General features: G+C 28.7%; 1 protein-coding gene across 3 annotated transcripts; it reads left to right on the top strand.

The window, feature by feature from the left end:
• The first annotated feature begins 10,300 nt into the window (after window positions 1–10,300).
• On the top strand, window positions 10,301–34,557 carry LOC113557061 (COBW domain-containing protein 1-like). 3 transcript variants are annotated; one of them, XM_026962351.1, is made up of 14 exons: window positions 10,530–10,632; window positions 10,720–10,754; window positions 10,846–11,027; window positions 11,208–11,396; window positions 11,470–11,529; window positions 11,664–11,701; window positions 13,929–13,987; window positions 16,800–16,886; window positions 17,039–17,083; window positions 17,176–17,232; window positions 23,778–23,835; window positions 23,922–24,056; window positions 33,894–34,017; window positions 34,390–34,557. In XM_026962351.1, the coding sequence occupies exons 3-14, from the start codon at window positions 10,856–10,858 to the stop codon at window positions 34,470–34,472; spliced, it is 1,107 nt and encodes a 368-aa protein (XP_026818152.1). In that variant the 5' UTR covers window positions 10,530–10,632; window positions 10,720–10,754; window positions 10,846–10,855; the 3' UTR covers window positions 34,473–34,557. The 3 variants fall into 3 exon arrangements, with proteins under 3 accessions (XP_026818151.1, XP_026818150.1, XP_026818152.1); XM_026962350.1 differs by lacking the exons at window positions 10,530–10,632; window positions 10,720–10,754 and adding an exon at window positions 10,301–10,431 and having other exon boundaries at window positions 34,390–34,529; XM_026962349.1 differs by lacking the exon at window positions 10,720–10,754 and having other exon boundaries at window positions 10,480–10,632; window positions 34,390–34,529.
• The last annotated feature ends 26,391 nt before the right edge of the window (window positions 34,558–60,948 follow it).

Below are 60,948 nucleotides of genomic sequence, written 5' to 3'. Positions count from 1 at the left end.
GGAATAATCGAGTATTCGATAATCGAACAAATAAATAATCATTTTGGTGCAAATTACAAATTCTATTTTCAACCACATGAGGGTGGTGCAAATTACATACCCTTATTTTGATGCAAATTGCAAACACTACTTTCGAATACCTGTAGTGGTGCAAATTACATATCTTTAATTTGGTGCAAATTACAAACTCATTTTTATCACACATTGGCAATAAAGTATGAAATATACAATTTGTATTTTTAGATCGTCGTTAAATATATTAATACTTTTTCTAAGAAACAAGTTTTAATAAACGGGACTTCAACCTGTGATTATGTTATTTACCTAAAATGAAAAAAAATTTTTTATTATTTTTTTTTTTAATAAATTACCATTTACTGAACCTATTGAATATAAACGTAGATACCTAAACATCGTCACGTTTTATGTCCCAATTTAAGAGTTTTAATTAAACAATATTTGCATTTATTATTTATTAAACGCCTGTTCACGTTGTTGCTATAAGCATTTTTTATCCACTTCCAACCCAAACTTATTTAATAAATACTTTTGAATGTAAGAACATTTCATGAAAACTGAAATATTCAAACTGCACCGAGTTATAATAATAAAAATATACAATGTACTTTGTACAATAAAATTTATTGAATATTAAAGTATTCAAAATTTAAAGTTAAATGTATAGTCTAATTAAAAAAAAAATTTAATCACACTCATTATAACTGTCATACTTATTTACCTGACTAAGTCGGTCAAAAGAGTCATTGCAGTTTACATTAAAATAAGATTTATGACCTACAATTTTATCTAAACGTGCTGAAACATTCTACACATATAAATACACAAAAGCACGGATTAAATAAAATAGTATGTATGAAGGGAGACATATTGCACTTCTAGAGGCCTCATGCAAAAGTGCAAAAGTTTTTTTAGAACCAAATAATAAATTACAGTTATTAAAAAATTACATATAAACAAATAATATACCCAAAAATGTGTATTCTTTGAATACTTAATACTACACAGTTTAAGTATACATTATTTTATTTTTTTTTTTTATATTTTTGAAAGTTAAATATTAAAAAAGTATGCTAGTGGATACCGCTCTACTCTACAGTAAGTAACTATTGGATCACTGTTAATGAATATGTTTAATTTGAATTCAATGGTATACTATTGTACACGAAAAACAATTCTGAGCAGTGAGCGGAGACAGATCATTGCCTATATAATTTAATATATTTAATTTCTTATGTTATAAAAGTTATTTATTTTACTACCTAATTAGTATTCTGTATTACGTTGGAATTATTTAATTTTTTATGAAAATATTACATTCATAGTTAATATTAATATTTAATTATTATAATAATATTATATATTTATCTTAATTATTTATTGTTATTAACTTTTGAGATAATATCATATAACCGAAAATAGAGTGAATACGTTCATGATAAAAAAAACTATTATCTATAAACTAATTTTTTTTAAATTAAATGCATGCATACAGTTAAATATTCATAAATTCATAATATTATATGTCCCATGATTAACGTTTTAAAATTATAACAAACTAACTGACATCGTTATTCATCGTTTAAATATGTAATTTCGACTAAATTAGAAATTCAAATGTCTACAAATAAATTATACATATATATTGTTAAAATGTTGTGGTTACAGTATAAATTACTTATGTAATTATGTAGGTATACCTCAAAATTAAAGTTAAAATCCAATATATTTTTGAATTAAAAAAAAAACATTTAAAATCGTTTAAGGAGAAAAAATTATTTTATGGATATTCATTCAATTTCGTATGAATTTGAACTACAAACTTTCATAGAAATTAATGTTTACTTCCGGTAAAACATTTTTTAATCAGTAAATGAACTTATGAGGAACTTTGTATTACATTTACAACCATTTTTACCCTACAAAAACATTTATAGAAAAAAAATTAAACATGTTAACTTTCTATATATATATATATATATATAGGTCAAAAAATATAAATATTTATTTTTAAAATAATACTATACAATGTATGTAGAAAATGTCAGCAAACATATTTAATATACATTTCAAGTATTGACAACTATTTGTTTTTGAGTTCCAACAAAATTAATTTTACGATAATAATTGGTTTTACATCAATATACCTATTCTTTCTTAATTATTTGTTGTTTTTTTTTCCAATCACATTAAAAATTACAATGAATTTTAAATATTGATCGCTCTTTAGTACAAAATTAGAACTAATTTTCCCTTATAAATCACTCTTAAAGTTCGATATTTATGTATTCCCGACCACTTATCTCATTATCTGCTTGTATGTTATATATACACACATACAAAAACACAAGTTATTGTAAAATCAATACATAAAAAACGATTGTAGACAGCAATATTTTATAAGTTTAATATCTATAGTGTTTTAAAATTGATATAAATAATAAAAATAGGATTTAAGGGGTACATGCCCTTATAACTGTTTATAATGTTGGCTTTGAATTCCATATAACTATATAAGACTGTATAAATATTTATTTATTATTATTATTGTATTAACTATTTATTTATGCAATTTTTTTGATAAACCAATAATTTAGTGATTTTGCAGAAAAAAATTATTTCTAAGAGATAATTAAAACAACGATTGAATAAAGTTATTGCTCAAAACATAAACAAATGCCAAATTTAAAAAAAAAATTAAATTATTACAATACTTTTATATAATTAATATTTTAATATTTTAATTTAATAATTAATAGACCAATATTTTAGAATTTAGAATTTTGGATAATAATTAGTACTTGGTATAAAGGTATTATAGTATAGATGATAATTTTTTACGGTTACATTTTCATTATTTTTCGGAGGTTCAAAAACCTTCGAATAGCGGACACATTTTAATCGTAATTTAAAAATGATGACAAAACAACGACAAAAACCTTAGAGCGTTTTATTGAAACCTCATAAAGTTGTTATGGGACTGCAAGAGAGTAAAATCTTTAGGACTACCACGAATAACGACCATTATGGCGAAAATATCAATATCTTGACTGCTGATGTTTTATGTAGGTATTTCGTTAGTTAATTATTGGTGATGGTTTTCAACACAACAAGTTCGATAAAACGTAAGCGGTTGTCGATAAAGAAAAAAAGTATAAATTTAGACTTCCGTAAAGACAAGGGAAATCTTGAAGTCCACCTATTATCAGAAAAGTTTCACGTAGAGAAAATACAGTAATTTAATATAGTACATATTTTTTTCTTTAGAACATTTATCTTTTATGAATTTAAAAAATTTAACCCCTTTGAATAGTGAACAATATTTCGGTGACCGAAAGTAATCGCTATTCAGAGGTTTCGCTGGTTAGGTGTAATATATACATATACCTATAATAACCTAATATACTTCGACACCTCGCAAATGATTTAGAATTATGAAAATATATAGTTCAAGTTCAGAGCGGATCAACGAATGTATACTATTATTTTACAACAAAGAAGAGTGTTTTGTGTTTTGTAAGTGAAAAACCTTGACAATTTCATTTAATGTTATTTATAAGTTTTTCAGTAAACTTACATAAGTTGTTCATATTGCAATATTAAATATATTAAAAATACATATTCACAGTTTGTTTTATAAGCGTTGAAACGGATAAAAATAAATAATTTTAGCAAATTATTAATGTTTTAATCGAATTATATATTGTGTTGTTATTATTACATACCTACTATATAATATTGGAAGACTATATTGACATTTTTAGGAAATTAACTTTTTATAAAATAAACTCATTTTTTTTTAGCACACAACTACATCTACATTAATGAACCACCTTCTGAATTAGATTGAAATACTTAAGTATCCCATAATATTGGAAAAAACAATAATATGATAAAGTATAAAATAATAACATAAAATTATAATAGATCGCTGTAATTACATGTACCTCTAAACTATCTAATAGTTGTATAGATACAAACTATATAAAGTGTTTAAAAGAAAAATTGTCAAAACTCACGTTTACGTCTAAGACATACCAAAAATACTAACGCTTAAAAATAACTTCCACCAATATATGAAAAATGTATTACCTAGTTAAATAAATGTCAAACTTATCCCTTAACATTGACAGAAATAATTTACTATTGAACTAATAGTATTTCTTCAAACTCACGGGATGAAGCATTTGCCAGTCACCAAAAACAATAAAGCTTATGTAATTCAATTTAAAAGACATCAAACATCATGAATTAATTTAAACTCTTATTGTAACGTCTTATGCAACTTTTACTTTATAGTTGTTACTCGTTAATGACGTTAATGACCGTAAAAGCATGTCGTAGCTTTATAGTTGTTGTGTTCTTTATATGTGTAATATAAAAGAATATAATTAATGTTCTATAATAATATACATTATTAAGTTTACAACCACTACGCGAGATTTTAGTATTTTACATGAGGAAACGAACACTAATACTACATATTATTTTACATATGATGATAATAATAATAATTAAGAATGAAGATTAGATACAATGTTACCTCACAACAATAGTCATTAATTAAAATATTTACCTATACTATATTATCTAGCAATCATTATGCACTTCGTCGCCTATACAAAATGCATCCGTGTTAAATTTTGGCTGCCTAATGCTAACATTTAGCATAAGGCGTGTGGGACATGTGGGTAAACAATATTTTAAGTTTTCTTATTTGGTGTATATAGATGATATTAATTCCGGTATATCGACTTTACATAATATCTGTCCCAACCAACGTTGTTTTTATTGATCATTTAACAGCAGTATTTTTTAAAATTTTTTTTTCTTGTTGAACGACTTAAATTTGATCTCTTTTTTATTATGGACCAAAAACTCATAAAGTTTCAATTATGTAAACCAAAAACAACGATAAAGTTTTATACTGTTATACTACATTAACTATTCCTTAAAATATTAGTACTATTATTAGAAAAAAATAACTAATAATTGGTAACACGGATGAAAAGAAAATATAACTACGTATTTGGCGATTATATAAAAAAATAATAACTCGATTTTTTTAAACTTATAATTTATATAGAATCTGAAATATGCTTAAAACAAACCTGGTCCACGATGTAAACTCTTTCAATTGAAAAACATCAACATAATCGAATGAGTAAGTTATATATATATATAAATATATAATATAGATATAGATCATTATATAATTTATAGTTTATTTCAATCAATAACCGAGAAAACAATAATTATTGTTCACAACCCTTTTCTCTTTATAATCACATCTTTCAAGTTTCAGTCATTGGAAAACTGTCAAACAATATAATATAGTATTAATAATATATATTGCATTATGGGAACAATATTTTTTTTGGATTTAGAGACTTTTATCATGCTTCATCTCAACCAACAATATTTTTATTTACCACCGACTATGTCTCGAAGCGATGATGAACATAAATATATAGTTACTTAGTAGGTAGGTATATTTGGCGGATGTCAAGACGTCGACATTATTGATGCAGATGTTATAGTACTGGCACCAATAACGATCAACATAACTCACTATAATACATAAGTAATGCGATATTTCAGACACCAAGTTTTAATAATAGAAATAGTGTCTTCGTCGTATATAGTAATAAACTAATAGCATATTATCGGAATATCTCGACGTGTAACCTATATAATAAAAAATACGCGTAGTCTTGAAATGAGACGAAATTAATATAATATTCTTGTTATGTACTATGATCACAGAATACCTTAAATTTAATCTATTCTGTGCTATATGATAGCATAATATGCAGGTTTTTATATGACACATAGTAATAATTATTGTACCAATTGCATCGTTTGTATAATAATAATTCATGTTTATTTTGGTATATTATGTTCATTGGTCAGTTACTACGCAGTTACAGGGTTCGTTATCTTATTTGTATTGCCAGTATTGGCAACCATATGAATAAATTACAATAACTTTAGGCATTGCCTTAGGCTGTAGTGGCTTTCATGCGCAAGCGTGCCAAAGAATTATAGAAAATATGAAGAAATATAGCATTTATACATAGTATAGTGTGTGTATACTACACAGCTACACAGGTAATTTTATAAAACACCCAGAGATTGGGAACCACTACAAACCCTAAGGGTCGAGGCTTTATTGGATTTGAACGTTTTTCTGGGAATTACCTGTTTCCGCCAAAATTTGAAATGTCCGTTTCCGCCATCGCCCGTTTCCGCCAATTTAAAAAAAGTTCGATTCCCGTTTCTGCCAATCTACCTGCTATGGAATAATTATTTTAATATATTCCATATTTTCGATAAAAAAGAAAAATCCTTATAGTTCACAAATCCTAAATTATGTAATAAAAAAAAATATATGAATCATTGAATTTTACTTAATTGTTATATTTATCAAAAAACGATGTCAAAAAATTATGTATTTATAAATCAGGGACATTTACTTTATTATTGTATTTATTATAACTATGACAAAATATTATGTATTTATAATTTGCTTTATTAGTTATAAATATATTTTTCAATATTTAATGTAATCATATAAACCCTGTACAATTATTTCAAGGTAAAACTTAAGTATACCGTAAAAATTAATACAAATTATTTTACTATACCAGGTAGATTGGCGGAAACGGAAATCGAACATTTTTTAAATTGGCGGAAACGGGCGATGGCGGAATTGGTCATTTCAAATTTTGGCGGAAACGGTACATGCCCGTTTTTCCGGAGTCGGTGAATTGCGTCCCCCAAAAAAGATCATTTACTATGTAAACTATGGCTCGAGTATATTTTATATATACGTAAATTGTGGCCTGAGTATATTTTATATATACCTACGTGAATTGCGGCCTGGGATATTCCGATTTTCGGTCGGCTGTACAATTGAAAGATAAGTATTAATAATCTTTAATCGATGTAGATAATAATATGTTCCCTAATATAATATTACTAGCAGCCAGTGTGCATTTGACCAACGATCTTACGCACGAAATTTTACTCTTTGATCTAAAGTTAAAATTTTTTTTTTCAATTTATTAAAAAAGGACGTTATGAAAAGCAACCACGAGATAATAGGATTGTACAATTTACTGACTACATATTAAAAACATATTTAACCAACGACACAGAGTTTCCACCACAGATATGGGCTGAATTTGTATCCTCAATGATGCGCACAACAAATAATTGTGATTCATTTCATAAAAAATTAAACAGCTTATACAGTTCATCACACCCAAAAATATTCAATTTCATTGACGTTTTAAAAAACATGCAATGTGATACGTATATTACATTGAGAAGTTAAGGAACAAAAAGCAAAAAAATGTCTGAAAAAGAAACATTTATAGGTTCATGACAAAATGTGTGAATTGCAAGCAAAAAATATTTCTAAATTAGACCATGTGCGTGAATTTTCTTATAAATTTTTTCCAGTTTCTTAATTACACATTTTTAATAATACATTTTTTAATCATACACATTTTTACGGACACATTATTACTAATTGCTAATAATACATTTTTGGATTGTAAACAAAAAAACAGCAAAACCAATATTTTTAATCGTACCAATATTTATACAATTATATTGCCAGTACTAAGCCTGAAAAATGAGAAGGAAAATATTGATTTTGCAAAAAAAGCCTTAGACGTAGGGTTTAAAACATTACGTTACAAATTTATAAAAGTTTTTTAGATTTTAGGTAAATAGACCAATAGAAATAAACAGTAGAAAAAAACAACAGTTCTTAATCCTTAAACTTTTAAGTTTTAAAATAAAATTAATAAATATGTTTGTATTATTATTATTTTGCTAAATTTGTTGTAAACTTGAAATTGATTATTTGGAGGTTATATGCCTCCAAAGATTACACAACTATAATGTATAGGAAATAGTTAAATCGGTTGTTTAAAATTTAAAATTAATTTTAATTAATAAATTACGTACTAATATAGAACGTAATTTACGTACCTATGAATAAAAAATATTTTGAATTACTTCCGGCTCCCAGGTATAATTTCTGAATTATATCCAGGCCGCAATTTACGTATATATAACATATACTCAGGCCGCAATTTACGTATGTACAAAATATACCCGGGCCGCAATTTACATAAAAAAATAAAAATGGGACGCAATTTACAGCGACCCCGTTTTTTTGCATGTAGGTAGGTACATTTGATTTTAACAGTATCTACCTAACCCGAAATGCAAAATGGGTTAGGATTTTCATACATATCTGTTTATTTATTTTGATAATTTTCCAAATTGTATATTCTCAACGAAATAGTTACAAAAAATAGATATTGACTACAGTGGCCTTTTTTTTTTTATATTAATGTGATGGTGGTATGAGGGAAATTTAGTGAGTTTCCACTCGCTAGAAAATTAATTATATTCTCATTAATTTAAGAAAAATATTTGATTAAGTACTTAGATGCTTTTAAAAAATAAAATAAAAATTGTTATGCATAGGTGCCTATCAAATAGTTTGAGTTTCTGTTAATATCGATAGGTATACTCTTTTACGACAACACAGGTAATTTTACTCGGGCTTATTGGATCATCTGTGTGATCGGTTCTTGTGTGGGTATTTATAATCTCGGTTCTAAATACGACTAAGTTATATTACTCTTATTCACGCGCAATAACCATTAATTATTATTTATTTATTCATTTAATCTAGGTTAATTATAGGTATAAATTATTATAGATCTATGAAATAATTTCTTATAAAATTACACGATCCCTTCCCCCCAACAACCTAAACAAAATCTTACTAGTACCACTGGCGGTTATACATGCTGTTCAAGGGGGGGGGGCTAAAATAAAACCAACCCTCCCTCCACCACATAGCATTATTGTATATAATATATACAATATACATGTAATAAAAAATATACATACGGATTATAAGTAATAGTATAAATGTATAATAATGTTTATATATTAATAATATTAACACACTTTAACATAATGTATTAAAAAAAAAAATATATAAATGTATTGATTTACAAAATGTTTCTTGTAAATTGGAATAATTATAATAAAAGCATATGCTTTTTTTTTTGCTTAGCAAAGCGTATAATAATATTATCTATATCAACATATATGTCTCTGTGGAAATGAAGCAGTGCTAGCCCATTTAATCGGTCTTCGCTAGTTGTTGACCTCAGCCATGTCTTTAACTTAAATAAATAAAGCAAATCACACGCATAGTAGCAATTTATAGCAATGAAATATTTTAATTAAAAATATTAATCAAGCAATTATGTACTTAAAAGCATTAAATTAAGCAAAACTAATGCATATTTTTAATGAAAATACTTGTATAATATTACTATGAAAATGATAAGCGAAAAAAAAAATTAAGTATGTACTTTTTTTTCCATAATATTTTTAATTTTAGTAGAGTGAAGTAAACTAGAAAAGTAAACTTTTTAACCATTTGTATTGTATACCACTATACCATTTAGTAAATATTAAATTAGGTAAATATAATAATTAACACTAATATACCTTGAAGTTTGAGTTTTTTTTTTATGTTTATTGAGCAATATCTAATACTCAATTACTCAAAAGTCAAATGATTTATAGGTACATTACTTATAATAGGTACCTTCTAAGCGTAGAAAAGCTGCGTTCTGCTGAAGCAACACTAATAGGTAGTGAACAAATAATACTAAGCATACTATAATGGATATGCGTGACCGAGACATTAGGGTATGACAATATACAATACTATGATTTAAATACTATCCGTATTTAAAACGAAAAAAATATTTTTCTATCAAACCTTAAAGTACGAAAATTCGTAGTATGGTTAGGCTTGGGTCAGCGATACACTAAATTTAAAAAACCAAATCCCAAGGGGGGGGCGATCCACCTATCCCCCCCTTATAACCGCCACCGGTATTGACGTTGAATACTCTGTTTGTATAGGGACTGCCATGCACCTCCGTCCCTTCCACTATGGACCAACGTAGGTAACTACTACCCGGAAACAGGTCGACCACACATAATTGTGTAAGTACATTTTGTTTCTCAGAAATATGGCCAACGCCATCTCTCTAACGGTGTTCTTCAATAATGATGTGGAAACATCTTTACGCGATCACCGTCCGATGGCGTTGGGCGTATTGTCAGACAGCAGCTCTGCACTAAATGTTATTACCTGCCATCAAAGTGGATTGCCCACATTCAATCCACTCCTCGAGAACCCGGTCCTTATCAAGCAACAGCTGTTGCTGTCGGCGCGTGCAATAATTCAGCTGCAAGTGCCCCCCCAGTGGTTGTGGCACTAAGTTCGTGGTCGTTGTGGTCCGTCGATTTCGCGTTATGTCGCCCACCTATCTAAAACCGTACAATAACACGACCGTGGTAAGTGTTTGGACTTCGTACGATTTTATTGAATACTGATAATTGATAATGATATCTGGACCGTGATAAAATTGTTTTACATAATAGTGTAATACTATAGGTAATTGTAACGTTTTATTCCAAATTTATAAACGATTTGAAATTTCATGGTTTGTTTGAATTCCTAGTTTTCCGTTTTGTTTCTATAGTTGTCTCGATTAGGTAAAGTATTACCATACGTATTTGCTTTTCTCAAAGAAGTTTTCAATAATGTTTTTAATAATAAATTGTGTGTGTTTTTGTGATTAGGTATCTTTTTTTTTTTTTGTTCTTCTTCGTTGACGGTGAATAATGTTTTATATTCTTATAATCAGTGATGATAATATCTAATATGTCTTGATTAATTATTTTGGTCGATGATCATTATGTTTTCAGAGTAATTGCAATGGACTCGGACGATGAAATCCCATCGTTGGTGACAGCTATCACATTAGATCCGGTGCCTGTGACAATTATAACCGGTTACTTAGGGTCTGGAAAAACAACTCTTTTAAATTACATACTAACGGAACAACACAGTAAAAAAATTGCTGTCATATTGAACGAATTTGGCGAAGGTAAATCTAATGTTTTGCTTTTAACACAATATTAATTGATATTATTATTTGTCTCCTATATTATCTACTTAACTAAATATTAACATCTATATTTCAAATTGTAAAAATACTTTGTACTCATTTTGCTATAGCGTTTTATTGGGGTTATAAAGTTAATTGACTATTATTATTTTTTTAAAGGCGACACAATGGAAAAATCAATTGCTGTTGGTGAACAAGGAAATCTTTGTGAAGAATGGCTTGAACTACAAAACGGTTGCTTATGTTGTTCTGTAAAAGATAATGGTGTGAAAGCAATTGAAAACCTTATGTCGAAACGTGGAAAATTTGATTATATATTATTAGAAACTACAGGATTAGCTGATCCTGGTAACTTAGAAAATTTTAAATAAATCAATTGATGTATAAAGTAGTAAATAACTTTATTCTTTAATATTTTAAGGACCTATTGCAAAATTATTTTGGGTTGATTCTGAGCTGGGAAGTGATGTTCATTTAGATGGTGGGTAAATCAAATTTTGTGTATTTATCTAAAAATTTTATAATCAAATGAAATTAATAATAGTTATTCATTATTTATATCATAAATTTAATCTATAGATAGATATAGTTTATTAAAAATGTATATATTTTCAGGAATAGTCTGTGTCATTGATAGCAAAAACGCCAATAAAGTAAGGTACCTAATTTTATAATTTACCACACTATATGAATACAAAAATTGAAAATTAGATGTTAAAATTAAAGAATTAAACATATTAATTTGTATTTTGATCTATATAAAAAAAAATTATTACTTTAATCGTTTATAATGTTATTTAAACATTTTAACTAAATTTTTTTATTTAGGGTACACATGTCATATGCTATCTACTAAGAAAATGATATCTACACAAATCTATGTACACATGTCCTATGCTATCTACCAAAAAAAATCTGTACGATATATCCTTTACCCCCCATTTTTCCTCGATGTTTAAACTGTTTGACGACAACGTTTCGACACAAACTATACCAATCTGAAACTGTGATGTCTTCTACTAGTATTTTTTTTTTTTTGTATATTTTTAAATTGATTCGCCTAGCACCAAACAAGTTCCATTATTTCACACAAACTTAATCCACTGTTATTTTTTCCATTTTGATCAATGTATGTAAAAAATGGGTTTTCTTAACAAATGGATTGCCATGTTTGACAACCCTTTTTTTGACATCGTAAATATTTTGTTATAATAACATCTCCGTTTAAATCACGTTTCCGGCTTTTTTTTAAAGTTTCTTTCATATCACTACCACATTGTTCACCAACAGAATTAAATTTGGTACACAATTTTGTATTAGGTAATAATTCACGATCTCTTAAAAATTGTATACAAATTTCGTCATTAAAAATAATTTTTCTACATAATTCACTCAAAGTACTCATTTTATAAAACAATAAATTTATAATTAACAAAAAAACACAATTACGATGTTTGATTGTGGTGAGCAACGAACATATACTAAATTCTGAAATACTAAATGTCCATTATTAGAACTGTAGAATCCTACACCTATAAACCTATATAATCGTCAATTCCGTCAATATAAGCTAAGAACTATGCGATAGATAACATAATTACTTGTAGATATCATACAACACCAAAACTTTGTTCGTAGATAGCATACGACACGTGTGCCTTATTTAGTTGCAGTATCTCATGTCTTTACTTTCTTGTACTACTTAATTTTTATCTATACATATTGATTTATACAAATGGTATATATTTAGATTTCAACCATATTTATGTCAAGTCATATGATATGCATTACAGAAAACTTCTTAGGCTGTTATTGAATCAACAAAATGTTATTAGTCAATTCATAGAGTGATACAAGAAATAATAAAACAATACTTATGGGTTGAACATGAAAATCAAAATATTAAATATATTGTATGATACTATCTTTAATTTACTAAAACCTCGCAAATCACTTGATAGAGTATTTTCAATAGATCTTTTTTATACTGAGTACTATTTCTATGAAGAAAATCAAAGTTTGTATTTGTGTTGCCAATGCAAATTTTGTATGACAGTTTATTAATTATATTTACTTGTTTACGTATGAGTAGAGTAAAATAAATCATTATAATTTGTATCTTAATTCTGTATATGATGAGTTGATAACTAATAATAAATAATTTAAGGAACATTTTTTGGTTATCCACCAAAGCTCTTAAAGCATAAGTAGTGTCAATATTTACTTCTAGATAATTAAAAAATCAAATTATAATAAATAAAAGTGTCATCAATGGCTGGCTCCTTTATTTAACTTGCTTTTTTCTTATGTCGTCTATACTCATACCAAATATTCTTATTTAATGATGTATAAAAATTGTATATTATTTTTCTATTTTTGAAATTTATAATTTGATTTTGATTAGACAAAAATTATAAATTATTGGTTTATGTCTAATACTTTATAATATTATGACAAGTAAATACAATTAATAAAATATTTTATTTTTATTAAATTAATTAAAAAATATTTTAAAATATCATGATATCATCATGTTGCTTAGTTGCTGTGATAAATATGATATGAATTTCTAATTTAATTTTCCGATTAGTTCTTATTTATTGACATTCCAATCTACAGTCTTAATATTTTCAAAGTTATTTATTTTTTCATTATTCCTTTTACTTTTTTTTATTATTATAATTTTTTTTATTTATATTATATAAATGCAAATCCCATTTAGAACCCTTCATTGTTTTTCAGCCTTGTCCGCATAGTTTACATAATGAGAAAACAGAAGAATTCCAATTTAGTTTTCATGCTTAAACTTATTCCATGACTTCTTGTCAAAGGTAGCTTTGTTCGTTGTGAATCTTAAACGTGTTAAATTTTGTTTTTCAGCATCTTAGCAACAGTTTACTTGATGAACCCAACTTGGATATTATAAACCCTTCAACAAGGTTAGTTAATATATTATTCTTTAAGATATTTATATAAATAACCTGTTAATTGTATGTTTGTCATAATTTTTCATAAATTTGTTATTAAGACTATTTAGACTTAGTTTTGAAAATTATAATAATTTATTAATCATGAAAAGTAAGCAGGTACTAACATGTTTCTATAGATTTATATTATAGTTTACAAGATAAGAATATTATCTAAGGCATCTCATATGATTTTATTAATATCATAATTCGTTTAAAATTGTAACTATCGTAAAATAATATCAAAAAACACAGGTAATATTTACTTTAAAGTTAGTTTATGTCAAATGTTCTTTCATTCAAAAAAATAATATATCATTAAGACTCAATACACAAAATTGGAAGTATTGAACACAAATTTGTTATGTTGTACGTTTGTTAGACAGAGACTACACATGTTTTTCACTTAATTAATACAAAATTCACTTGATTAATACATAGGTAGTAAATGATATTATTATGAATTTTTCGATATTCCAAACCATTTTCACGAATAATTTCCCGTCAAGTTATATTTCCTGAAATTATTCAATTCTATTTATAGATACCATCTTTTAAAAGTAATTACGAGAGTTTAATTTAAAAATGATTCTAACAATCTATACTTAACTTAATTTTATTAATATAATGAAATAAATCTAAAAACATATAAATATTTACTTTGGAAAACGCTGAATACTCAGCCACTAGATATATATAATAACTTTTTATATAGAGCTTATAACTCAATACTAAAAGGGCTTTGTATGTGGTATAATATAGGTACATAGGTACTGCATATATAACATACCTATGTGTATTAATATATTTTATTCCTATACACTCACCTTGGGGGCTTTTATAGGTAAGTACTATAGTCTATAAGCAAGCATTCTTATTCAATTTTTCTCGGACCCTTTGGCCTTTTTATGTAGTTTCCACATGGCATATCAAAGGGATGGCGATTATTGGGTTTTGCGTGTGCGACAATGCCAATATATAAAGCAGAGTGTAGTTTATATATTACGTAATATATTTTATTAATATCCTGTATGATATGTATGTATAGCATCTGACAGTATAAAATTCCTAAGTTACTGCTACAAATATTGTAGGTAGCCAACATATTTAATGGTTCGATAACGTTCACGGTCTTGATATTTGGATTTTGAAATTTGATCGCATGAACATTGTAAATAGGATGGTTGTCATATCAGTATTGATGTAAAAAAAAAAACAGGAGCTTTTGACTGTTTTTCTTGATTAAACCACAGCCATTAAAGTGACCGAACTCACTGTTATGGCTACATATGTAAAATTTGAAATTTGAATTAAATTATCATTGCCAATTGAAAAATGATTCTATGCAGAAACTGTATCACTATTCACTATATTTACTTGTAATTTATTTATATAATAAATATTAGTAATTAGTAAAATATATATATATATTGGTTGAACAAATTGTTACTAAAAATATTATATATATTATAAATAGTTTATTTTTGCTATTAACTTATAAGTCATTACCTACATTACTGACGTAAATTCTTTTTAAATGTAAATAGGTTTATAATATACATGTAGATTGAATTAGTTACAATACTTAGAAAATTGATTTAGTATAAATATGTATAGTAAATATTATTACTAATAGTTGTAATACAATATTGAAATGTTTAGGTTTTTACGATTAATATTTTTTCAATCACCTCAAATAATCAAAATAACAAAAATCTTTTGATTGAAATTGTTATTTTGCATTTAAATCTTAAATTAAAACTTCAAATGCTTATTAAAAACTAGGAATGTGCATCATATAGCTTAGAAAAAAAAAAAAACTAAAAAATTTGACAATTTAAAATGTCAATGAATCGGAGATTTGTTAACTGTTTTTTTCTATTATTCAAACTCACAAACAACTATAAACTAAGATGTATTATTTAATTTAAGACTAAAAGGATAACATATATACTCTACGCGTATATATAAAATAACATGCTTAACTAACTGAGCATTCATATTTTCTAATACAAATAATAAAATATCTTTTAACTTAAAAATATGTTCAGTCGCTCAGTGTATATTTAATGAAGTTTAATGAGAGCTAATCAGCTTGATTCTCGGACATATAATTTTTCATGGTCTTTTTTTAGATTATATAATTCTATCAACTTCATCACATACCAAACTATATACTCTAATAAAATAAAAAATTGTATAAGGTATTTTAGAGTTACATAAGTACCTACTTACTGATAATAATAATTATGAATATAATTTGGAAGTAATATTTTATATTTTACTTTGTTCACTCCTATATTATTTATTTGAACGGTGTTATATATATCTTTTTTTTATTGTGGCGGTTTTGTAATTGATAAAAACGGATAAACTCATTCTGATGACAAGCATAAATAGATTACGTACATGCTCTGTTGGGTTTATTATGCAAAAACGACGGGACACAGAATAATATGTCCAAATCGAATCAACGTCATGGAAACGGAGATCCGTCTCGGTATATATAATCAAATCTGCAAACCATCAGCCCTCCTCCAATTTTGTATAAAGTGAAATATCTAAACAACTTATGTTGATGTATACACATTTGTGTGTGTGTGTGTGTGTGTATTAGTGTATATTTAAATCCAATGGCAATTGAACAAACGAAACAACGTTATATAGAAGCCTGAAATCCTGGTGTATTTTCAATTTTGTGTGTATACCTATCAATGAAGAAAATAGATGACTAAAAAGAACTTCTTTAGTGTTATAAATAAATTTGTTTGTAATTTTATTTCAGACAAATTGCATTAGCTGATATTATACTCATCAATAAAATTGACTTAGTCGACAGCAGTACTTTAGAAACGTTAAAGACTAAGATTAGGTAATACTTCATTTAATTTTTATATTATGTACCTACCTATATATAGTATTGTATTCGTATATTAATAAGATAATAACTTAATTTTTTATTTTAAAGATGATCTGTAATTATCAACATGTTTTTACTTAAAATTTTTTAAATTTATTTTATAGATCGATTAATGGAAGTTCTGAAATTATTGAGACAACAAATAGCAGGTAAATAATCGAATGTTATTAAATAATGTAGCAGAGCCCCAATCTCATTCATAAAGTTGAAATATACTGATATAATTGTGTTATTTTTTCAGAATTGACCTGAATAAAATTCTTGATTTGAAATCGTATTCTTCGTCTAACAGTTTAAGGTATTTAATAATCAAAACATGTATTTTAATATTTTAGGATTAGATTATTTTATATAATTATACTAGCCGACCCGTCACGACTTCGCCCGTGATTGGTTGTTTATTTTGCCTTCGGACAATGATATGTTGAATTTTTTATTCAAATATTATTGTTTAATGTGATTGGCAAGTAAATATAAAAAATGGTTAATGAAAACAGATTGAAATTTTTCTAGCGGTATAAATGATAAATATATTTTTATTAAAAATAAATGTAGATAAAAAACCCTTACAATTTTCTATAATAGTATAGATTAATACGAATATTGGGTATACATATTGTCGGTGTACATACGACAATCTTCTCGAAACAATATTATTCATATCTACACACCGATATCAACACAATACAATTTGACGAACAAAAAGGTCAGGTTGCAGGTAGCTGTAAACCCGTGGGCCGCCGTGCCGCACAATATTTATATATAATATAGGTACAATTGTTTTTAATTTTTTATATATGAACTTTATACTTTTTTTTTATTGACAAAAGTGGTACTAAAACCTTCAGCAGTGTGTCGGGAATAACAGTGAAAAATTTCAGCCATATCGGTTCAGTAGTTTTCTTGGTTAGCGAGGTCGTAGAAAAACCCTTACAATTTTTTATAATAGTATAAATATTAGCTCTTTAAATACAGATATCATTGAAATAAAAAAGTAAACCCATTTTATTAAATTAAAACTAATGTTATATGTGACCAAAGGTTATATTATGATTTATAACAATTATTAGGTACTTAGATATATATATATATATATATTGATAAAACGATTACTGTGATACTATATGATTAAATATTTATCTTAATATAATATTAAGTATAGTATTAATAATAACTATATATTTTCTAATATACAAGCTTTCTCATTGACAGTCGAAAGTCTCATAACACTGTCCCGTGGTTTTGTGAGGAAGCGTTTTTCTCGTATAATACTAGCGAATGCACTTTTATGGGCAACCATAAGACCACTTGTCCGATTATTAATAACCGTGAAATAAAGCAAGTATAATTTTTCACCCTCACCCGTAGCCCCCTTTAAACACTTCACGGCCATCTGTCAAACTCTACAAATTACCCGTTATTTTTTTTTAGAGTAGTTTTTGGTTTTATATCGATACTTTGTATACATTTTGTTTTTAATTTTTATCAAAAAATATTCATGTTATCGGTACCTATTTTATATGTATCTTTTATTATAATTTAAATTCGTTATAAATAATGTCTGAAACTCAATTTACTTTGAATATAATCATAGTGTGTTAAACCTGCAAATATATTAAGGGTGGTACTAATAGTTAAATATTTAAAAGAAATAATTGTGATGTGTCTAAATTAAAATTCAAACTAGTTGTTTTTGAGTTCATAAACTATAAGTATTGTATTGTTGTATGTATTGTTTATATTTACGAAATACAAGTTAGATAAGATATTCGATAAAACGTTGAGATGATAGATATCGTTTGATTTGAATTCCATAGTAGCCATACTTAACTAATAACTATTGGTATTTTATAATTTCTATAAAGTTATCTGAAAAGTAACTAATAGGGCCAATACTTAATATATTAATATAGCATATTTACTTTGCCCTATAGCAAGCTAATGAGGCTATTGATTACTATGACCTAGAGTGAGGGCTATAAAAAATAGACACAGATCATTTATACTTAATAAGATTTAATAATTTGGAAACTACTCATTCAAATTATGACTTAGATACATCAAAAATTAAAAATATACAATATATATAATATAATATATACCCAGAAATAAAGTGGGTTTCTATTTGAAAACAGAAGTTTGTTCACCTTTCTTTAGTGGTATAAAAAATCTTAAGTATTCGAAAATATAGTTTTCAAATATATTTAAAAATTCCAAATATCTGATTTTGAATAACTCTATTATTATAGAAAAAAGGGAGTTGGCATCCTTAGTAAATCGGTGCGATCCTAGTTTTCGTTCATTTACTAAATCTACAACTATTTTTACAACTTGTTTGCACATAGATTATATTTCCTACTAATAGTCGTTAAGGCTCAAATTAAACAATATACATTCTCAATAACACTTATGGAAAGCTTTAGCTTCGTTTGTTGTACTAGTTGTTTGTCATTTGGTTTTCGAATACACAGATATGGGATGAAGTTTCAATTAAGTAAAATATATGACGAAAAAAACATCATCAAAAAAGTCGCATACTCCACAGGTGGAGCAATTATTCATTATTGCTGCGTCTATATTAAATTCACAAAATATTATATTTTTATTTCTTATGAGACTACAGTTAACTGCTCATTTTTATTCGATAAAATCAAGATTTTGTAAATACAACGTACCTACAGTATAAAAAAGAGACCTTTAAAATTGAGTCATGAACTCATATTTTTCAAAATTAACATGAATTTATTTTATAATAATATGTAAATTAAACATGTGAGTATATTTCGGAGTATTTCCCACATAATTGTATATACGTCGAAGTATAATATGTTTATGTTCTAAAAATTAAAATCTTACTGGAACGTAAAGATAATTGTATAGGTACATTTGAATGATATGCAGCTTAATAATTTTGGGAAATGGGAAAATAATATTTCGCTTACTATATAATGTATGTAGGTACTCAATGTATATTATTTCCCATGCAAGTGGTTAATTCTATATTTTAAGTGCAAAGAAGTTCCCGATTTTAAATAAGAAATTTCAACGTGTACGCCAACTAGTTGTACCTATACCTACCTGGCGAATTACCTTGTATTTATACATTTTTTATCTATTTTAATAGTTATAGCCTATAGGTAAGTCAGTTATTATATTTTTTCTACTATTTGCTTTTCAGCAATCAAATATTTGTAGTTCTTCAGAAATATATCTTATGTAATAGTGTTTTTGTAGGTTATACAAAATTCCCAGTACGTTTTAAAATAATATGGAAAAAAGAAAAAATTAAAATTAACTTCGGAAAAACAAGAATATTAACATCATTCAATTTTTGCCATTTTCCTATAATTGATATGATTTTAAAAATATTTTGACTCTTTTTGTGCTATTTATTGATATTTGAAATTTCTACTCTTTAAATATTATGTAGCACAATTTGTTTTTATTTATATTTACAATATTAATAATACTACAAAAAAAAAATCAATTTAATTGTAACTGTCCTTATTATGTATTACATTAAAGTGTATATTATGTGCATTGTCAATAATATTACATTTTAGTATAAATGTCACATATTGTTTAATAATATGTAGGTATTTTATTGTTAAATTATGATATGTAATATATTAAAACTTTGTTTCTGGAATTTCAATTTTGTACGATAATATAATGAATGTTTTATTTTCAAAATTAGAATATCATATGTATCTATTCACGTAAATTTTATTTTTAAAAGAGCTGCAAATCAAAATAGTTTTATAAAATAACAAAATATTTCTTTAAGGTGGAATTTCCATTTATTTTCGTCATTTTCTGTGATAATTGATAAATGTAAAGTCGATACAATAGTATTCATTACAAATAAGTATGATAATATCTAACTAAATCGATATTCGTTTGTAACGAATACAAATTTAGATTTTTGAAGGTAAAAAAAAATATAACTTGGATTTTATCTACATTTTTTATTTACTTCACTAATAAAAATTTAAAAAAAAAAACAAGTTTTTCTGCTGTTTTGTAGATTTTTAGTATACAAGCAAATGTACTTCGTTATTATGCAGGTACTAGATATGTTAAATTTGAATTTAATTATAAATAATTGCATACGAAAAACGATTATGAGAAAATAGGGTGTGTCGGCTCTTATTTTTAAGGATATTTTATAATTTATTTATATTACCTACTTTTAGTAATAATGTATATTCAACTTATATTTAAAAAAAAACATCGCATATTATTACACTTAAATTAATATAACATTTTATAGTTTTATACCTAACTATAATGTTTTTGTTTTATTGCATCGATACAAAGTAGGAAAATATTATATGTATCCGATGTATTTCAATTGGCGTTGATGTTTAGATACACATCTTCATGCCTATGCTTTATTACCTAAATAATACCATACAGCTGTATATATCAGCTTTAAAACGTATACAATACCACAGGGTGTACAGCAGCGTGACTGGAGGAGGGGGTATAGCCGGTATAGGACGATAACATAATAAAATATATTTTACACGTAAGCATATCATAATATATATATTATAAATATATATAGGCACAAATGTATTATGTATAATAATAATACGCGTGGTGGTGTGGTGGTGCGGTGCGTACACATAAATGAACTCAAGAGTGCGGAAAAGTGAACGTGGCCATGCGTTCTCGCGCCCTAGATTATTAATCCCTTCGCGCAACTCCTCTATACTTATATGAGTATAATGTATATACGGGGGTGGAAAATCGCCACCCGCCGCTACCGATCTAATATCGTCACGTTATATTAAACCACCTATATATACATATAATTAACCCTTTACATGGTCTCTCCCAACCGCCGTCATAGTCCACAGATCCACAACATCAATATATATAATATTTAATACACGTGCGCCGTACATCTGCTTCGACCGAGTTATCGCGCCTTATAAATAATATTATATATAAATCCTATTTCAATATATTCACCACATTATGCATCGTAATATAATAATAATACTTAAAATACGGTTGTTTATGTAGTGTTCATATATATTATAATAATAGGTATGTGTGATATTTTGTATGAATTCGTGACAGATCACGTTATTTAAAAAATTATGTTGAAATTTCGATTTAATACAGTAAAAAGAAATAACATTGATTTTACTATAAATGTGACAAAGAAATATTTTGTGTACATTTTTGATTTTCCGATTTGGTGTTCAGATAATATTTCCGACATAAACTTAACATAAATGTCTCTCTCAGCGTTGTTTTTTTTTTTTTTTTGGGGGGGGGGGGTTGAACGACCCATATTTGATTTTCCTTTCATTCTGGACCAACAACTCATAAAGTTTCAATAAATGTGAACCAAATATTCTATTTAATTAATTCCATTAATTATAATTTAATGATTTTGATTAATTATAATAACTGATGCACGGTTCTAAGCAATAATGTGATTTTAGATAAATGTGTGCGTTTTTAATACACAATACTAGTGTGTATAATATCGAATGGTTTTGTTTTGAGAAAACTGTACGGGGTTGATGTATAAAAGTGCGTGGGTTTGAACGACAACTTTTTTTGAAAGTGTGCAATTATGACGATCATCGCTCTTGTTTTTTATTAGCTCAAAAAATATAAAGGTTTTAACTATGCTGAATTAATTCAATAATGTAAAAAAACTAAATATTAATATAGGTATTGTATTATATTATTATCATAAGTAAATCAATCGTGTTATAAACTTCACTCTAAATGTATTGTTCTTTAAAAAAATATTATGTGGTGGTAGTTAATAGCGTAAATTTTCTTTTTTTATTATTAATCAACTTCTATTTATTTACCTTTACGATTCTGATTTAACTTTTTGTTCACATTCAAAATACAAGCATAAAAAATAAAAAGTATTATAAATTGCTGTCCGCAAAGTTAATTTATATTTTTAGTTACAAAAAGTCTATGACGTGTTTAAGGAAATATATTTTTAATTTAAAACATTTTAATATCTTTTAAATTTTATTTAACAAACTAGTATTTTAAATTAAACACTTTTACTATTAATTTTAATCACAAATAACTGGTAATAAATATTTAGCTTTTACATTTTAGAAATTCTAAATTACATTTTGAAATGTATTCAAACGGAAAATACACAGCACTAAATAGCAATCATTCATAATATTAATATTAATATTATACATACTAAAACTGTTTGTATGAAATACTAATATTGATGACCCATCTGTCTGTATATCACATAAAATTGTACCAATATTATGAGGCTACCGCGTCGAAACGTGCCATAAGTGCCATAAACCCGCTTATCCCTTTCATTAAGGCATTTACGATTCATTAGATCGCAAACCCAACATTATGACTTCCAAATGTTCACGTGTACATTATTAACGAAAATAATTTATTATTATTATTATTATTGAATATCTCGGGCTTCCTAATAGTGAAGACACTCTTCGTAAATACGCTTGAAATGTGGTAACCACAATAATCGTATACGATAATAAAAACACCCTATTAGTTTGCGGCTTATCTCTGATCCCTCTAAATAGTCGTGGTGGTGGTCATATGCCCTGTAGCAGGAGGGTCTTGACTTCTCATCGGCCGCTTATTTGACCGAAACTGCCTCCGATAAACCCCATGTCATTCATTTCACCGTATTGTTGTTATTCGACAATTATTACTGATTTATTTATTTTTTATGTTAAAACCAATATTGACAATAATATTTATCAATTCAAATTGTCGTTTCATTAGACCCCCCTCCCTAGCATTTATTCTATAAAACACGAATATTTTATTGTCTATGTTTTCACGTGGTTGTTTCAGGGTCGACGAAATGATAAGAAATGTGGAAAGTTTCCGAGGGAAAAGTCATATAAACCAAGTAAACGCATTTATACAAGCATATATATATAATAATGCATTATGATTATGTTTAATGATGTATTTTTAATAGTTTTATGATTTCAGAACGTGTCTACTGTCACACTAGAAGTTCCCGATGGTATTTTAAGAACATCCCTAGACACTTTTGTATGTCAAATTTTATGGGAAAATATGCTAAATGATGGCCGTGGAAATACTTCAGAAATAATCAGAATGAAGGTGAGCGTTATTATGGATGGTACCCATTTCCACCAATACTCGTTTCCACCAAAACAATTAACAACACATAATAAACAATAAGTTAAAAGTTTAGAAAAAATACTAAAAAATAATGAAAAACCGTGTATTATAAATATTAATAAAATCATTTTTATATTAATTTTAAAAAATAATTATAAATACCTACACTATTATACATATTAAATATTAAGCTTTTACTGGCTCACAGATTATTTTGGTGGAAACGTGTTATACTCGTTATTTTTATTAATATAATTTGATGGTAATAATATACGGTGACCAAAATTGAACTATAAATCGTTTTATACCTATTAAAGATTCGCTAATTCTCATTAAATGTTACCATAATTGTTTATATAATAATAAATATATATTATTGAGTTGATATTAATTCTTATTATTACATTAATATTACATTCATCGTTTCAATTAAAATTCAAAATACTAACTGTGTATACAAAAATTATATTGATATGTATATTTTATATATATATATGTATAAAAATATTACAAATAGATTGGCCATTTTGAAAAACTGTTTAATCGCATTTCTTAATACACATTGCAACACCCCTCGCTTAGTTCCTATACTGCTTCACGCTTATTGGGTATCGCGCCACTATATACATATTATAGAAACTGCAGTTGCCTCATAACCGGCATTTATTGTACAAAAGAGTTCAAAGTAACAATAATTATTATTGAAACATGTTACGTATTTTTTTTAAGGGGTGTAGATATGGAGAACAATATTTTCGTTTATCGTAATAATTTCAGTCCGTATCCTATTGTATTGCGATTCGTCAACAACACGTATTGAAATGGCCGGCTGTTCTATCCTTCTATCCACGTCCGAAATCCATATCCTGCAGGGGGCTCACCCTTTTGTATACACTAACACACACACATGCGCGCGCGCGCGCGTACACATATACGGGGCCTTATATTTACTAGAGAATAATGTTTGTTGCCCTTTTTTTTCTTTATTTTTTTTTTTTTTTTTACTATCCAGCTATCTCGTTCCCTCTCTATCGGCCGAACGTTTATGCACACGTTTATATTATTATATGTGTGCCCGCGATTTTTTCGTATTTAATTGTTGTAGACAGCTCCCATTGTGTGTACCTATACATATTTTCTCGTTGATAAATCCCTATTTAATTCCATACTGCAGGGTTAATCCTCGCTCCAGATGTAATCAATTGGCCGTGGATCGGGACATCAGGTAACTAGTGTACACACGCACACACATAAATATATCCCTCACCCTTGTATGACTTCATCCCCGTAAACAAATTGAGACCTTATGTATATAAATATATAATACACGCACAGGTATGGGTACCGACAAATCATTTTTCGATTTTTATCTTCCCAGCTCGTATGGCCGCCTATTGTATATCGATTGCATGATTAATATGGCTAAATATTATATTATATGAACAATATATAATAATGTAACAATAATTTCCCCAATGCATCTATCAATCTATATACTTCCAACTTATTTCATTGTTATCTGCACATTATATTATAGTATCGTCGTTATTATAACTTACAAGTACTTATGTACTTATGTACACAAAATACTATGTATTTTATAGTCAAGGCCCAAGCCCAACATGGTTATGTTTTAAATGCAATTAAACAATTTTGAGAGTTCTATACTTTATTTGTTCATGATATATGTTAGTTACCATAAAAAGTAAAACTAACTTATAGTGGCTTATATTATAGTCTATATAAGTAGTATCTACTTTATATTTGATAGTTATATTATAAATAAATACAGGATTTAATAATACTAAAAGTTTTCGTTGTCATTGGATAAGTTAGATTAAAAAATCACTAAGGTCGACCCGAATTTTTATATTTCTAAAGTTGCCAAAAATATTCCAAAAAAAACTAATAATAAAATAATATTATACTCGATTCCTTTCTCTGCTTTTCTTATTTCAATGATAAATGAAATATTCAATGAAAACATGATGGATCATTCTTGTAAATAAAGCCACTCATACACTCATTATCATGTGACCATTCCGTTGCTTTTATTTTTGAAAATCTCGCTGAAATTAATCCTCTGATCAACCAATTTTTAATATCGCCCTGTTTTCTGACTAAATTACCAATAATTAATTTTATCCTTTCACAAATAGCTAATAATCGCCACTAATAAAATTAGGAACATTTAAATAACTTAGCTGGTTGGTAAATCAAATGGCACTTCTAAGTTAATGAAACCAAATTTAAATTTTTTTATGTAACCTTTAGTGATATTCAAATACCTAATGCATAAAAAACTAAATATTTAAGAATAACATTCGAAAAATGTTTTACCTGGTCTCCAGATATACGGGAAAAAATAATAGTACTATACAACATAAAATGCTTGCTCCATAATTTACTATCCAAATCTTCTAAACTCACTATTTAGACGGAATTTAATATTTATAAGATCCTTTTCAAGCCCATATGGATGTATGGTACTAAGTATAGAATCCTACCAAAAAATTCAAACATTCCATTCAAAAATCCTTGGTCTAATAACAAACGCTATGTTATAGATTATAATATTTATTAATCTCAATTAATATAATTATCCTATAGAGTTCTTATGAAAATTATGTATTTAATTTAATTTTTTCAACATTTATTATTATTCTATTATTAATTAAAATAATAAGAATGAAAAATAATAATATTTCTTTCGAAGAATTATCTTACAGATAAACAGTTTTAAAATATATTTTATAATTATGGTACTAAAAAATATTTACGGTTTAATGCATAGACTGTTATTGATATAAATTGAATTTTATAATATGTCAATATAATCAAATAAATTATTGTATATTTTATTATATATAATAATCCTTATAACTTTAAGTATTTTGACTTATCCGATTTTCTAGAACAATTTAAGAAGTACCTAATATGAACACTTATCAATATAATTTATTCAGTAGCCATAATTATAATAGAGTTCTTAAAAAATTACGAAATAATATTTAACGATGAACTTAAGTCTTAAACATTTTTCAAACTATAAAACGTTTTGATAAATATGTGTATTATAACATATTATATTATAGTATAATGACCTTAGCTTATATTTGTATACTATCATAAATAGCAATTTTTGTTGGTAATAAAATGTATTTAAAAAAATTAACTAAAATGTTTGACGATTCTAAATATTAAGATAGGTACACAAATGTTTTTAATTATATCCATTGAAACAAAAAACTAATATGTTGGTGAACTATCATTTTAGTATTTTTCAAAACATAAAGAATATTATATAATGTACTAAAATTAAACACAACAAATCAATAAATATTATGACAATAATTTAATTGATTTATTTATTGTCATCAGTTTAAAGCCTTGTATATTGCAGTTATTATTCAATATTTTATTGGGTTTAAGTTTGCGGATTACGCTGCTCCCCCAATAGCTTTGATGAACCCCACTGGATGAAAATGTCCCTTTCGAAATTGCTTTGACAGCAAAATTGTAAACAGCCATCGGTAAATAGACTTAAGGATATTTCAAAACTGTTCCTTATACTCTCACGCAAACAAATCTTTTCATTCACTCATGTTCTGTGTGCGTTTGTAAACAGATTTTCCAATACAGTATTAGTAAAACTTCAAATCAAAATACACCGACAATCCTAATTTTATATTTACGAATCTTCAGCATAAATAAACATATTATAGTCAATAATTTATTTAAAAAAAAAATGTTAGTTCTTCTTTATAATGATTAGGTATATGAATATATTTTAAGTATTAATAGCATTTATATATAATATTTTCTAGGTATATTTGAATAATTCAATTAGTCCGATATTTATTTTTAAGAGCAAATTTTAAACGACAATTGTATTAAAACGTTATGTGTTCAATTTTGAAAAAAATGGGTAATGGGTGCTAAAAAAAATATTAAAAATTAAATGCCTTGAATTTAAATTATTTTTTTTAACTATGATATATTGTTAGTTCATTTTTACATTTTTAAATTTCCATACAGCGAAGATAATAGAAATTTCCGAAAATGTTATAAAGAATGTCATAAAAATACGCTATAAATATCCTATGTATTATTATTATTATGTGTAGGTATAAAAAATAATATAGCTCGTGTAAGCACGTTATATGGAAACGGTGTTAGAATAAGTCAGAATACTCGGGATCCGACTATCGTGTAATAATAATATCGTGTAATAATAATAAAAGGAGTTTGCAGCTAGTATGAGTCTTTGCCATCACGTAGACCCCTCTCCTCTCAATTTTCGGGTGTTACCTACAAAAACCCGTGATGGAATTCTTCCTGCCGCAAATGCCCGCATACCTTGCACTAACGGCGCATCCCTGAGGGCACATCGACATTATCGTCCCGAATTCTAACATGATCGACATTATGCGATAATATCGCGAATAACTCCAACATGGCTGTTATAAATCAACATCTCAATACGTCGAAGTGTACGTGACTCAATACGGCATTATATTTTAATATGTAAATAATTATAACCATTATAATTCGTGTTTAGTTGATATTTTATTGAGTTGATGTATCTAAAAAAGATGTCATGTGCCATTAAAAAAAAAAAAAAAATGTTCTAATGAAATTCAAAAAATAAAATTATACAAATATATTAATAACATATTTTAATAAAAGAAAGTTACGAATACGTTAAATTCTATAAATTGTTTTGATTTAATATATTTAGTGCTATAAATTAATTATTCAATAGCTTATACATAATATATAACATGATGGTAATGCGATTAATTAAAAATATTGATATATCTTTTTAAGACTATATATATATATATATAATAACTTGTAATCTCCTTAAACAATTTTAAATGCCCTTAAAATATATTTATAATCTAAAAATCTTAAAAAAGTCTAGAGAAAATTAATTTTTTGAATTTTTGATAATAGAATTATTATTTAATAAATATTTTGTATGTTTACGTGTATATATTGTATATTATGAGTTAACCAACATTGAAACAATTTATATATGATTGTAGTCGAATGTTTTTGTTATGTGACATTGCCGGTTATTAATATGAATTCGAGACTGTTATTTTAAAACCAGATTAAATATTCAACATGTTATAGTTTAATAATAGAGAGAATCTATAATTCTTTATTTAAATATAAGCCAATTTTTTTTATATATATTTCTAGAACATAAAAATAATTAGTTTTTTATCGATTTATCTCAAACGAGTTTATATTATTTATATAACTACTATTTTTCGAACTATAAGATAAGTGCTTTATAGTTCAAACTTACGTTTTATATCGTCTATATTTAAACAAAATTCACATAATCAAATTGTAGATATATTATCGTGTAACGTGCACAGTTCTTAATATATTATATACGTATATATAATAGTGAGATATTATATAACTTGAACCAGAGTAGTAAAGGGTGGTAAGACGACAGACGGCTTTCGATTTGCATTCTCCGAATGTTTTATGGGCAAGTCAGCGACAGGCCTGATAGTAATTTCGCGCCGACCAAATCTAATAAACAGACAATTCAAAGGCTCCGCACTGGTGCCGCGTAAGCCCAACAAGAATGTGCATAGTCCTCTCATAATATTTATATGAGACCCGGTCTGGGTATAGTTGTTTTTTTCCATCCGTCGTTTACGCATCCTCGTTTTATTTCTATTTATTTTTCATTTTATGTCTTGGCCAGACATAACACACGCGTATATATTAAATTTGGTACGCTAATTTTTCCGGATACCATTGCCAAATATTTTACCATTTTCAACCCGAATGTTATTCTAACTGCCTTCGTCGTTCTGGTTCTCTATATCATTCAAACAGCAGCAGTTGATTACAGCGCTTATGCGCTTATCGTAGAGCTGATTGTGTTGCAGATGCGTGCTGAAATCGTCATTATATTATAATTTAGTACTCAGTCACTCAGGTCTCAGACTTCAGTCACTTATTGATTTTAGTTATGCATACATTTTCTATTTTTAACAAACAAACATGTTTTTTCGAGATTTTGCAGTATTCATATTTTGTATTTTTACTTCGTTAGTAATTATTATTTATTTTAATGCTTATCTAATAAATTGTACGAGTGAATAAATTTCAATAGGTACTTACTTAAAAAATTCAATATATTGTATTACATTTTTTTTTTACTGGTATTCTTCCACAGATAATTTATTTCATTATTTACATATTACATTTGTTCAAATATTATAATCCACGTGTAATTAAACGTTTGACTTCAAAAAAGGTAAATAATTAAAACATCTGTTATACTACTCATGTAAAAATATATTTAAAAATTAGTTTACCTAATAATTAATTAATTAAGCAGTGAAAAGAACATGAATCAATTTTAAGGTCACGTGTTCGAAAAATTTAGTGCCGTATTTATGGAGTCCATAAACAAACAAATTATAGAATATTAATGATTATTATTTTCATGAAAAATTTTTGAGGTCAGCGATATATACACATTTATCGATTATGTAGATAAAGTATGTTATAAAAATTAAAAATTCTAACAACTACGAAATAGCTACAGAATTTGTTATTTTCGGAAACAATTTAAATGTTTGGTTTTTAGTACATAGGTACATTGGTATATGGCGGATTTTACTTGGATATTGAGTGTATTTATGATTGTGGTAATAATTATTAATTTATATTTTAACTATTTTAAATGGTTAATAAAATAAGTCATTACAATTAACTTTCCCCCCCATCTACCACAAATAATTTAAAATACACCACTGAGTATATTAAGTATTCCAAAGTTTAACATTTTAACAAATTCAAAAAATGTACCCATTGGTCGTTAAGCATGTATAAGTATAGGTATATTACTTATTATATACCGTATTATCTTATTTCTCTTCATATCAATCATTTATAACATTATTATGTACGACTTTTGTTTAAAATAGGTACATATAATATGTCTATTAAACTATATTGTGGTAAGAATGTAGAATAATATCAGATTTTTGTTTTTGTAACTTATACTAAATAATTAATATATGATTTAATTCGGATCTATTCATCTATGTAATTAATAGCGTCAAGAACAGCTGGTTTGGAAAATAAATCATATGTCAACGTTGCTCATTAAAAAAATACGTCAACATGACAACATATGTCCCTTATTTATTATAAATAATGTAGTAAAATTAATTTTTTATTTGTTTTTTCTTACACTGTAAAATATAATATTGTTGATAAACAGTAATTGCGATAATACACCATACCAACTCATCGGATATGTAAAATTACAATATATATATAATATTATCTTAATGATTTAAACATATTGATACATATTTTTTATTTAAGGTTAAGTCTTAATATTTAAGTATTAATATCAAATGTACTCGTCAATAGAACAAAACTAATTTCACATTATCAATAGTCGCCAACTGGAATGAATTGGTATTATTTAACTACATTTGTTACAATGTATACACATAAAGCAGGTGCTTAGAATTTGCAGAATATATAATAATATATGTCATATAAACCTATATATTATTATGTGTTGTATATTATACGTTATGTGCTGTACTCGTATGTATATTTCAACAATGGGTTGTCAGTATAAAAGCTTATCTCGTGTCGACGTTTGTTTTCGGTCTATACCCGAAGAACTAACGCATATACACGTGACTGCTGCCAGAGGAAATAATAATGATAATAATAATAATAATAATAATAGAAGTGGAAGATGAGAAAACGTCTCGGTGCCTGAGGAAACAACGCACGTAGTGCACAAACGTATACATTATAAGAAGGAGAACACACGTCTTATATATATTATAGTATATGCATAATATATCGTGTATAGCCGTGGTGAGATGGGATCGGTACGCAAAAAGGAGTGGTGGTAGCCGGGTGACTGTTGGTAGTTTTTGAGTGCGTGAAATTCACGCTTTCCGCACGGCCAAGTCCGCTAGTGAAACAGCGGTGGCACGTGCGGACGGAATGCTTTTGTGGGACTCCTACGCCTTCGACGGGCGTCAAAATGTTTTTATTAAATTTTAAATTGCAGACTGACTTGTATGTTTTACATGCACGCACGCCTTACATAATACGCGGTCAACGCTGCAACTTGGTCCCCAGACGTCGTTGAGCACACGCAGCGTAAAGTATATATACATCAAAATCATCCGTTTTTTTTTATAAATATATTTTCACGTACCTCGTGATGAGTCACGCATAAAGTTTTTTTGTTTTAAATATAATTTGGCAATTGCCAATTGTTGCATTACATTTGTAATTATAATTATAATTTATTGGATATAAATAAATAATATTTATTGTATAGGTATATAAAATTTCCCTGAATTAGTTTTATTTTTACAGTTATTTAATAGTATTAGTTTGTTCAATGGCAAATCCAGAGGAATTATTAAGTAAAAACAGTATTTAAATTATTATATTTTACTTGCAAGGTTATATAGATTTACTGATATACACATACTTATAATAATCTTAGTGGAAGGAGAAAAATCCAAAATAATATAAGTACCTATATAATCACTTTGTATTGTTTTCAACCTCTTTGGCAAAAATACAACAGTAGAAGATAAAAATTTTTCTGGACATAGGACATTTGCTTTCATTTTAATTAAATCGAAAACGCGTTTGCTCTAGAGTAAAATCAATTAGGTGCAGACAAAAAATGTCGAACGGTCGTTAAACAGTATAATAGTGATTTGAAAGAAGAACACTGTAAAGCTATTAAAATAATTTTCGCTTGTGTATATTTCACTCTTACAGCATTTAACATTTTCTCGTCGTCGCGGTCGTGCGCACCTATCCAAATGATAGTTAAAGTCTTTCAATCGCCGCAATAACCATTGACAATTCTGCTTTCGCAGCTATTTCTATAATGTCCGATTATATAATTATATATCATATTAGACCGGTTTTCGATGAATCGTGCGCGTGTGCATGTGTGAAAATTCATGATGGCATTAATCAAAAGCTGTCCGGGACGGCGGGACTCGCTAAACGGTGGAGCCGGGCCTTAAGCGTTTTATCGGTGTGCAATTCGGTGTTAATAATTCGTCAAAGTTTTCCAACTTGTAACTACAACACGTGGAGGCGTTACCAATCAGCCGCGGCGCCCGCCCGCGTTTCGGAGCGCCTTTGATGTTTTAATTAAACCGTGATTAACGCGCGCGCCACCCACCGCCGGCCCGCGAGGCTGCTGCTCTGCGAGGGTCGGTTACACAAACAGCCAGCCGGCCGGCGGACGACTATAGGGACTGCAACAACCGGACGACCGGCTGAAGAATTTCAATATCAAACACTTGCTGCGAATTAAAAAACTATCTATACCCGTCGGTGGTGCTGTACAAATACCGACGAAAACAAACTGGTGTAAAACGAATTACAATATAATAATATATGTGTACTTATCGTTTATGCACGCCCGATGGACTGCAGAGATGCAAAAGCCGCCTCGTATATTATTATTTGGCGCTCTTATATAATCCTTTTTTAGTTTTTTAATTTCTCCGCGCGTATACATAACAATGTATATAACACCCGGCAGAAAACCAAATCCTTTTACCCTCGGTGCGCGAGTACACATAGTAAATTACATTTAGATTGATTTGCCGTCGCGCATTTGATCGTTCGATTTTGGACCGCATCTTTTGTTTGCTTTTTTAATTTGATACATCGCAATAAGGGTTTGCGTGACGTGCGTGTTTAATACATATATATATATATATATAAGTTTCTGATTTTTGTATACATCGTGTGTTACAGGGTGTAATCAGATTCGAGGACGGTTCAATAGCTATGATACAAAGTGTTTACGACATGTACGAATTTCAAGAATTGACCAAAAGTTTATCTGAAGTACCACCGGGCAGTAGAATTATTCTTATAGGTAAGTAATTTATTTCTTTACATTATAATTATTAATTTACATATTATACGAAATTTGTAGTTAATTTACAGTATTTACACTACATAAGATATTTCTATACATATTGTGTCAAACTTTTATTAATGTTGAAACTGTGCATTATATATATTTTAAATTAATTAAACTAATTGTTATTTAAACTATATATATAAAAGATAGGAAAAAATAATAGTCATCAATCTGCTTTATAACGGGTAGTTTAAGTTAAACAAAAACACACATCATTATAGAATAAATTCACTCTTAGCTCTTCTTAAAATCTGAAATGTATACAAAGATGAAGATTCCTTAAAATATTGCTATTATAGTTTTATTGTATTTTTTTTTTTTCAGGAACGTTTTTGGACAAAGACAAATTGAACTATTTACTTACTAAATGCATAGATTCTGGAAATGAATCACTATCCAGAAAATAAAATGTAAATTCCGTGAATCATTGTAATTCGTGGTTGTAATTTTTATTTATACTAATAATATTTGTAAATAAAAATATTAATATTATGTTGTTGTTTTTAAAGAAATTATCAATATTGACAGTGCACATTATTTTGACTTTCACAACTAAAAATGTATTCAATTAATAAGAATTAACGCAAAATTAATCTTAACCTTGCCCACAACCCTATACCACCTTCTTACTATTCTATTGTATTAATATATCAAACCGATAATTTTAAGTAAATTACTATGAAATTTGAATAATTTGTGTTTATATTTTGGAATAATAATCATTTGAGCATTTTATAGTCGTTCACAGTCTTGCGCAGCATTTACAATATCTTGTCATCGTGAATATTTAAATTTATTGGAATAGATCTTTCAATCGCCATGATAGCCGTTGTTTCCAAAACCATTAAAATTATACAATGTAATTTTAAAGAAAATTACTAAAATATTAAATCTATTGTAACGAACACCTAAAATTGTATAGTAATTGTTTTCTGTTTAATAAATTAAAGTTGAGTGTCCTATGGTAATACATTAAAAAGTACTTGTATCTTTTATTGCTGAATTGAAATTCGAAAGAATAGTTTCTAAGTTAGTAAATAAATATGCATGTAATAATATTTCCATATTGTATCATGGACTTTATAAGATTGAATGACTCAAAAACCATACTCGTTCAAATTTTGATTTGAATACATATAAAATGTTCAAAATAATCATCTGCCTAACAATTTATGTGAAAAATGTTTTTTTATTTGAAAAATAGAAATTAATATCACTACAATAAGACACCCTTATATGGTATTAGTGATCCAAGTGTTTGAAAATACGGCCCTCGTGTGTACTTATACAACTGCAAAGATCAGGATTTGAATAAATGCACTATCAAAAAGAAAAATGGGGGATGAACATGCTTGGCGAATCGTACGTACGTATATAAATCTACTGGAATACGTCTCCAAAGACGTTGCGGTAAACGATGGAAACCAATTGTTTCGGCGACAAAGGCACTCGATTCCGTAAGAGGCGTAAAAAGCAAATAAATGACTGCGGCCCTGTGGCGTCAATGGGCGCACTATTAGTCTTTCGTGACCGGGCGCCGTTGTACAGCAGCTAATATGCGCACGTCCTTCACGCCTACTGCACGACTTTCGCGAAGAGAAGGACGAGGCGAGGGGGTGAAGGGGAAGGAGTGGAAACGGCGAGGAGAAAATAGAGGACGAAAAAGAAGAAAAGAAACCGTTTGAACGAGACGTGAATATAACCTATATATTATATTACGTCGTGTAAGTAGTACGCATCACGAGTCTTGTTAACCGAGTGACTTTAACATTACTATATAATATAATAGGCCCCTCGAGCAAAAGTCCGATTTTAATTAACCGTATTCGGCAGTATGTCAGCGTCGAAATAAATGTTTTCGCCGCCACACCGCTGTTTGAATAATCGCGCACCGATGAAATCGCGATGGCCCCAAGCTGGTCGACAACCATCATCGTTTGTAGTCGTACAACACTCGGGAAATATAGTGATGTATAATATAACGGTGTAACCGCAAAACCACCCACCTCCGTCTTCCTTTTTTCTGTCACCGTCTTCGCGCAACGGTATACACTACACGCTTAAATGTACGCGTTATTAGATTTCAAATAATATGTATAAATGGTTTTCTGTTTCTCTCTTCGTCCAAGATCCCCACCAATACTTAGACAATAATATTATTATTTTATTGCATTATTATAGCCTTGTTGTATTGCATTCTATATTGGTCGTGTAATGCACTAGGCGATTTCTCATTGGCCGATATATGTGTATTTAACGAAGTAGCACGTACATAATTCAAATAAATAAAAGCCACCATAATAGTAATATCGTTCGAAAACATCATAAATACCAAGTTATTCATTGTTGTAACTTTTAAAATTAAATAAAGCATAGTCAAATTAAATTCGAAGAAATAGTTATTTTATTACTAACAAAAATAAAAAAAATACTAATTAATAATTGCTAAAACTTTGTTAAAAATCAAGAAGGCCGTGCTATGTTATTCTACCTCTATACGTATGTACGAATATATATAGAATGTAAAGCATACAGCATTTTTTTGACTAATGCTTTCTTCATACTTTACAATCTCTAGACAGTGTTCAAATAGTACGTTTACTGCAATACCTAAAACGTGTTTCTTTTTCAACAAAAATTTTCAATCAATTTATGTTATCCGCATATTTTTAGTAGATATACCTACAAACATATAGGTAATGTACTTAGTATTAATATTACTAAACTTATATATAATTAATATTTCCTAATAGGTATAGGTAAGTATGAATACATCAGCCATTATTTTTAATTCTTTACAAGTACTTACGATAAAAATGAATTCATACAAAAACGGACTATTTTTCAGTATTGTATAATGTTAATTAATATTTTAAATGAACCATAGGGCAACGAGAGTTGTATATTATCACCCTGATTAATTGAAGTACATTCAAGTATATAAAAATATTTTTTATTTCATTCGAATAACGATTTTACTTCTTCTAAGATATAATATAAGAAAAATTTTATTTGATCTTTTATTAGTGAAAATAGTAATAAAAATAATCAAATAAACATAACATTATTATGGAAAATATTATAGATTAAAGTAAACAACGATAAATTAAAATACACAGATTTATTTTTAAGTGCTCATATTTTTTATTATTATTTAATGTTTACATTAAAATATTGTTTTCTCAGTTCAATATAACATAAAGAATCGCATATTTTCATGTATTACAGACAACAAACATACCTACCAATAAAGTTTATAACACAATTTAATGATATCGGTAGTTACCCATTTTTATATTTTTATTATGGAATTGAGAAAAATATTAAAATAAACTGACTTATTATGTCTTTATAAGTGTACCTAATTTTAAACATAGTACATCGCCATAATATGTTTTTGAACATGTTTATGCTTCGATTTCATAAAAATATACAAATTTCAAAGAATTTAATGTCAACATGTTATTTTATTTTATTATGTATCCTACCTATAATTATATTTCGAAGCAATTTTAACGGCAAATAACAACTGAAAAATACATAATATTATAATTTATTTACATAGGATAGTTCACTGCATTTATAAATCTTAAATATCTAATTTTATTTGCGTGAATTATTTTTGAAAAACTATTAAGACATAATATCAACTTAGACGTTTTTGTTACACCAGCGCAGTTTTTAGTATTTTCTCAACGATATATTTTCTAAAACTATGCAAAACATTTACTGTTTGTAGTACAATACGATTCTTATTTTTTTTTTTTTTATAGAATCATAGAATCGTTTTACACAAAATCATTATTATAATCACATTCTGCAGTATTATTGCTACTTAAGTTTGTTAATTTTTACAATTTTTTTACCGGAAAAATAAAATAACTATTATTATCTTAAATTTGTTCTTTCTAATTATATTAGAAAATTATAATTAAAAGTATATTGTATTTATTTATTTAACCGATTGTAGGTTTCGAATATTTACAAAAAAATTAATATAGATTTCGTTTTTAGATTAATTAAATCACTGTTGGAAATAATTTATGCGATAAAACCAATTATATTATTTATTCAATGTGTGTTTTATAAATGTTGTCAACACTGTTATCATAATAATTATTAGCTTAACAAAAATATTGTTACTTAACCTATAGTAGTAAATAAAATTCTTCCCACAAAACCTTTTATATGTATATTATTTTTAAAAGTTTTTTTTAATAAGTAAATTTCACTTTAAAATGTATCACCTATAATAATTATTTAATATATTAACAATTCTGATAAAACTTGTCTCTCAGAACTCACAAACCAGGGAAAATAATGTTAAAAAAAGTATATATGTTAGTTCTATTATGAAAGCAACGTTTATCTAAGGACTAATTTATAGTTATTTAAAAAAATGTAATCAACTGTTACTTGTCTTGCTTAACCTATTAATTGTAACTTTAATTTTGTTTAAGTTGTCTATATCCTTTTTTTAAAATTAAGTTGACTAAACAAGCCCTGCCTTTTCAGCAAGTCTGCAGTGTAAAATAACCATTGTCCTGAATTATGCAAAATACTGTAATTTATTATACTCCTATAGATATCAAGTCAATACGTTGTATAATATTATGTTATACGGTATCTTTTAGCGTGAACGATTCGACGTCGACGATTATGTTGGAGATGATGATAATGATAATAATAATAATAATAATAATAAAGTGACAGTTGTTTGCAGAGATTTGAAGTGGCCCCCGGTCGATGTCTTTCCGAGTCCGCAAAAAACTCCACCGAACCTCTCCTAATAACATTATAATATACGCGCACGCCCGAAAAACACTCGACCAACTGTTCTCTCGTAAAGCATTTTTTTTTTTTTTTTTTTAGTCCCTTTTATTTCTTTGCGTTACACACTTTGTAGGTTCTGATCGAATCACGACTATTGGAAATGCGATACCGCCGCCGCAGCGTGTAAACGTCGAGGACTTTGGGGTATATATTTTATGATATCATTATCGTACGAAAATAATAAAACAATTAACCCGCGCCGCGGCGGTCCGTCCCGAAATGCCCGAGTGGTTGCCTTTAATATATCATTATTACATAATACATGCTCAGTAACTCCGGCATGTGTTACGTATAGTGTATATAATATACGATGACGGCAGTATGCTATACAACTTGTAGTGCAAGTTAACAATAGTACAATGCACATCGATGCAGTTGTTGGTGGGTATATATATTGTACTAGTAAATATTAGTGTAATAGTGTAGTTTTGTTATATCGATTATGATTCTTATTATTAAAACCACAATACAATAAACGCAGTTTCCAAATTAATTATTTTACAAATTAGGTATGTCCCAAATGGACAATAGCAACAAGGATTAATGGAAGAAAACACGTCATTTAACTGTACGTTTCGGTATTATTTCTTTTATTTCTCTACGTATACGTAATACGCGTCTTTACCGCTCAATGGTTCAGGAACACAAAATACAGTTATATAGATGGGTGTACAGCTCTTTTATAGTACATAATATAATACTTGGTAGTTGGTATATATACGTGTTAATGTATACATATGCGTGAAATAAAAAACGAAAAATATATTTATGTTTCACAGTAACTTAACTTTAATAAAAATGTTTGTCAAGTAGGTGTATGTATTTTTATTTTTAAGAAAAATTGAAGTGAGCCAATGGCACCCACAAAAATCGTATCTTCGTCGCTTATAGACGATCTCGTAACACGACTTGAAACGCGTCGTATATACAATAATAACCATCACCGGGTGTAAGTATAATGTTGTACTATATAGGTACGCCCTATGCACACAAGTGTTATACACAACAATAATAATAATCGTAAGCCCACGTGAAAACGACCGGTTTGTTATTGTAAATTTAACAGGCTGTCGACACTGTTTAGGCGAAAATGATAATAATAGTAATAATAATATTGATGGAAAATAAAAATTCCTTTTTATGTCGGCCGCCCCGCCGAAAACGTAAACTATATACGCGCGCGCATTATACATTAATATATGAGCCCGTGTTTAAAATCGTTTACACCATATGTATCAGTCTGTTTTCGGACAACTTAAAAACATAAACATCCCGAGACGAAGAGACCGGGCTATCCACATGTCTGTACACGCCGACCCGCGCGAACACGGCGCACTCAAACGTCTCCTCTGCCCGCGCTCGATCATATATACATTATAAATATTAATATATACGCGTGTGTGCGGCCTCGCGTTATATTTTAACAATGTTGTTTTTGGACCGGTGTGTGAACCGTCGCCGCCACTACTCACACACACACAAACTCGGTATTATCGTCTTATAATATTGCACAGCGTGTAAATGTGTAGTAACTAATATGTGTGTGTGTTTGAGTGAGTGGGTCAGCTTATATTTATGTGTGTAAGGATGTATTTGTATGCATTAGGATGCGGCCACGGAGGCCGCCGCCGCCGCCCGGATCCTTTGAAGGAGGCGAAAAAATCTCATTATCGATGTGTTTATGTTTTCCGTCGAAAACGAAAACATTGGATTTTTATTGCTTCCCGTGAATGTTTATCGGATATCAAAGGCCCAAGGACGACCGAATCCGTTTGATGTATTTGCCGCGATGATTATTACATTGCACGCTCACACACACACCAAAGTTCTTGGACTTTATTATCGTTATTATTATACTTCATACTATTCACGTACCGATGATACCCATAATATCATATATTATAGTCTTTTGAGACGATATACGTTCGACTAAACGCGTATATAACAGTCTGTTCGCGTGTATATCCACGACGATCATTGGCATAGCTTTCGGCAATTGCAGTGCTGTTATTGCTCCGAACTCGGTGACACACCGCGTTAGTGTTAGTATTATTATACATCGATTGTGTTAGATTTACCGTGACCTTATTGTAATGTCCGCATGAAAATAACGCAAACATCGAATGCCCGACGAAATGACACTAAGACTTTTATATTAGATATGCGTATGAATGTGTGATATGTATGATTCGCGTAGGGCTTATACGCACCACCTGTCCTACGAGGGTCCATCTGTACACGGGCTCATCGCTTTGTCCTTTATCCGCTTTTATTGTTTATTCAGATTTTATATTGTTGTTTTCGTTGTTATTGTTATTGTCATTATTATTGATATTGTCGTTCTTGTCATATTATCTCTTTGGTTAAAATAGATTTTATGCTCTATCAACAACATTAATAATACGATAATACAAAATGATCCGATTCGTGCGTTTGTGTTTATGTATAAAACTGAACTTATTCCTTGATTAAATTAAATTTAAATTCATATCACAAAATACACATAATCGTGAACACCCTAATATAAAAGATATGAATGATAAGTATAATAGTAACAGACGTGCGTTAGCTCATCTTTTAAATGTTCAGTCCCCCGACCCCCATAGTGTATATAATAACTTATTATATTTCAGAATTCATCGGGTATACGGAACTCCCAGCAGATACCTGTATAGTTATTTAGTTAAACGTGTCAATGTAAAAATGGCCATTAGCAGAATGTCTTGTTATGATAGAATAAAATACTAATTATAGATACATAGTACATTATTATAGCTATTTTATTGAAATTCTAAATGAATTAAAAGATAACAATAATTTTATATTTCATTAAAAAATTAGTAATAGTCAATCCTAAGTTGAGAACATTTCTTAAAAATATATTGTTGTCTAAGCCACATTACGTTGGTTTTATTGCACGACTGTTGTAGCAGGCACATAATTATTTTCAAATGGAAGTTTTTAAATTATACTCGTGCATTATAAAATAAAACAAGGAGATCTAGTCATATGGATATCGTTGTGAAAATGTATTGTTTTTTTTTTTTTCTGCAAAACGGGCTTGTCTTGTAAATACGTTGAAAAATGTATTTTGATGTATTTGTATTGACGCGCTATAATTATCCATAGGTACGTCAAGCAGCCAGCGCGGATAATTTTATTTATGACATATACCTTAAACAGTGGAGTAACAATGGAAATTAATAATTCAACGGTGCTTGACAAATTATCAAAAAAATTGTAGGTAAAACTTGTATACGAATACACGATGTAGCTTTGGCAAAAATACAGATTTTCCACATGGGAAACGACATGTATATTGTGTACTTTCCATATGCGAATCTGCATATATAATATCACCTAAATGTAAAAAGTTATTTATGTGCATGTGGTACCTGCAGCTTCCTATTGTACACAATTTTGTGTAGCTACTATTTGGCGCAAAAACTAAGAACGAACTAAAACCGAGAATAAAATCTGAACGACCGAGCAATATTTACAATATAAAATAATATCCCGCCGCGTTGCTCTGACACTAACAATATCCGCGGAGCCTGTACTATTATTATCGTTGTACACCACATATTATATAGCTGCTCGTGTACAATATGATATTTACTGCGTTTACGCGAATCTACAAGTTTTCGACGTAATAATTTACAACAATCGCACTCAAATACAATGTACACAATATTCGTCGACAACGTCCTCGTCGTATTGTGGTGTTCACTTATACACAGATAACTGCCGGTACGTGCATAATATAATGCGCGCGTATACCTTCGACGTGTATAGGTGTCACAATACATGCGCGATACACGACTATCACATGACGTATGACGTATATTATATTATGTGTATTTTTGCACAATATATATTCCCTCTCCGCGTGTAGCAATATGATATATATATATACATATATGTACACGTGAAACTTGCAAACGCAATAGTTTTTAATTCATTTCAAACGCCTCTCTTTTGCGAGCGCACAGGGCACACCCAACGCGGGCTATATACATCTCGCGTGCACAGTGTACCTACCTATATGTATACGCATTGTATACATACTGTTTAATACAAAATACACGCATGTGTGCTAAATATATCATATATACCTATATGTAAGGAAAACGTCTTGGGCTTTCATTGTGAACGCCTTATTATATACATGTATGGATCGTAAAGTTTGAGAAAGATCCGCACCGCGTACACGTAGGGCGCCCGCGAACACGCGTCTCGTCAGAACTTTACCGCCGGGCTTTTTACCGAATCCGGCGATTCGTCGCGATGCGGTTAATTCGTCGCTTCCGTTTCCGCTTCGTCGTCGTACATACCTATGTGCAGACGGGAAGAAATAAGACCTGTATATAAATAAATATATATATATATATATATTACCTTTTGAACGCTGCCGTTCCAAACAAGTTTTTACGCGAACAATCACTCAACTCGACTCGCGGCTGCACGTTAAGTTTTCATACAGATAACTTTTTTTCTGACACCTCCGGCGTGCAATTCGTTACCCGTATAATATTATAAACAATCGCAACGGTAAAATTATACATAAACCGCGGAAATACTTATCAAATGGTAAATACAGTATAAACGTGTACAGTGTACGCCGGTAGTTTGATAATATATTCGTAAGATACACCAAATATTATTATCATTATTGTGCGACGATATTTGTGCAGCAGTAATGGAAATAATGGAAATATAAAATAATATAAATAACGACACGGTATAAATAATTGCAATCCCATTGATTTCATGCTAGAGACGTGTACAAAGTTTTTCGAAAACCCATTGTTTCACCGTGGAACAATAATATTTTTCACTGGAAATAACACTTTTAGAATTTAAGTATATTGTGCATGTGTTAAATTGTAGTATACATACTATAATATATTATGTTTATATCCACAACCACCACAAATTGTGCGTTAACCGATTTTTTTACCACTCTTAATGGTTATTTCTTCGGCGTTGTATATGTTATTATAATATAAATTCAATATATACTTTCTTTTTATTTTTTAACTGTAAGGAAACTCCGCGCCATAAAAAACACAATGCGTTTGTAATATATCGGCAGCGAAACACATTTTATTAATTCACTAAACATCCTTACAGTAGTTGTAAATACAAATTCATAACCACGAATCAAATTAAAATTATAATATAATACAATTACGCATAATCTAAATTATTAATAAACCATTTTAATTTTGAGAAAAATGTGATTGAAAATTAATTTATGGCAGCTTAAAAATATTACGTAATATACTTATATATCTGTATATCAGATCCCCAATTTAATTATTTCGCAACGTATTTTGATATAAACTAATTACATTTGACATTGATTAGAGAAAATATAATAAAAAAAAAAAAAAATACATGAACGTACGTTTATGTATAAATATAGATAGAATAAGGATACACAATTGAATTCGCCTGATTTACAGTTGGTATACTACTATGCAGTTATTAAAAAGGCAGCGGGATCATTGGACTATATTGTATTCAAGTACTTAACATGACGAACAACAAATTACGCTTAAATTAAAGACTCAATGGGTTCTTTGGTTGTACAGACGATATTTATAAACATAAATAATATATATTCGAAAATTAAACAAATAAATTATTAAAGTCTGCAGTCTGCTTATACGACTGTAGTTAAGTTTGAAAAACTACTTTAAACAGAGTGCTCTAACGTACCTATACTACTTAATGACATTTTATTACTGGTTGGTACTCTTCAAAAAAACACTATTGTTTTTTTCCGGATCCGTCCATCTGAGTACTCCATTCTTCAAATAATAATATGAACGCGATTTCAACTGCGGGTACCACAGCACTAGGTCAATATTGAATTTCTAGTAGCGCAACCGTATTAAAAAGGGCAAAACGAGATCCAATAAATGTATAAAAGTTATCGAGGTCTTATCCCACCTCCTGTTCCTCTCGCGTGCGCTATAAGTTGACGGCAATATATAATGTAATATAATGTATATTATAACAGTGGTGGTATATATATATATATATATATGTATGTGTATTTATATATATATATATATATATTTGTAAGTATGATGGGTATACATCACAAGTGATGGCAGTGTAGTGTAATGCTTTCCCGACGTGTGTACTCTTTGCAAACAACCTCTCATAATACACATCGGAGAATATATTATTATGTATACTACGGGCCACTTTTATTGGATGGTCATATCAAGTGAGGCACTTGAATGAAAACTAGGCCAAAATATTAATAAGCAATATGCAAATTGTTAGTGTTCGATGCACGGGAAAAAGTGCAATACGATCACTTTTCTGTAAAAACGGTATCGTGCTGATAACCCTCGAATCGAACGAAGTAGGCTTTTTTTGTTCACACCATTATGACATGTGCCTTTGTTTTTTATATCAAACCCGACGTGTACGTGTTTACACAAACTTTATTGCCAGGAAAATGATCGTTACGTTAGTACGTTTTCTCGGCGAGAGAATTTTAATAGGTTGATTATTGGTGATGCACTGCGTTACAATATATAATATTATACTGCATATAGCGTTATTTAAAATATATTATAATTTTATTGTTCCAAGAGTTTACCCAATTTATTCTCACGAATCGTCCATATAACTTATGTAAAAGTATTATATTTTACTACGTATAAGTGAATCTAAAGTGCTTTTAAAATATTCCAGATTTTCGGATTTTATTTTTTTACTGATTTTCAATAAACTGGATTCCAATTAATAATTGTATTTATATTTCAAAATATTTCAAAATACGCACTTAAATTCCTAAAACGATGATAAGTAATAATTTATTCGTAATATTATACATGAGTACACGACACATATTATTTTATTACCTGTGCGACTATACAGTGTACTATAAAATGTGTAATATTATAACTTTATAAGTATACAATAATTAATATTTAATAGTAATAGTGAGTGTTGTACCTATATATGTGTGCGTGCTGTACGTCCTGTATAATATGATATGTATACACATTACGAACATGTAAGCACTCCAAACTATTATTATTTATAATTTTCTGCATAAATGAGCCGATGCGTGTTTAACACATTGGTGTAATATGATGGGATTTGCGATCCTTTTTCGTTTTACACCCGGTAATCGCTAGTTACGACAGTGCAATACGATACGCCGTGTCTGTGTGTGTGTGTGCATATTTTGTTTTCTTCAAAAGTCTTCGAGGATTTACGGTGTACGTCATACACTTCCTGTTTATCATCGGCCGCGAGTTCTCACGTGGATATCGAGGGATATGGCGTAACGTCAAAACACGTCGGGCCGTTATTGCCGCGGGTCTACAATAATATAGCTGCGCAGATGCATAATAATGTCCGCAGTCGTCTGCAGACTCACGGACGCCTCTGTGATCGGCAGCAGGTCGAATCTCTCGCATTCCATTTCGTACGATATAATAACTACTCGTGTAGTGAACAGCGCAGGGCAGGGTCTATCGAATTTCGTTCGGCGTACAAGAACTGTGGAGATTAGGTAAAGTTCTCGTGTGGCCATTTGCCGCCAATTCGGTCACACGAAATTCCAATAACGACCCCGCCGAATACCTTACACGTATGCACCGCGACGGGGACATGCAGAGTTTATGCGCACTCGCGCTTTATATAATACTGACACAACGCACAGGCGTATAGGTACGTATATAAACGAGTGCACGTGTTGATGCGAATGTTACTATCTTATATATAATAATACTAGTTGCTTGCAGACTGCACGACGTCGCAATGAGGATGGTATGATTATGTGCGTTTTAGAACCTAAGTGATTATATTATAATAATAATACGTTGTAAGTTATTGCGTTACGACAATATCCGGAAGGCTGCGGTGCACGTGTGCCGCAGCAGTGTTATTGGCGCTATAGGGAGACTACTACGGCGGCAAAACGTAAAACAACGTGGTTTAAAATATTACTATGTATAGTTACTACGCGAGCCATGTATAATATTATAATACATAACCTATAATATGTAAATAAATATGTATACACGATGATTATTTTAGTACAAACGCGGTTTTTTAAAAAATGATTTTGCACATTACATATATATATATATACATAAATTATAATCATATTGTATAATATAATGTATAGTGTGCATTTTGAAGTACTATAATTTAGTTTTTTACTCATATTTTAGTATTATTAATAATAATTTTTTTATTAACTATAACTATAACTCATAGTTCCTTTCATGTTTATATGGCAAGCGTATAGTACCATGCTGTGGCGTATTCATGCCAAATCGCCAAAATCAAATATACGCAAGAAAATATAAATAAACTGGAAAATCACCATTATAATTTTATAAAAAAAAATTTTAATTTTAAAATTATACAGTGAACACTTTAATATCTGTGCAAGCGTATTTTGGGGGAAAAAACTCCCTAAAAAAATATTCAAGATAATGTTGAGCGTTTACTATGTAAATAGTTACTCTGTGAAATATACTAATATGTATACTCACTGCTGCAGCGGAATATATGATTTATGATATTATATATATATATATACTTACCTCCCGCGTTATTAGAAACATATTATACCAGTATTTTACGGTTCAGTGAAAACTCACGAATAGAGGGCACCGCCGCCTAACGCTTCGACTAAATACTATTATATACAATATACATACGCGTACATAATAAACTACTCATAATAGTAATAACGTAAATATGTATATATATATATATAATATACTGCTACTATACCTATACCACCAGTATATACAGACTCTCTGGCTGCGGGCTTCCTGTCGGCCCTTTGATGACGAGACCGCGCTCTGACCGGGCCGGCCCGACAGACCGTGTGGAGCCCGCGAATAACTACCGTGTGCGGTCCTCTCCGGCGGCTGTGTTCAATATAATATAACACACACGCACATACCCACACGCACGACACACACACACACACACACACACATAATATGTGTTATTGTAGACGAGTATAATATTATTCGTATATGCGTTGTACACTGCAAGCGTAGTCGGTGGACGTAAAATATATATTGAAAATCGCGGGTGACCACTCGGTATACTTACTATACTATTATTACCAACCTATATATATATATATATATATACAGTATCCTCGTACGAGTATATCGCAATAATAAGTGGTGTAATTAAAATAACCCTTTTCACGTCACCGAGCCGTTTCGAAATGGCACCGACGACCGTATAGGTTGTTGGCGAGAGAGGGTGGGCGACTGACGTTTTGAACGGGGAAAAAAAAACATTTGCGCATTAAAATATCCTTCCGTGGCTGTATTGTTGTAGTTGTCTACTCGCGGGTGGACGCACAGAAAAAAAAACCACGCCTATAAAAGACTACTCCCGCGTATAATATTTATCCGACAACGATATAGGTATACGCATCATCATACATACATACCTAATAACGATAATAATAATAATATAATACTGTAGCTGTGGTATTTTTCCCGACGACGTCGACGCACATAAGAAGATTATAGTCGCGTTTCTAAACGGATTACCGTGTGTACAAAGCGGTTTCGCGGCAAGTTCAATGCCATACAATGCGCAATTGTTTGGAACGGATTTTCGGATATTTCCACGTCGCCGTCGTCTTCGTTTTCAACGCCGCTGCCGCCGCCGACTGCGATACACACAACATATTACATTATTATTATTATATTATTATTATTATTATTATCATACAGTATAGTGCACGCGGAATACCGCCAAGCAAATAGTCCGGACGACAGGCGGCAGCTGCGAACATGTCGATTTTTCAATCGCGGGCTTGCGAATTCGTTCCGACCGAAGAAACAAAAATTATTACATTATTATTATACGCCCTAAATCCGAAAAGATCCAGAAAGAGATGCTGTATAATATTATATTGTGTACTCATAATGTTATTATTATCATATTATGCTTTCAGGTTTTGATAATATTGTAATATGCTGGCATCCTTCACGTCGTTTTCATATATTATTATTGTATTATTAATACTATTGGTGCGACTGTGCAACGTTTATATATTATATTTATATGATTATTATTATTTGAATAATATACGTTCATTCATCACAACTTACAAACCATATTATATAATATTATTTTAAATACAAAATATTACACGAATACATTTTTGTAATTTCACACAAGGGCATTTTAGATTTCCCCTTACACCATAAAAAATACAAAAATAACACTAGTCACGATGAACATATCGCGTTAATTATGTTTTAGATTTTTTTTATTTGGAATTTTAGTTTCGTCGTTGATTTATTAATACACACGTGTATATGAATAATAAGTGTCCATCTATTACCACATATCATATATTATATTTTTCAAACTAATAGAACGGTCTTACATGTTTGTTTAGGGAGTAACGGAAATCTTAAAAGGTGGGTTTGCTTATTAAATTAATTATATTATCTGATGTCACAGCCTAGGTTCCTATACATATAAATATTATTGTACATTTGTGCGCTGCTGAATTCTACGATTACTAATCATTTTAAATCCACACATTTATAATATTTAATATCACAATTTATACTAATATTTCAACTAATATATTGAAATATTTTATAATCTTATATTCTATGAAACATTTCACAATTTTCAAACACTCATTATAACCAGGTATGTTGCACGTAGCCATACAGATAGTAATTAATTCAACTAGTATTTACACTATAATTATTAAATATGTTTTAATGATTTTGGCTGAAAAAAACATCTTTATATAGTTTGAACTTATAAATACATTTAAACACAAAAATTAAATTCTGTTTATTTATCGTTGCAACCATGATGATTTTTTTAGGCTTTTAGATTGTTTTAATGGCGATTTATATATTATATTTTAGTTTCATAATTCGTAAAAAATTTTTTTTTAATAATTTTGATATACCTACAGCTTGCCTGATATTTATAAAACAATATACCCATTGAAAAAAATGTTATTCATAATATTAAAAATTTCGTTATTTACAGGTAAGCATTTAATTTGAAATGAGTGAAATGTTAAATGTTCAATAATATTTTGAGCGCAACAAAACCTTCAACCACTAAGTACACGGTTTTTAATAAAAAAAAAAAAGTCAATGTTAATAAACTAAGCTAAAGTATTCCAAAATTGTATGTTTAAATATATTATATAATACTTAAGTTCATATAGAATTGCATTTTTAACAAAATCTCTAATAAAATGAAATTGATTTCAATAATTATATACACCGGTGCCAGTGTCATATACGTAATTATAGGACTATCTAACTATATACAAGTACAATTTGCAAATAAATTATTGTTATCAATTATTATTATATTATAAAAAGTGGCATGCTTTTTATAAACGGGTCTGAATAAATCGACTCATCGTATGAGAGTTTACGACGACGATGATGACAGTATTGGCGTGCAATATTTGTACACCATTTATAGTAACTAATGTATTATGCACCTTATATTGTTGGATTTTTCGACCGCAAACACAGATGTTTATATTTTCTTTAGGATTTTTCCCGTATGGATAAATATTTGGACAGCTATGGATACGCGTATTGGTGTACGGATGCGAGGATGGTGTGCAGTCAGATAGGGAGTGATGGGAGAGAGAAAGAGATAAAAAGAAATAAGAAGCGGAAATAGGCAATGTGTAAGAGAGAGAGAGAAAGAATGAGAGAGAGAGATAAAGGGCAAAAGGTATACAGTATATGTACATATATAGCGGCAGCCGACACCGACAATGAACACTGCATCAGCTCTTTATGAATGACCTGATTTATCCGATCCAGGGCACACAGGGTACGGATATAATGGATCGGCGGCGGGATACGGAGAGAAGAGCTGTTAATACACATAATAATAATAATGATAATAGTAATAATAATAATAATATACAGTCGCGGGGTAGACGCACATAATAAAGAGAAACGACATAATATGGGCTAATATAATATGATGTTTAGCACACACGCACATATCGCAGGTAAATGTTGTTGTGAAAAAAAAAAATAATAATAATAATATACAGAATAAGCGTTTGATTGATGTGCGTGTATAAATGAAAACGGTTTGGGGTCTGACAAAAAAAAAAAAAAAATAAGTAGAGAGACCCTTTATTACCGGCCGGTCGTTACAGATTGGCCGCAATCACCTGGAAACTAATACTTCCTCTTCTTTTGCTCTCTCGCTCTCACCCCATTTTCGCAGTGTGTGTGCTGCAGTCGTCCCTGTTTACGGTTTAGCGTCTCCACGCGCGTTGTCGCTAAAGAGCCTTTGAAGAATCGAATAAAAGTAAATATACGTTATACGCGTATTATAAATCATAATACATGATATAATATTTTTTTTTGTATATATGTTATAATATAATATATAATATATATATATATATATATTATAATGCTTAAATCTATTGTGTGTACACAGCGATTTTACACGTCGTATAACGCCCACGTGGTTGAACTAGACCTCGCTGGTACCTACATACATAATTTATACATTTTCTGCAATGTGTTTTTTTAAACATCATTAAATCTATATATAGTATCCTTATAAACCTATATAATATTAGACATTTTTTTTTTTTTTTTATTATAAGGTGCACAATATAATAAGGAAACGATCGCCGCATGAGGTATTTATTATATATTCATATATTTGGCATATTTATAAGTGAATAGTGTACGGCTAAAAGATATTATCAATCCAAATTTCAAATGATTCAATAATCAAATTGTTCTATGGAAAACTGTTTTAAGTTATCGTGTCTCATAAAGTCGTAACTATAATGTATATTATCTAGCAGTACACGAAACTCGTTATACATAAGTAGGTGTTGTATAAACTTTATAAGTAGGTACGACCTATACTACACACGTACATCATATGAATATTTTGCATTATACAAGTACAATGAAAACACATTTTTCCCCGTGTGGTATCACGATTAACAACAACACCGTAATAATTATATAAAATATAGCGTTAGACATCTGTGTGAAATACCGCGCGTAATAGCATCGACATCGAGCTAAATATTATATTATGCGTGATAAGTAAACAATAATAATTATTACACAAGTGGATGATGTTTTACGTGGAGACACCGGCTCAGCCGTATTCAAAGTCGTCACTGTTGCTATATTATATAGATACATGTGCCTGTGTTCGGGGACTGGCTATATGTGTGGGGTAATGTGATGGGGTACGTACACACAGAATTACAATATCGTGCTTTATTAGTTCCGGGCCCTTAAACACGCCGCATCGTGTTGTATATTGTTACACATTTCACTCGAAAAGGCTTTCCGATCAATTTTCCGGTGAGGGACATTAAAACGTTTTCGCCCCTCTCTGAATTATATACGCTGCGTGATATAATAATATATTATTCGCATCCGACGAGGAGCCCGGGTGGCAATTGGACGTGGCGCGATGGGCGATGCTGTATATATATATATATATATATATATATATGTTATACACTATAAATGTTAGGGTGATGGTAAGGTCCAAGGGGTAGTAGGCATATATAGGGTGCAGTCATTTTCACACGTTTTTCCGCTCACCGTGGGCGAAGAAACACCGCGAATCAATTTCCTACCCTTCACACACACGCGCACATATCCACAACGATACAAAATGTATTAAGAACAAAACAACGCTACGGAAATTCGATAAACCGCCTTAATTGGTTGGTCCTCTGTAGTTAAACCCCGTATAGGTACTATATATATAATATATGTAAACATGTACTTCGCCATGTCGACACCATTTACGACCGAATCGAATATAATATAATATAGTATAATGTACTAAAATAAAATAGTCTCGTTTTGATAATTTTGTTTTTCCCAAGTTTTGCTAGAATTTCTAGCGATTATTGAAAATAACCAATAGAACAACTTAAACCCTTTTATTACACGGTTCTAAGTAGCCTTGCATATAACTGGCACACAGACTGGTAGTGGAAATAAATGTGAGTAATTTTATAAAATATTTATTGCGAACGAGTTTGGTCTACTAATCATTAACGAAGTAATAATCGAGCTATCAACGTTAATAAATCATTCATTATTAATGTTTGCTATACATAATCACTATATTAACCATTACTATAATAGTCCGTATTCAGTTAGTAAGTATAAAAAAAAATTTTCATAATTTCATTGAAATATTTAAATTTAAATCCCTAAAATATAGGGTTACAATAATAAGCTAATAATAAGTTTTTTATGAAAATGAGAACCGTATAGCATCAAATATAATCTGATGCATTGTGTTTTCTAATAAAGACTATGAAGGTAGGTGAATTAAAAAAAGAATTACATAAATGGAGGATCAGTAATTAATCGTCTTTGAATGTGTGACGCAGGTTTTTTTCCCGCATACGCATGACGGCCGTCAATCAGGTTTTTAACGAATCCCAATTAAAGTTGACATATACGCCTGTAAACGTTTAAAGATTGGTGTGCACAGCGTGCGAGGCACATGGTGAAATTCGGATATCAGGTGGACGAAATGAGAGTGAAAAAAAATTATGTAAAAAAATAAAAAAAAGAAGGCATAATATATTAAAACGAAGCTCGCTCGGATGGGTTTGTAAAAAAACAAAACAAAATAAAAAAACACACCAAACGTAAATATCCAGAACAAATTTGTCAGCAATGCGGCGGTCGGTCGGGTGGTTCTTTAGGAGTGTGTGTGTAAAAAAAAAACATTGTCCGCCCGTCCTACTCACATTCACTGCAGTACATTATTATTATTATTATTATTATATTTATGCGTGTAAATAGGTACTACTACAGGCGACACGCAGTCTGGGCGGCCGGGCTGCATACCGAGGAATCGCGCACCACGACAACCATACAGACTATATAATATACACGTGTCCGTGTTTGTAAACGCCGATGCCGCGCACCGCAACAGAGGGACAGAGAGCTGAGAAAATATAAATATATATATATATTAAAAATAATAGTAATAACCAGTCTCACCCTACGACTACAGCCAATTCGTGTCGGTCCTCCTCTTCCGCCACCAACTCACACACACACACACACACACACATATATATATATATATATATTACCGTAGTAACCAGATACGTGTTAGCTGGTATTACAAGCGCAATAACAATATCGTAAACTTATGTCAGACACGATGACGACGGCACGCACAAACGTTTCCTTTTTTTTTTTTTTTTTGCAAACACCGCGCCAGACCCGCCGGCACGCCACATATGGCGGCGGCGACACCTTATTAGACGACTTTACCGCGGCGGCAGGAGACCATAACACACATACGTATACAACATTAACACGGCTAATTTCGGGGTCCTTTCTTTCTCTAGAAGTTGTTTTTTTTCTCAATTTTTCTCATTCGCCAAACGTGACGTGTATTTATTAGGGTGGAACTGCTGTGGCAGCGGACGTTGCACACCCACTAACAGAACTATAGCTGTTATGTAAAGACAGACCGACAAATTATTGTACAATTATGCACGTAAGGTGTACTGAAGTAGGCATAACCGAAATCAGTGCCCGGTGTTCTGTCAGTCGTGTTTGGTTAGCACCCACCTTACTACACGCACAAATATAACTATAAATTATCGTTTTTATTATATACACAATATTATCATAAAATGTTGTACGAGACACGCGTGTCCCCTTACAGACTATATTATACTATTATAAAAGTATCGTATATTATCATTATTATGTAATACACCGCCGCGCCAGTGTTTATATCACAATGTAGGAACGTAAATATTATTTAGTAATAATTACTAATTAGTATATTAATTTTCCTAATAATTATAATTATGTTTAATGGTATATATTACCGTTATAATACAGCTGTTGATATAATATATTCAATTTATAGCATACATTTTGATGATTTAGAAAATCAATTTGTGACCACAACGAAAAAAATCTTCTATTTACGATTCAATATAAATATTATTCTTTAAAAATGATAAATACATTGAAAAAAAACAACATTTATGTTTACGACTATACATCGAATAAAATAATAAACGTACTATTTCATAACGATATTGATTAAAATTAGACTTATGAATTAGTTTAGAGAAATGTATATGTAATAGTACAATGCATTATTTAATCGAGAACAATTGTTTTTGTTTTAAGTATCAGTATAAATACTACGTAGACACACTGTATGTGCACGTTTTTTTAAATATAAATAATGTAACTCTCCCTCCATAAATATAAAGTTTGATCAATATAATATTTTACTCGCGATAGTTGTATTTTAAAACTCGAGTACCTATACATCAATCATAGACACTATAACACTATAAGTAAAAGCCGTGTATACTCTACAGCGGGAGAAAAATGTATTTCTCTTCTTCTTATATCGATTAAATCTACAAACTTAAAAATAAAGCCGTAACTTTTTCAATGCTGTAAACAGACTACCTAACGTGTTTACAAAAAATTGTATTGTCTTAAACAATATAGGTAGAATTTATCAATGTGATTATAATTGTACCTATCAGTGCTTTTTACGCGAATAATAATTGATGATAGTAAAGTTTGTTTGCAGGTGATGTAATCATTGAAGTTTATACTTAAAGTATATAATACCATAATAATTATAATATGTAATTTTAGTTCAAATTTCCATTATCACGCAATCTCAATCAGGTTTATTCGATTTTAAAAATTTTTAAAAAATAATAATTCATACCCGTTGTTACCTAACTACAAAATAAAGTTTCTTATAACAAAATTATTATTCTATTCGTTAGTGAAAACAATTCACATTCAATAATTATTTTTTCCGTAAAATGTTATTAGAAAATTCTTGTAGAACTATCGACTTCTACGAGTTTATAGCATGCACGAATAATAATGGTATAGAAAGGACCTTACGACCGTAAAAATAAATATTCATTTTTCTAAAACAATCAATAATATTTATTACAAATAAAGTGTCCCATCACAAAAAAACTTATACGTAATATCAACATTTTAGAAAATTTGAAATTGTCACGGTGTCAAGTCTGAGATTGACTTACAGCAAAAGTACTCGTCGACCAAAATCATAGTGGTGATGATCGCCATCATCAACAATACTACCACAGTACAAAACACAAAATAGTGCCACTGGCTCTTAAAATTCCGAACAACTAGTGGTATTTATGTAAAAAAAAGGTGTCAATAAACTTTCCATGACGCGGGAAACTGTTGTTCCGAAAAGTTTTATCATGACGCAAAGAACTAAGACTCGAGAAAAATATTCTTGATGATCAAAACACGTAAATTGTTTAAATTAGCGAAAAATTTAAAAAAATTGAATAAGTCTCCTGTCAAGTCTTTAGAACCTTCTGAAGAAGTTGCGTCAACCGTAACCAAAGCTATTCCGGTATAGAGATAAATTCGTAAGATGAAATTGTTTAATTCTCGTTTTTTAGTAAATTCATAATTACCTACGTACTAAAAAAGTATTCAAATTTACTTTGTATTCAATATTTGTTAAATAATGTTGAACGTTATAATAACTATTATTATGACATATATGTGTGTGTGTGAATTACATGCTCGGCCTTTTGGATATTTTGATTCATTCGGCGTGAGTTCATATCATTCTGGTGACGTATAAATAATTAAAATAATAATTTAAGTTTTATGTATAAAGGTTGATAGAAAATAAAGTTTAAAAAAATATATTATATAATCAAGCTATTATTAAATTTGTTAAATATATACACTGATTAAAACATTTTATGTTAATAAAGAATTTAAAACTTTTCATAAATAAACTTTTAAGTTTAATTTTATTTGTCAATTACATTAAAATAAAGTATTTTATTTCAAATTGTTTTCGCATGAATCACGATTGAAGTATAATTCATAATGAAATACTGAAAATTATGAAGATATTGAATCATTGCTAATAATTAAGGGGTTATGATGTTTATACACTAAAAAATGTATGAATATGTATGCACTTATGCACTAAAAAACAGTTAAACACGCATGAAAAATTTGAAAAATATGAATTTAAAAATAAAAAAATGTGGAAAAAAGGTGTAATAAATATATTGAAACAAATCTAATTATTAATAGAATATAATAGAATTGGGTCGGTACTATTTTTGTGTACTCGTTACAATATTAACTATAATGTCTATTACATTCTTGAATGTTTTACATTTTCTTATTTATTCCATAAAAGTTAACGTTTTATAGAAATTTATAAATAAAAATCATTTTTCTTTTTTATATAATATTATTCTTATAAATATGAACAACTCTTTTGATCTTAAACTTAGCTTTATTAAACACATTAAGATTAATATGGTTGAGTCTTTGAATATCATTTAATATATACATTCTAAGCCTTTGATGTTTTTATTGTCTTACTTGTCTAACTTTGTATTCATTGTATTTGTTTCTGTATGAAGTACAAAAAAACTGTTTGATAGGACTTGACCTTTGTAAATCAAATTATATATATATAGGAATATAGGATAATAATATAAGCCCTAGCTGTAGTATTAAGTTAATGGTTATACTATTCTCCAATTAATTTGAATTTGTTATTCAATCATATTTTTAGGTATCATAGTTAGTATTGGAAAACAACAAATTCATGTAATATATAAATACTATATTACAATATAATATTATATAGGTATAAATCAACGTAGTATAAATTAATATTAAATTATTTAAAACGGCATACAATAGTACTATATACTACATAATATGATATTAAACTTGATTATAATACATTATTTTCCGGCTTGAATTCTTATGTAGGAATTTTAAATACGATTTTATTGTTTACTTAAAAACTAATAATAATACTTCTATTATGTATCATATAAATATATTAATTAATTAATATAGATTGTCATATTACATAAAAACTTCACTAACCGTTGGATGAATTTACAATAGATATCGATTATAAAACATGCGTTTGCCCAATATGTAATATTAATGTATTATGTATAATATATTTCTTTTATCGAACAACGCTCACTATTTCAAAAACTATTAACGTTTTTGAAAATATTTTAAATATTTTTTTTACATAATTTTAAGTCAAAACCAAACAATTTGTTTTAAAAAAATTATATTTTTGAAATTTTTTGTCGTTTCCTTTTATTTTATGACATTATACATTTTTAATTTTACAAATTTTGAAACAGAATATTTTTAGGAACTTTTTGATTTATAAAAATCGAAATTCAAATAAGCAGTTTATAAGTTATAAGTATTTAAAGCTTTGGTTAGCGGAATGTTAGACAAACATTTTGAGGGGTACCTATGTATAGAATATATATCCTTCACTAAATACTCCACTCCACTCACCTAAACTTTAATTACTTTTAACTCAAAAACTATTAGTTCTAATTTCGATTTTTATGTTTCAAAATACACCAAAATTATTCTGCTTAAGAATATGAAACTAAAGATGTATTTTATCATTATTCAAAAAAAGTCAAAACTTATAATGATAAAAACAATGAAAAATGTTGTTTTATTTTGACCGGAATTTATTAAAAAAAAATATTTTTAAAAAAGTTATTATATTATATCACTCTGCACATAATATATACATACATAGATATGATTATATACGTGATATAACCAGAATTATGTAATGAAATATGTTATGGTATTATATAATATAATATTATAAACTATACACAATATATATATATATATTTATGTATATACATATACGATTTACCTATACTTCAGTGTGTATGTGTGTGTGTTATTAGTTTAGGTCACCGAAACGTACATCATATATAATAATCGGCCTTACTTCCTTTTCTACGACCTTATTATATTTATATATAAATTTATACAACATAGATGTTATTGTTTACACAATGTATATTATAGGTACATATATATATATATATATATATATATTATGATACAATAAATATATATGTATACATAAATGTTGTGTGTGCGCGCGCGTGTTAAACAAATGATTGTACACAGTACATACACATGATGATATACTGCCGGGTCCACAGTAGGGGGTCCCTGTCAAGAACTCAAGAAGTGTTAAATCGCATATATATCGGCAAAACGCACCGGCCGGTGAACTATAATGTAAGTATACATATATAGGTACCAGAAACTCAAACAGCCCACCCTGAGGCAGTGTGTAAGTATATGTAACACTGCGCATCGGATCCCTTTCACATATGAATCATATACCTATACACAATATATATATACATATATTTAGGCGTATTCTATAGTGTATAATATGTTATGTGCCTATTTAATGGGCGAGAGTGTATTTATGTGTATATATAGGTATACAGAGGGTGTCTATAACGAATGTCACCATAAAGCATACCCATCGAAGTGACCCCAAAAAAGAAATATTATAAATATTTTTCCCGCCTCTAAGACCAATGAATTTTTTTAAAATACTAAATATTTATTTATATATTTCCATATTCCCTGGTATTTTCAGTCTGCATTTGAAAAAATATAATATTATGTCATAGCTAGGTATATTTTTTTCTAACTCCATAGATAAATTATTAACGTAAATGTATCCATATTAAACTCGTTTATTTAGGTAGTAAGAAAATAAAGATAAACTATAACATAACTATATAACATGATAATAATTATATAATATGTCATTATAAATATCTTTGCTTAAAATATATGCGTAGGTATATACCTCTAACCTATATTATAGACTACATTCTTCATAAGTATATTATAACCAAATTTATACATGCCAGTAATATTTCTAATATCATTTACTTAATTAATCATTTACAGTAAAAAAAAAAAAATAGTGGAATAAAAAATATTTGTTTATACAGAATAATTCTCCTAGAATTATATAAAAATATCAAAGAATTTTTTGAAAATACGATCTTTATATTGTATCTTATATATATTATTATATAATAGGTTGAGCAAGCTTGTGATCAATCATTCTGCATATAAATATATTATTATGGTAGTATACCTATAGTATATAGAAATAATTTGTCAACGATAAGAACTCCGTCTTGTATTATAATAAAATGTTTATTGCGAAGAAAAATAATTTTAAGTACATGTTAGATAGCTGTAATATAATAATATTATAATAGTTTTTGTAGTTATACCACATGCTGTATCCGGTAGTTTTTAGTGATGACTGATGAGTACATATATACAATAAGGTATATATAATATTATTGTATATACGTATGAATAAAATACTCAACTAATCTTATATGATAACGATAAATATATACTAAAATGTGATTGATAAATATGGTCTCGTTAAGTTTTATTATTTTATTTTATTTCTTTATCGTTATGGGTTTCTTAAGAAAAAAAACTTTACGAGTATATAAATAGGTAATATTATTAATTGTATAATTATACTATATTATTTTAATATTTCTAAAATAATTTGCTATATCGAATTACATATAATAGTATACCTACGTAAAATATTACAGTTCAAAAATGTTCGCGATTCATTGCCTAAAAATTAAAACATAATACAAACACAGATAAGGATTTTACCTTTAATAGTTTGATAATTAATAGGTCAAAATATTTTATTACTAAAGCAAATAAGGCAATAACACGAAATTTCAGATTACAAATCACGATAAACGTAAATTGTCTGCGTTGTAAGTTTCAATTATTGTAAGACTGCAGAAACAACGTACCGGATCTATATGGGTTTATTACGTTGTTCGTTATTGTTCATGATGAAAATTTACAAAAATTTAAAGATAGTTTTGTACTTGGCGTATCACGGTATATCATAAAGTATAATTTGAAAGCAATATTTTACGAATATAATTGCTGCAGCTGTGGTGTAATACATAAATTACTGTGGAAATAATTTACATAATATAAATAGGTATAATAATGAAATCTAAAATCTAAATGTAAAATTTTACTATATATAAAAATACGGGTACCTAAGTTAATATGTTTTTGTTTTATAATAATAGTAATC

The sequence above is a fragment of the Rhopalosiphum maidis genome, chromosome 1 (assembly GCF_003676215.2).
Source record: "Rhopalosiphum maidis isolate BTI-1 chromosome 1, ASM367621v3, whole genome shotgun sequence".
In the NCBI taxonomy this organism is placed as follows: Eukaryota; Metazoa; Arthropoda; class Insecta; order Hemiptera; family Aphididae; genus Rhopalosiphum; species Rhopalosiphum maidis.
Note: the sequence above shows the minus strand (reverse complement) of the source record. Positions and strands in the feature narration are given on the sequence as shown.

Coding starts and splice junctions, on each gene's coding strand:
- LOC113557061 (XM_026962351.1), top strand. CDS start 10,856: ATGGACTCGGACGATGAAATCCCATCGTTGGTGACAGCTATCACATTA. Junction 11,028..11,207: donor ATTGAACGAATTTGGCGAAG/GTAAATCTAATG, acceptor ATTTTTTTAAAG/GCGACACAATGGAAAAATCA. Junction 11,702..13,928: donor ATAGCAAAAACGCCAATAAA/GTAAGGTACCTA, acceptor TTTGTTTTTCAG/CATCTTAGCAACAGTTTACT.